At 42.6% G+C, this 67,619-nt stretch overlaps 2 protein-coding genes across 2 annotated transcripts; both read left to right on the top strand.

The window, feature by feature from the left end:
• Positions 1–16,802: 16,802 nt before the first annotated feature.
• On the top strand, positions 16,803–31,341 carry ppm1da (protein phosphatase, Mg2+/Mn2+ dependent, 1Da). The gene is made up of 6 exons (XM_083773603.1): positions 16,803–17,537; positions 19,661–19,889; positions 21,783–21,907; positions 22,566–22,747; positions 27,103–27,327; positions 27,931–31,341. Exons 1-6 carry the CDS (start codon positions 16,913–16,915, stop codon positions 28,345–28,347), a joined length of 1,803 nt encoding a protein of 600 aa, XP_083629729.1. The 5' UTR covers positions 16,803–16,912; the 3' UTR covers positions 28,348–31,341.
• Positions 31,342–32,545: 1,204 nt separating this feature from the next.
• LOC310864945 (dehydrogenase/reductase SDR family member 13-like) lies at positions 32,546–42,856 on the top strand. Its single transcript, XM_083773802.1, has 5 exons — positions 32,546–32,808; positions 34,098–34,216; positions 35,594–35,717; positions 36,046–36,372; positions 40,681–42,856. Exons 1-5 carry the CDS (start codon positions 32,682–32,684, stop codon positions 40,938–40,940), a joined length of 957 nt encoding a protein of 318 aa, XP_083629928.1. The 5' UTR covers positions 32,546–32,681; the 3' UTR covers positions 40,941–42,856.
• Positions 42,857–67,619: the final 24,763 nt, after the last annotated feature.

Here is a 67,619-nt window from a genome sequence, read left to right as displayed (position 1 = left end):
TATAACATGTGACAATGTCGACTTAATTGTATTGTTTTCAGTAGCATATTTGATTGTGTTTTCCCGTGCTCTTTTTAATGTCACTGCGTGATCTTATAATCATCTTGTTGTGTGTGTCATTTTACAGGTAGAGGCTGAACTCCAGAATAAGGGAAGACGAATGATGGAAGGAACTGCGTGAAACGCTGATGTGAAGTCTGTGGACATGAAGGTGGACATGAAGCTGGGGAGAAGCCGAGGTATCAGTTTCGATCTGGAGGCATTGGGAACATTTCGTTCCATCAGAGGAGGTAAGATGATGGAATGACATTTTCCCAAGGCCAGCGATAAATTCAGACAAGCATTTTTGCCCTTTTCCCGTGCTCGCCCACTGGTAATGTTGAGAAGAATGTTTCCTGTCATTCCTACATGCGCTTCATTTTCTGTGTACGGCAGGTAAGAAGTGGGTAAGGTGTATAACATGTGACAATGTCGACTTAATTGTATTGTTTTCAGTAGCATATTTGATTGTGTTTTCCTGTGCTCTTTTTAATGTCACTGCGTGATCTTATAATCATCTTGTTGTGTGTGTCATTTTACAGGTAGAGGCTGAACTCCAGAAAAAGGGAAGACTAATGATGGAAGGAACTGCGTGAAACGCTGATGTGAAGTCTGTGGACATGAAGCTGGGGAGAAGCCGAGGTATCAGTTTCGATCTGGAGGCATTGGGAACATTTCGTTCCATCAGAGGAGGTAAGATGATGGAATGACATTTTCCCAAGGCCAGCGATAAATTCAGACGAGCATTTTTGCCCTTTTCCCGTGCTCGCCCACTGGTAATGTTGAGAAGAATGTTTCCTGTCATTCCTACATGCGCTTCATTTTCTGTGTACGGTAGGTATGAAGTGGGTAAGGTGTATAACATGTGACAATGTCGACTTAATTGTATTGTTTTCAGTAGCATATTTGATTGTGTTTTCCCGTGCTCTTTTTAATGTCACTGCGTGATCTTATAATCATCTTGTTGTGTGTGTCATTTTACAGGTAGAGGCTGAACTCCAGAAAAAGGGAAGACTAATGATGGAAGGAACTGCGTGAAACGCTGATGTGAAGTCTGTGGACATGAAGGTGGACATGAAGCTGGGGAGAAGCCGAGGTATCAGTTTCGATCTGGAGGCATTGGGAACATTTCGTTCCATCAGAGGAGGTAAGATGATGGAATGACATTTTCCCAAGGCCAGCGATAAATTCAGACGAGCATTTTTGCCCTTCCCCCAGCTCGCCCACTGGTAATGTTGAGAAGAACGTTTCCTGTCATTCCTACATGCGCTTCATTTTCTGTGTACGGTAGGTATGAAGTGGGTAAGGTGTATAACATGTGACAATGTCCACTTAATTGTATTGTTTTCAGTAGCATATTTGATTGTGTTTTCCCGTGCTCTGTTTAATGTCACTGCGTGATCTTATAATCATCTTGTTGTGTGTGTCATTTTACAGGTAGAGGCTGAACTCCAGAAAAAGGGAAGACTAATGATGGAAGGAACTGCGTGAAAAGCTGATGTGAAGTCTGTGGACATGAAGGTGGACATGAAGCTGGGGAGAAGCCGAGGTATCAGTTTCGATCTGGAGGCATTGGGAACATTTCGTTCCATCAGACGAGGTAAGATGATGGAATGACATTTTCCCAAGGCCAGCGATAAATTCAGACGAGCATTTTTGCCCTTCCCCCAGCTCGCCCACTGGTAATGTTGAGAAGAATGTTTCCTTTCATTCCTACATGCGCTTCATTTTCTGTGTACGGTAGGTATGAAGTGGGTAAGGTGTATAACATGTGACAATGTCCACTTAATTGTATTGTTTTCAGTAGCATATTTGATTGTGTTTTCCCGTGCTCTTTTTAATGTCACTGCGTGATCTTATAATCATCTTGTTGTGTGTGTCATTTTACAGGTAGAGGCTGAACTCCAGAATAAGGGAAGACTAATGATGGAAGGAACTGCGTGAAACGCTGATGTGAAGTCTGTGGACATGAAGGTGGACATGAAGCTGGGGAGAAGCCGAGGTATCAGTTTCGATCTGGAGGCATTGGGACCATTTCGTTCCATCAGAGGAGGTAAGATGATGGAATGACATTTTCCCAAGGCCAGCGATAAATTCAGACGAGCATTTTTGCCCTTTTCCCGTGCTCGCCCACTGGTAATGTTGAGAAGAATGTTTCTTGTCATTCCTACATGCGCTTCATTTTCTGTGTACGGTAGGTATGAAGTGGGTAAGGTGTATAACATGTGACAATGTCGACTTAATTGTATTGTTTTCAGTAGCATATTTGATTGTGTTTTCCCGTGCTCTTTTTAATGTCACTGCGTGATCTTATAATCATCTTGTTGTGTGTGTCATTTTACAGGTAGAGGCTGAACTCCAGAATAAGGGAAGACGAATGATGGAAGGAACTGCGTGAAACGCTGATGTGAAGTCTGTGGACATGAAGGTGGACATGAAGCTGGGGAGAAGCCGAGGTATCAGTTTCGATCTGGAGGCATTGGGAACATTTCGTTCCATCAGAGGAGGTAAGATGATGGAATGACATTTTCCCAAGGCCAGCGATAAATTCAGACAAGCATTTTTGCCCTTTTCCCGTGCTCGCCCACTGGTAATGTTGAGAAGAATGTTTCCTGTCATTCCTACATGCGCTTCATTTTCTGTGTACGGCAGGTATGAAGTGGGTAAGGTGTATAACATGTGACAATGTCGACTTAATTGTATTGTTTTCAGTAGCATATTTGATTGTGTTTTCCTGTGCTCTTTTTAATGTCACTGCGTGATCTTATAATCATCTTGTTGTGTGTGTCATTTTACAGGTAGAGGCTGAACTCCAGAAAAAGGGAAGACTAATGATGGAAGGAACTGCGTGAAACGCTGATGTGAAGTCTGTGGACATGAAGGTGGACATGAAGCTGGGGAGAAGCCGAGGTATCAGTTTCGATCTGGAGGCATTGGGAACATTATTTTCGTTCCATCAGAGGAGGTAAGATGATGGAATGACATTTTCCCAAGGCCAGCGATAAATTCAGACGAGCATTTTTGCCCTTTTCCCGTGCTCGCCCACTGGTAATGTTGAGAAGAATGTTTCCTGTCATTCCTACATGCGCTTCATTTTCTGTGTACGGTAGGTATGAAGTGGGTAAGGTGTATAACATGTGACAATGTCGACTTAATTGTATTGTTTTCAGTAGCATATTTGATTGTGTTTTCCCGTGCTCTTTTTAATGTCACTGCGTGATCTTATAATCATCTTGTTGTGTGTGTCATTTTACAGGTAGAGGCTGAACTCCAGAAAAAGGGAAGACTAATGATGGAAGGAACTGCGTGAAACGCTGATGTGAAGTCTGTGGACATGAAGGTGGACATGAAGCTGGGGAGAAGCCGAGGTATCAGTTTCGATCTGGAGGCATTGGGAACATTTCGTTCCATCAGAGGAGGTAAGATGATGGAATGACATTTTCCCAAGGCCAGCGATAAATTCAGACGAGCATTTTTGCCCTTCCCCCAGCTCGCCCACTGGTAATGTTGAGAAGAACGTTTCCTGTCATTCCTACATGCGCTTCATTTTCTGTGTACGGTAGGTATGAAGTGGGTAAGGTGTATAACATGTGACAATGTCCACTTAATTGTATTGTTTTCAGTAGCATATTTGATTGTGTTTTCCCGTGCTCTGTTTAATGTCACTGCGTGATCTTATAATCATCTTGTTGTGTGTGTCATTTTACAGGTAGAGGCTGAACTCCAGAAAAAGGGAAGACTAATGATGGAAGGAACTGCGTGAAAAGCTGATGTGAAGTCTGTGGACATGAAGGTGGACATGAAGCTGGGGAGAAGCCGAGGTATCAGTTTCGATCTGGAGGCATTGGGAACATTTCGTTCCATCAGACGAGGTAAGATGATGGAATGACATTTTCCCAAGGCCAGCGATAAATTCAGACGAGCATTTTCGCCCTTCCCCCAGCTCGCCCACTGGTAATGTTGAGAAGAATGTTTCCTTTCATTCCTACATGCGCTTCATTTTCTGTGTACGGTAGGTATGAAGTGGGTAAGGTGTATAACATGTGACAATGTCCACTTAATTGTATTGTTTTCAGTAGCATATTTGATTGTGTTTTCCCGTGCTCTTTTTAATTTCACTGCGTGATCTTATAATCATCTTGTTGTGTGTGTCATTTTACAGGTAGAGGCTGAACTCCAGAATAAGGGAAGACGAATGATGGAAGGAACTGCGTGAAACGCTGATGTGAAGTCTGTGGACATGAAGGTGGACATGAAGCTGGGGAGAAGCCGAGGTATCAGTTTCGATCTGGAGGCATTGGGAACATTTAGTTCCGTCAGAGGAGGTAAGATGATGGAATGACATTTTCCCAAGGCCAGCGATAAATTCAGACGAGCATTTTTGCCCTTTTCCCGTGCTCGCCCACTGGTAATGTTGAGAAGAATGTTTCCTGTCATTCCTACATGCGCTTCATTTTCTGTGTACGGTAGGTATGAAGTGGGTAAGGTGTATAACATGTGACAATGTCGACTTAATTGTATTGTTTTCAGTAGCATATTTTATTGTGTTTTCCCGTGCTCTTTTTAATGTCACTGCGTGATCTTATAATCATCTTGTTGTGTGTGTCATTTTACAGGTAGAGGCTGAACTCCAGAAAAAGGGAAGACTAATGATGGAAGGAACTGCGTGAAACGCTGATGTGAAGTCTGTGGACATGAAGGTGGACATGAAGCTGGGGAGAAGCCGAGGTATCAGTTTCGATCTGGAGGCATTGGGAACATTTCGTTCCATCAGAGGAGGTAAGATGATGGAATGACATTTTCCCAAGGCCAGCGATAAATTCAGACGAGCATTTTTGCCCTTCCCCCAGCTCGCCCACTGGTAATGTTGAGAAGAACGTTTCCTGTCATTCCTACATGCGCTTCATTTTCTGTGTACGGTAGGTATGAAGTGGGTAAGGTGTATAACATGTGACAATGTCCACTTAATTGTATTGTTTTCAGTAGCATATTTGATTGTGTTTTCCCGTGCTCTGTTTAATGTCACTGCGTGATCTTATAATCATCTTGTTGTGTGTGTCATTTTACAGGTAGAGGCTGAACTCCAGAAAAAGGGAAGACTAATGATGGAAGGAACTGCGTGAAAAGCTGATGTGAAGTCTGTGGACATGAAGGTGGACATGAAGCTGGGGAGAAGCCGAGGTATCAGTTTCGATCTGGAGGCATTGGGAACATTTCGTTCCATCAGACGAGGTAAGATGATGGAATGACATTTTCCCAAGGCCAGCGATAAATTCAGACGAGCATTTTCGCCCTTCCCCCAGCTCGCCCACTGGTAATGTTGAGAAGAATGTTTCCTTTCATTCCTACATGCGCTTCATTTTCTGTGTACGGTAGGTATGAAGTGGGTAAGGTGTATAACATGTGACAATGTCCACTTAATTGTATTGTTTTCAGTAGCATATTTGATTGTGTTTTCCCGTGCTCTTTTTAATGTCACTGCGTGATCTTATAATCATCTTGTTGTGTGTGTCATTTTACAGGTAGAGGCTGAACTCCAGAATAAGGGAAGACGAATGATGGAAGGAACTGCGTGAAACGCTGATGTGAAGTCTGTGGACATGAAGGTGGACATGAAGCTGGGGAGAAGCCGAGGTATCAGTTTCGATCTGGAGGCATTGGGAACATTTAGTTCCGTCAGAGGAGGTAAGATGATGGAATGACATTTTCCCAAGGCCAGCGATAAATTCAGACGAGCATTTTTGCCCTTCCCCCAGCTCGCCCACTGGTAATGTTGAGAAGAATGTTTCCTGTCATTCCTACATGTGCTTCATTTTCTGTGTACGGTAGGTATGAAGTGGGTAAGGTGTATAACATGCGACAATGTCGACTTAATTGTATTGTTTTCAGTAGCATATTTGATTGTGTTTTCCCGTGCTCTGTTTAATGTCACTGCGTGATCTTATAATCATCTTGTTGTGTGTGTCATTTTACAGGTAGAGGCTGAACTCCAGAAAAAGGGAAGACGAATGATGGAAGGAACTGAGTGAAACGCTGATGTGAAGTCTGTGGACATGAAGGTGGACATGAAGCTGGGGAGAAGCCGAGGTATCAGTTTCGATCTGGAGGCATTGGGAACATTTAGTTCCGTCAGAGGAGGTAAGATGATGGAATGACATTTTCCCAAGGCCAGCGATAAATTCAGACGAGCATTTTTGCCCTTCCCCCAGCTCGCCCACTGGTAATGTTGAGAAGAATGTTTCCTGTCATTCCTACATGTGCTTCATTTTCTGTGTACGGTAGGTATGAAGTGGGTAAGGTGTATAACATGCGACAATGTCGACTTAATTGTATTGTTTTCAGTAGCATATTTGATTGTGTTTTCCCGTGCTCTGTTTAATGTCACTGCGTGATCTTATAATCATCTTGTTGTGTGTGTCATTTTACAGGTAGAGGCTGAACTCCAGAAAAAGGGAAGACGAATGATGGAAGGAACTGAGTGAAACGCTGATGTGAAGTCTGTGGACATGAAGGTGGACATGAAGCTGGGGAGAAGCCGAGGTATCAGTTTCGATCTGGAGGCATTGGGAACATTTAGTTCCGTCAGAGGAGGTAAGATGATGGAATGACATTTTCCCAAGGCCAGCGATAAATTCAGACGAGCATTTTTGCCCTTTTCCCGTGCTCGCCCACTGGTAATGTTGAGAAGAATGTTTCCTGTCATTCCTACATGCGCTTCATTTTCTGTGTACGGTAGGTATGAAGTGGGTAAGGTGTATAACATGTGACAATGTCGACTTAATTGTATTGTTTTCAGTAGCATATTTGATTGTGTTTTCCCGTGCTCTTTTTAATGTCACTGCGTGATCTTATAATCATCTTGTTGTGTGTGTCATTTTACAGGTAGAGGCTGAACTCCAGAATAAGGGAAGACGAATGATGGAAGGAACTGCGTGAAACGCTGATGTGAAGTCTGTGGACATGAAGGTGGACATGAAGCTGGGGAGAAGCCGAGGTATCAGTTTCGATCTGGAGGCATTGGGAACATTTAGTTCCGTCAGAGGAGGTAAGATGATGGAATGACATTTTCCCAAGGCCAGCGATAAATTCAGACGAGCATTTTTGCCCTTTTCCCGTGCTCGCCCACTGGTAATGTTGAGAAGAATGTTTCCTGTCATTCCTACATGCGCTTCATTTTCTGTGTACGGTAGGTATGAAGTGGGTAAGGTGTATAACATGTGACAATGTCGACTTAATTGTATTGTTTTCAGTAGCATATTTGATTGTGTTTTCCCGTGCTCTTTTTAATGTCACTGCGTGATCTTATAATCATCTTGTTGTGTGTGTCATTTTACAGGTAGAGGCTGAACTCCAGAAAAAGGGAAGACTAATGATGGAAGGAACTGCGTGAAACGCTGATGTGAAGTCTGTGGACATGAAGTTGGACATGAAGCTGGGGAGAAGCCGAGGTATCAGTTTCGATCTGGAGGCATTGGGAACATTTAGTTCCGTCAGAGGAGGTAAGATGATGGAATGACATTTTCCCAAGGCCAGCGATAAATTCAGACGAGCATTTTTGCCCTTCCCCCAGCTCGCCCACTGGTAATGTTGAGAAGAATGTTTCCTGTCATTCCTACATGCGCTTCATTTTCTGTGTACGGTAGGTATGAAGTGGGTAAGGTGTATAACATGTGACAATGTCGACTTAATTGTATTGTTTTCAGTAGCATATTTGATTGTGTTTTCCCGTGCTCTTTTTAATGTCACTGCGTGATCTTATAATCATCTTGTTGTGTGTGTCATTTTACAGGTAGAGGCTGAACTCCAGAAAAAGGGAAGACGAATGATGGAAGGAACTGAGTGAAACGCTGATGTGAAGTCTGTGGACATGAAGGTGGACATGAAGCTGGGGAGAAGCCGAGGTATCAGTTTCGATCTGGAGGCATTGGGAACATTTAGTTCCGTCAGAGGAGGTAAGATGATGGAATGACATTTTCCCAAGGCCAGCGATAAATTCAGACGAGCATTTTTGCCCTTCCCCCAGCTCGCCCACTGGTAATGTTGAGAAGAATGTTTCCTGTCATTCCTACATGTGCTTCATTTTCTGTGTACGGTAGGTATGAAGTGGGTAAGGTGTATAACATGCGACAATGTCGACTTAATTGTATTGTTTTCAGTAGCATATTTGATTGTGTTTTCCCGTGCTCTGTTTAATGTCACTGCGTGATCTTATAATCATCTTGTTGTGTGTGTCATTTTACAGGTAGAGGCTGAACTCCAGAAAAAGGGAAGACTAATGATGGAAGGAACTGCGTGAAACGCTGATGTGAAGTCTGTGGACATGAAGGTGGACATGAAGCTGGGGAGAAGCCGAGGTATCAGTTTCGATCTGGAGGCATTGGGAACATTTCGTTCCATCAGAGGAGGTAAGATGATGGAATGACATTATCCCAAGGCCAGCGATAAATTCAGACGAGCATTTTTGCCCTTCCCCCAGCTCGCCCACTGGTAATGTTGAGAAGAATGTTTCCTGTCATTCCTACATGCGCTTCATTTTCTGTGTACGGTAGGTATGAAGTGGGTAAGGTGTATAACATGTGACAATGTCCACTTAATTGTATTGTTTTCAGTAGCATATTTGATTGTGTTTTCCCGTGCTCTTTTTAATGTCACTGCGTGATCTTATAATCATATTGTTGTGTGTGTCATTTTACAGGTAGAGGCTGAACTCCAGAATAAGGGAAGACGAATGATGGAAGGAACTGCGTGAAACGCTGATGTGAAGTCTGTGGACATGAAGGTGGACATGAAGCTGGGGAGAAGCCGAGGTATCAGTTTCGATCTGGAGGCATTGGGAACATTTAGTTCCGTCAGAGGAGGTAAGATGATGGAATGACATTTTCCCAAGGCCAGCGATAAATTCAGACGAGCATTTTTGCCCTTTTCCCGTGCTCGCCCACTGGTAATGTTGAGAAGAATGTTTCCTGTCATTCCTACATGCGCTTCATTTTCTGTGTACGGTAGGTATGAAGTGGGTAAGGTGTATAACATGTGACAATGTCGACTTAATTGTATTGTTTTCAGTAGCATATTTGATTGTGTTTTCCCGTGCTCTTTTTAATGTCACTGCGTGATCTTATAATCATCTTGTTGTGTGTGTCATTTTACAGGTAGAGGCTGAACTCCAGAAAAAGGGAAGACTAATGATGGAAGGAACTGCGTGAAACGCTGATGTGAAGTCTGTGGACATGAAGTTGGACATGAAGCTGGGGAGAAGCCGAGGTATCAGTTTCGATCTGGAGGCATTGGGAACATTTAGTTCCGTCAGAGGAGGTAAGATGATGGAATGACATTTTCCCAAGGCCAGCGATAAATTCAGACGAGCATTTTTGCCCTTCCCCCAGCTCGCCCACTGGTAATGTTGAGAAGAATGTTTCCTGTCATTCCTACATGCGCTTCATTTTCTGTGTACGGTAGGTATGAAGTGGGTAAGGTGTATAACATGTGACAATGTCGACTTAATTGTATTGTTTTCAGTAGCATATTTGATTGTGTTTTCCCGTGCTCTTTTTAATGTCACTGCGTGATCTTATAATCATCTTGTTGTGTGTGTCATTTTACAGGTAGAGGCTGAACTCCAGAAAAAGGGAAGACGAATGATGGAAGGAACTGAGTGAAACGCTGATGTGAAGTCTGTGGACATGAAGGTGGACATGAAGCTGGGGAGAAGCCGAGGTATCAGTTTCGATCTGGAGGCATTGGGAACATTTAGTTCCGTCAGAGGAGGTAAGATGATGGAATGACATTTTCCCAAGGCCAGCGATAAATTCAGACGAGCATTTTTGCCCTTCCCCCAGCTCGCCCACTGGTAATGTTGAGAAGAATGTTTCCTGTCATTCCTACATGTGCTTCATTTTCTGTGTACGGTAGGTATGAAGTGGGTAAGGTGTATAACATGCGACAATGTCGACTTAATTGTATTGTTTTCAGTAGCATATTTGATTGTGTTTTCCCGTGCTCTGTTTAATGTCACTGCGTGATCTTATAATCATCTTGTTGTGTGTGTCATTTTACAGGTAGAGGCTGAACTCCAGAAAAAGGGAAGACTAATGATGGAAGGAACTGCGTGAAACGCTGATGTGAAGTCTGTGGACATGAAGGTGGACATGAAGCTGGGGAGAAGCCGAGGTATCAGTTTCGATCTGGAGGCATTGGGAACATTTCGTTCCATCAGAGGAGGTAAGATGATGGAATGACATTTTCCCAAGGCCAGCGATAAATTCAGACGAGCATTTTTGCCCTTCCCCCAGCTCGCCCACTGGTAATGTTGAGAAGAATGTTTCCTGTCATTCCTACATGCGCTTCATTTTCTGTGTACGGTAGGTATGAAGTGGGTAAGGTGTATAACATGTGACAATGTCCACTTAATTGTATTGTTTTCAGTAGCATATTTGATTGTGTTTTCCCGTGCTCTTTTTAATGTCACTGCGTGATCTTATAATCATATTGTTGTGTGTGTCATTTTACAGGTAGAGGCTGAACTCCAGAATAAGGGAAGACGAATGATGGAAGGAACTGCGTGAAACGCTGATGTGAAGTCTGTGGACATGAAGGTGGACATGAAGCTGGGGAGAAGCCGAGGTATCAGTTTCGATCTGGAGGCATTGGGAACATTTAGTTCCGTCAGAGGAGGTGAGATGATGGAATGACATTTTCCCAAGGCCAGCGATAAATTCAGACGAGCATTTTTGCCCTTTTCCCGTGCTCGCCCACTGGTAATGTTGAGAAGAATGTTTCCTGTCATTCCTACATGCGCTTCATTTTCTGTGTACGGTAGGTATGAAGTGGGTAAGGTGTATAACATGTGACAATGTCGACTTAATTGTATTGTTTTCAGTAGCATATTTGATTGTGTTTTCCCGTGCTCTTTTTAATGTCACTGCGTGATCTTATAATCATCTTGTTGTGTGTGTCATTTTACAGGTAGAGGCTGAACTCCAGAAAAAGGGAAGACGAATGATGGAAGGAACTGAGTGAAACGCTGATGTGAAGTCTGTGGACATGAAGGTGGACATGAAGCTGGGGAGAAGCCGAGGTATCTGTTTCGATCTGGAGGCATTGGGAACATTTTGTTCCATCAGAGGAGGTAAGATGAAAGATGATGGAATTACATTTCCCAAGGCCAGCAATAAATTCAGACTTGCATTTTTGCCCTTCCCCCAGCTCGCCCACTGGTAATGTTGAGAAGAATGTTTCCTGTCATTACTACATACGCTTAATTTTCTGTGTACGGTAGGTATGAAGTGGGTAAGGTGTATAATCATGTGACATTGTCCACTTAACTGTATTCTTTTCAGTAGCATATTTGATTGTGTTTTCTCGTGCTTTTTGTAATGTCACTGCATGATCTTGGGAGGTATGCTTTTTGGCTTTTTGGCATGCTTTTTGTTCTTGCCTAATGTAATCACTCTGGATTAAGAGCGTCTGCCAAATGCCTAAAAGAGGTCACTGTGGAGACGAGCTTCGAGGAGAGCAGCTTCGAGGATACGCTTCTTAAAGTACTAGTATGGATAATGCAGTCGTCACTTCTTGATCCTCTAGTCTTTATTTAAACCTGGGTTGTGACATACTTAAAGATGGAGTGCCACAATTTTTGTATTTTTCCAGTTTTTCATGTGTCTATGAGGTGACAGTACTTCATTAGACACCCTGGTGTTGTTTTTATGTGCAATGGTGTATTAACTTTGTATTTAGGGTTTCTTCCTGGAGGCTGAACCCTTGACAGTCAAACGGGCCAATGAAGTAAACAGTAATATAGTGACACCACACTATCAGCCCCTCCCCTAACCCCTCCCCCTTTATCATACAACTACAGCTGTGGGTGTGGCTTCAGTTCAGGTGGATCACCACCCATCACCACCCACCAGGCAGACCAGGCATACTTAAAGGTGATATAGACAAGTTTTCAGCCAAAATATTAAATATATATAAATGTATTCTTTTGGCCTTTTCCCCCTGTATCTTTCCCTATATTATGATGCTGAGGTGTTCTCCTGCAACAGCACACTCCCCCTTTCCCCCCCTGTGGCTGAATGCGCTGTTTATATCCACTACAGTTTACTACTCGGGACGTCGGAGGGGATTTAAACTTTTAGCCAATTGCAGTGCGAGGCTGTGACTGTGTGTTCAACCCAGCACTGCAGTATTATAATGATGCGATGCGATTTGCGATTTCAATTGCAATGTATAATATCCCCATATCTTAGTTTCACTAACATTGTTCATGTGAAATAGTATGTTTATGATTTAATATGTAAGCCTATTGGAATTATGAGAATCGCTATGTATAGTGCATGGTTGCGTGGTGTGAAACTGAACAACACCAGCAGCAATAAGCCCACAGAACTCAGAGGATCCTTAGTCACAGAACAACTCAGACCCCAATAAAATCTCCTGTTTAGGCCTATATCAATATCGTTTTCGTTCATGTGGGTTGTATGTGCTTATTTGTTGAAATGGTGTAAGTGGAAGTGAGTAATAGTATTTCACCCTGCACCGCCGCTCCACCGCGGCGACTGCCTGCCTGCCGGCCGGCTTGAAGCATGCATTCAACCCGTGCTCGCCAACGGTGACAGGCCGTCGCGGATCATCATAGCGATTTTTCTTCATTGCAATGAATAACCGTGGACAGAGTAGTTCACATGAATGAACGATGCTGTAGTGGCATGGGGCATTTGAGGGGCAATATGTTTTATATGCACGATTACAAATAAAAGAGAATTGAATTGAGAGCCAGTGAGTCTCCTCTACTTCCTCATTTACGGGACTCGGTGTGATATTGCGATTATGCTACAGTTACCCTTAAAAAAACATGTCAACTCAATGTCATTGTTGTAACTATGATATCGATAGAAATTCATAGTTTTGTAATGTCATATTTAGCCATACGAAGCAAAAACCATAGCGTCCGTCCCAGCAGCAACAACAATCCCATAGCGTGAAGTGACCTGGCTCAGCCAATAGAATGAGGGGGGGAGGGGGGTGGAGCTAGATATGCATTTGTTTGGAAACACTCACTCGCTTCTGTGTACAAACACTGGAAACTTGTCTATATCACCTTTAATGAACTGGTGGGCGTGTCCATATAAAAGCATGATTTTAACAAATACTGTACACTTTTTGGAAAAAGTTCTTCCCCCTTATATTGTAATAATACCTGATGATCATGTTTTAGGGTGGAAAAAATGGTGGTACTCCATCTTTAACTTTTCTGTCTACACCAAATCTGTTCACCAGCATATAGATGCTGGGGTTAATGTATCCAACAGAGTCACAGTGGTTTCATACATATTTAAAGGGCTAATGAAATCACTTTATTGCACAATAGAGGGTATGTGCATGCATAAAGTGAGTGGCAAATCAAGTGGCAAAGTGAGTGGCGAAATGAGTTTAATATTGTTTAACGTTTAATGCAATCAAATAGGACTTTTCTGTTTGGATGTATTTGCCACTCAGTAGGCGTTCTGCATAACTTTCAGGTATGATGTCACACGCATACCCTCTATTGTGGCACACACAAAAATAGCTGATCTAGCGTTGTAGGCTTGTAGATCTTCTATTTTCACTACTTTTTATATCGTTCATAAATTGTAATCGAAGCAAATATTTGAAATAATCATGATACAGCCCTACTTATTTACACATGTTTTTTTATTCTTTCCCTTGTACTACGGTAACTCTCTTGTATCAAGGTGAAGTTTGAGGTGGTCGTGGTTCCAAGCCAGAAGATGGAATCAGGCCGAGCATAGACATGGTAACGCCCCGCCTGCCTCTGATTGGCCTACCGACACTGCCTGTCCTCCGAGATGCAAGGCTACTCTGTGGTGGGAAATAATACAAGTACAAGAGAATGGCAACACGCGACAGTAACTTGTAACTTTAATTTTTGTAGAAGAGGCAAACTAATATTGTTGCTTTGATTAAATAATTGATTGATGTCACTTTCTGACATGGTGGGGTGAGTTGTCTGTACTCTCCGCTGGGGCAAGTTGGGCGAGTTGGTAAATGGAATGGACGGACAGCTCACCCCGAAAGTCCAGACAACTCACCCCAGTGAGTTGTCTTCACTTTCTGACATTGCGGGGTGAGTTGTCTGTACTTTCCGTGGCACCCATTACAGTAATTCAAACAGTAAAATCCGGTGAAACACTGTTTCAGAGTCTCACAGCTGTACAAAAACCTTATATAACCATTCAGCCATTTTGAGATAACAAATTAGGAGGGTGAGTGTCCAGGTAATATTAACATCTATGGCCAAATTGCCAACACAGTTTTACACATTTCTTCAGAAGTTTCTCACACACACACACACACACACACACACACACACACACACACACACAGATAGAGGGAGAAATCAAGAACAGTGGATCTATGCCGTAATTCAGGAAGATAAGGTACTACTGAATATTTCCCATTTATCCTTAATATAATCTAAAGTATAATTATAAAAGAGCTCAAAGGGTATACGTATTCAGTCAGACAACTCACCCCGAAAGTGCCCGAAAGTGAAGACAGCTCACCCCCGAAAGTGAAGACATCTCATGAGTTGTCCGGACTTTCGGCGTGAGATGTCCGGACATCTCACTTGGAGGTGCAAAAAGGGGGAGTTGTCTTGTTACCGATTGAACAACTATATGATTTGATTTGGCTGTGTTCTAAATTAAAGTGTTAGTGTCGATTATCGTGTATTAATCTAATTAGAGTAAACTAATACTAAAAAGATATTTATTTATTTCCCACCACGGAGTAACCTTGTAGCCTCGGTCCCATCTCATGCTTAGGCCTACTCTGCAAAAATAACCTTGCAGCAGACTATCCAGCATGTAACCTCGCCTCACCAGGCTTTCCACCACCTTGGAGGAAAGCCTGGTCTCTGTTTCAAAAGTCTGTATGATCCGGTCGGGAGCTCTTCTACAAAAATTAAAGTTACAAGTTACTGTTGCGTGTTGCCATTCTCTTGTATTATTTCCCACCACGGAGTACTCTTGCATCTCGGAGGACAGGCAGTGTCTGTAGGCCAAACGGAGGCAGTTACCATGTCTATGCTTGGACGTAGAAAGAAATCACGCGACAAGGTTGTGTTCAAGGCTTATTGACACTAGGCATAATGTGGAAATTGTGATAATTGTATAATGTTTTAACATTTGTAGAGGTGACCATGCCTGAGAATATTTGTATATGGTCGGTGGTCCTTGCAGATTTCCATTGTGCGTGGCAACATTATGTGTGGTCAGTCAAAAGATACATCGACGAGAGTAAAGGTTTGGTCACAATTATTTTATTTATGTATTTTTATAATATTTGTTTTATTTGGAAAAAGCAGTACAGTATAGACAGCATTTCTATGCACACATAGGACACAAGTGCAATTCCCAACTTCTTTTTTTCACCCCTCTTCCCTCCCTCCCCCCTCAACCCCCCTCCAAGTGGCTCCATCTCCAATGTCTCTGTATATAATCCTCTTTCTTCAGATGAGCTACATATGACATCAAGTCCACACTTAAACGGGGGCAACAGGACAATATCACTTCAGATTGTACATTTCAGAAGGAGAAAAAGAAGAAAAAAAAGAAAGTATTTACACAGCTTCGACCATGAGAGGAGGAAGGATGTCTTAAACATTTTCTACAAAGATCATAAAGCAGGCAGTGAGATCACATGAAGTCCGCTCTCAGAGGGGCATTGTGCACTATCCAGTTGTTCCAAATTTGGTAGAAATTGTCTAGTCTAGTTCTTAGCATGTATGTTAATTTTTCCATTTTGAAAATATCCAGGACTATTCCATTGGTCAAAATTCTTAGTGAATGTTTGTTACTAGAGTCCGACGGATATGTCGGTCATTATTTGACGTTTTTCACTATCAGCATCCTATCTCTCCCAGATCATTATTGGTGAACTATTAAAAACAAATCACACCTGTGTGAAGTGAGTGGTGCAACTCTGTGTGGGGGTCCCCGGAATTTCCAGACCCACAGGACCACGGTCAGGGTGCCGACCCGAGTTAGTAAAGGGAAAAGACGGACAGCTCGAGCTCGCCCAACAATATTTGGACAACTCACACTTTCTGACATGGCCGGGTGAGTTGTCTGTACTAAGGAAATGAGTGGAATCACTCAACGCTCACCCCGAAAGTGAAGACAACTCATCCCGGAAATGAAGACAGCTCACCCCCGAAAGTGAAGTGAGTTGTCTGGACTTTCGGGGTGAGAAGTCCGGACAACTCACTTAAAGGTGGAAAAAGGGTGAGTTGTCTTGTTACCAAATGGAATGGTGCCCAGGCTACTCTTTTTCTATCATGGATGAACAAACTTGAAAACATTCTCCTTCGGGATCAATAAAGCACTTAATTCTATTAATGTAAATAATAATATGATTGTATGATATGATTGCCATTTTACAATCATTATTGGATTGTAATTAATTATTAATGCTTTCATTAAGAATTACAATTAAAGCACAATTGAGATTTTCACAAGCTTTCGCCTACTTGTAAACTGTGATGTGACGACGATTGATCCATTGTCAAATTTGTCAGTGGTGATTGAATTCGTATTCAAACAATTAAAAGCTAAGGTATACTATACAATAAATAATGTTTGGTCACGATGTGGGCCTTTGGAGGGCAGTAACTAACTACCATCACTGATTCACTGTGTGTCGCAATGCCCGAGAAGAAGACGACGAGGACGTCTCTCTCTGGCGTCACTGCGTTGGGGTTCTAGCATGTCTGAGCATGCCTACTGGGCTGGAAAATAAACAAAGGCTACTCACTCTGCTGCGATAAAAAAAACATCCGCGTTTTGTCCACATTTTACGGCTTTCTCCTTTTTGTATGGTATCAACACAACCCCTAATACTGAAACTTCAAAACATGGAGAACGCACTACTGATGCGGGTGAGCGTGTTCACGGACCAGGGAGGCAGGAAATACATGGAGGACGTCACCGAGGTCGTAGTGGAGCCCGAGCCGGGAGAGGACGAGGCGAGGGCGGACGAGAAAGACGGGGGCGGCGGTCCGGTCGGTGACTTCGCTGATGGTGCCGTTGTTGCTGCTGCCGCCGGCGACACAACACCACAACAACACCCAGAGCACCGGACCACCACAGACCCCGCCGAGACTACGACCCCCCCGCCGCCGTGTGCACCACCATCCGCTATGTGCGTTGCACTTCTCGAACACGGCGGCGACGACCAAAGCAGCGGCGGCGGCAGGTCTGTACCGTCCACCGCGCCGGGCGGCGAGGAGGAGGAGGAGCAGCAGCATCCTCATCGCTCGGTGGCCTTCTTCGCCGTCTTCGATGGCCACGGAGGCCGGGAGGCGGCGGAGTTCGCCCGGGACTATCTGTGGGAGTTCATAAAGAAACAGCGGGGGTTCTGGTCCAAGTGCGACGAGGAGGTGTGCTCGGCCATACGGAAAGGATTTGTCGCCTGCCATCACGCCATGTGGAAAAAGCTACGTACGTTTTTGGAGATGTTTTGATATATTCTAACGCGAAATTGTGATAATTTACTGTTTGCCGCAAATTATAGACGTGAAACAATGTAAACTGAACATAAGAGAGTGTGTGTGTGTGTGTGTGTGTGTGTGTGTGTGTGTGTGTGTGTGTGTGTGTGGTTTTGGAGTGGAGGGGCACACCGTTTAGATCCAGCCTGGCCCTGAATTCAGGCCTTATTTAATCCACACCAAATTATTCACCCTCCCCAAGTACCCAACTACTTTAAGAAAAACAATGTATGCGGTGGAACCCCAGTTTTGTTACTAAAAGTAGCAATATCACTATTACGAAACCTATAGCTTTGCCTTTGCAACATAATTTTAGCAGAGGGATACCAAGCATTGAAGGTGCAAATAACGGAGTCAACACAGGTTTTTAGTCAAAAAGGTGTCATGTGCTTTTTACTCTGCTTTAGATTAATATTTACATACAAATCACAGAGGTGCAAAACACAAATAAGCCACTGCCAGGGGATGTAGGAAGAAACCGTACAACCGTAGATACTGTATGTAGTGTTGTAAGGGCCCATGTCTTACCTGTCCCGCCTGTCTAGGCAGGGCACTATAGATCCAGAGTAGGAGCAATGTTTTTCTGGTAGGCCTATGGCAAACTGTGTGGGGTGACCACAGTTGATAGGTGATTGCTGGCTAAGCAAGGAGGACAAAACACAAAACCCAAGAAACACACGCAGTGGAAGGTAACAATCACATTTGTGATCTCCCCGGTGCCGGTGGTGGTCGTAATACCGATAATAACCGATTTTATCCATAGAGAACTCAAACAGCATACATGATCAAAAAGTGAAATTGGAAGCAACTTATCAAAAACCAAAAACAACAGTCAATAAGCAGACAAAACTGGAACTGGAAGCCAAACGCTATACAATTCAAGCGTATAAATGGGTTCTCCGTAATGATTATATATTACAGCACCTTTGAAATTGCTATTGAAAAGGGTGTAATGTAATAAAATACAATGACACACACACATACTTCAAAAGAATATACACAGTAAAGCCCAGAGGCTTATTTCCATGGTGGTCCCAAGACTCCCAAAAGCCCACGATGAAAGCACAATACTTCGCTTCCACCACTGCATAACAATATTAGTAGATGTAGGCTTCATATTGTATAGCCCCATTCATGTTGTGTATTGGTTATCTGAAGTAAACACAGCAATGGAGTCTGCTTGCTTCCTCCTGTGTCTGAACAATGATAATACATATTTGCCCAGACATGTCATCATGTGGTGGGCTGAACAGCTGAGCAAACCAGGGGTTGTGTCATTTGTGTACAGAGAACACATGATGCACTGAAACATTTCATGCCACACCGTGAGACTGTGTCCAAAAGGTAGACTTTCATTTCATATGATTATTCATATGATTATTGTGGTACAGCTGTTGGTCATTCTTTTGTTAAGTAGCCTATAACATTAAATACACTTTGAAACATTTACAATAACAGGGTGATACCTTTTTTACAGCAAAATTGTAGTTATTTCACCTTTGGGCTCTGAGGGATAGTGTAACAGTAACTGACAGAAATGTATGTATTTAGCATAAATCCACAATAATTCACAATATACTGTGAAAATAGTAATATATATATATATATACATTGAAACTTTAAGATACCAGGTAATCAATGATTCTGAACCTAGCATCTGTTTGAATAACATGCTATCTAAAAGAACAAAAACAAGCAGCCTAACAAAAACGGTCTGTCTGCATAGTATTATCTAGGTCAGTCACTAGCATCAATCAAACAGAAGGTTGCAGGAAGGGGTACGGGGAGAGTTAAGATAAAAACAATCTCTGAAATCATAGGACTTATTTAGCCTAAACCTAAACAGTCCATTAATGTGTTTCTGAAAACATTTGAGGCTGAATCTTGATGCAATTGATCTGAAAATATCAGTTTGAGAATTTGATCCAACTCTGGTGTGCCAGACGAGAGATTTTGTCAGCCATGTTTGTAGCAGAAGGCATTCATTTTTCAGCACAACATCTTTGGATTGTGAAGGGCACATGTTTACTATTGTGTGTGTTTTCATTCTGTTTATATGTTAATCTTTCCCGTTAGCGGAGTGGCCAAAGACACTAACAGGGCTCCCCAGCACATCCGGCACGACGGCCAGTGTGGTGATCATCAGGGGCCAGCGTATGTATGTGGCCCATGTAGGGGACTCTGCGGTGGTCCTTGGTGTCCAGGATGATCCCTTGGACCAGTTCATCAGAGCTGTCGAGGTCACCCAGGACCACAAACCTGAGCTGCCCCGTGAAAGAGAGCGCATCGAGGGGTTGGGGGGAAGGTGAGCTACCCAGGAAGTTAATAATAGTTGTTGATCATTATAGTTTTTTTTTTACAGCAATAACAGAAGCTGGCCGAGTTGAATTCCTGGAATGATGTGTAGTTCTGTCAGAAGAGAAAGTGTCATGTTAGGAATTTGATTAAAGTTCAATACATGCTCCTTCCGACGTTGTGTTTTTTGGACGTGATTTCCAAATTAATTCAGGACATCTAGGGATGCGTCTGAGCAAAAATAAAGCTGAAATACTGAATTATGTCAAAATGTAGTTCTCTCACTTCCCAAGCCATTTGCATTAACTAAAGGGTAAGTGAGGACATCACAGAGCAAACAATATAGTTCTACAAAACCTCCGTGCAGCCCTCAAGCCTCCCTCACGCTCTGTGATAAAGATGGAAGTTCCTGCAATGAGCACAATAGCAAATCAAGTATCTCGCTCAGTGGGCAGCATCTGTTACTCAGTTACTGTGTCTCCAGCAAGTCTGCTGATAAGATAGTGATGCTGCTGACAGGTTGGCGCATAGTTCAGAACAAATAATATCTGTAGTTAAAAATCACAGCATGTGAGAAAAGACAGTAGGAAGATTACATTATTTATCGTTGTGTTTTGCAACCAAAACAAACTATAGTTATATCGCTTCACGTTTGAAAGGCCCTTTACAATGAGGAAATGTACAAGTCAATATGGCATGTAATATTGTATGAGGGTTTTCTTTCTCTTTTGTCTTTTTTTTCTTACCTCTTTTTTGTTTTCCATAAAAGAAAAAATCACACCTGTGAGGGGCGCTAATATATTAAAGTCTAACTCATGTTGATTAGGTGATGTAATGGTGATGTAAAACAAACATTAAATGCCATTAACAATAAAGAGACAATATGACGTAATGAGTTACAAAATGACGTAAATTGTCCCTTCATTGTCAATGGTGTTTATAAAACAAAACTAATGACAAACATTAAACCTGTATAGGAGGGGCTAGCGCCCCTCAAAAATGTATAATAATTAGTATGTCATTAAATGATAACGGTATACTTTTACCAGGGTAGATCATCAAGCCATGTCCTGCCTGGACGCCCAATGGGGTTGGATTTTGGAACTTGTCAAACCTTTCAGCCCTCATGAGTTTGCAGGTCTGCCCCAGTCCAGTAAAAATAAATGTTCAAATATTATTTATTTTGTTTGATATTGGAAATTACATATACGTGTATTATATAGTAATATTAACACATAGCAAAACACAATCTATTTGGCCGGTACAAAACCTCCTGTCTGGTAGTTTTTTTAATTAAATCCACTGACACTTTGGTCGATAAGCCAAAATATTAATATTTATCTCTGCCAGGCCATAACAGCTGGGTCAGGGATTATGTTTTTGAGCAGCTATTCTCGGGCACCACTGGACTGATCGGCGTGAAATTGTTCATGCACACTCCAGTTGGCCAAGGAAGAAAATCGTCTTGAATGTGTTGATAATGGGCCGATTCACGCTTTGGCCTATTGCTCTTGTACTGTAGGTCATACAACAATGAAAAGTTTTCCCTCCGGGATATCTCGGATCATGACGAAACTCCCCATGTAAACCATGGCCATTTCAGCCAGACTAGATTTAATTTCTGCCATTTAGCATTTTCTTCAAATGGAAATAGGCTCAGATGAGTGCCGTTTTGTAGTTGAAGTTAGTTTATGTGGTCAATGTAAAGATTATACTTCATTGACACAGAGATGAGGTGTGATGTGATCATGGATGTGCAACAGATCCTCCTGGGACAGGAATCAAAGTCGGGTGTTGTAATTATGTGTGTCAGTACACATTCACAGAGTAGGCCATTAGTCACGGGGTGCCCTGCTAATATGGTTATTAAGGAGTATTTAACTGGCTTTTCTCCTCTTCTCAGTGTGATAAAGAAGTCTGGAGTGAACCGGGTGGTGTGGAAGAGACCCAGACTGAGTCACAACGGCCCTGTCCGCCGCAGCACTGTCATCGACCAGATCCCCTTCCTGGCCGTGGCCAGAGCTTTGGGTAAGGTCGTCTACACTTTTTTCTTTGTTTCCTGATTTATTTTTGGGCTTTTTATGCCTTTATTGATATTACAGTAGGTAGACAGAAAAGGGGAGAGAAATGGGGAGTGACACGCAGCAAAGACCGTCAGGATTGGGACTCTAACCCACAACGCGCTGTCACAGGCTAGGCCACGTTTGACGTTATTGTCCAAAATGTAAATGGAGAATGATCGACTTCTGTTCTTGTACTCGTTAACCAAGGAGTGCGTTATCTTGCTTCTCAATTATTTTCAGCTGGTTGAAGGGTTCATGTTGAGCCTCTCTTTCAAGAATACTATTCCCAAGGAGATTAACCTGTAATTGCTAAGTAAATAAAAACACAAGCGCACTCAATGAAACCTTCAGGTGAGGATAGATGGTTGACCGGGGTCAGTAGACGGAGTAGACTAGGTTCTCCCGCTGGCCACTTTTATTTTTTATTTAACCTTAATTTAACCAGTAAAAACACATTGAGACTGCGTCTCTTTTACAAGTTGGGAACTGGCCAAGAGGCAGAAATGAAATTACACTTCAATACTACATCAATGTCACATTATGGAACAGCAAATAAAACATCCATGATCTTTTTAGTAGCAGGGCAAAATACACAATCTTCATCTGATGCTCTCACACTGCAGGTGACCTATGGAGCTATGACTTCTACAGTGGGGAGTTTGTCGTGTCCCCGGAACCAGACACCAGTGTGGTGGTCCTGGACCCCAGTAAGCATCGCTACATCATCCTGGGGAGTGACGGTCTGTGGAACATGGTGCCACCGCAGGACGCCGTCTCCATGTGCCAGGACAACGATGAGTCCATGGTGAGTGGAGCATGAGAACAGATTAGGACCGCAGTCGTCTTGTCATCATGGATATTGGATACCTTGCTTTGCATTGAGGGAGGTACTATTTGTTTATATATATATATATATATATATATATATATATATATATATATATATATATAAAAAAAAATTGCCTTTATTGATAGGGTACAGTAATTAGTAATAGACAGGAAAGGGGAGAGATGAGGAGTGACACACGGTGGCTGGCTTGGCAGCCTAGGTGCCCAGACAGTTGAGCTAACCGCCCGGGTCGGCACTCTTCTTCCTCCGTGTCTGGCCATCCTCTATATCACCTCTTTCCAGTGGCATTTTGCTCGGACAGGTCATCTCCAGTACATTGTGGCTTAGCTACATCTCATGATGTGTTCCATTGTTGTTTGTGGTTCACCGCACACACATGCATCAGAGCGTGTTAATTAAATGTTTTTCATGGATGCCTTTCAGTGTCCTTCGCCGACCCGCAGATGGTTCAATGTTTTCCAGACTGTTTTGAACATTTTTTTTATTTTAGCAGCTTACTCACTTGAGAATGGGATTAAATGTGATAAATCACGAACATGACAAAAAATTGGGATGCAGTGCTTCAGTTAGCCCACCGTTCAGTTTTAACCTCAGTTTTTGGGTCACGGCTTTGGTTCAGTTTCGGCACAGTAAAAAGAAAAATGGAAAAAACAAACCTGTCACTCACTTCACCCAGAGCCAATAGGCATGTTTACATTTCCCATTCTAATCGGGTTAAAACAAGGTTTTAAATACACCGGATTTAAAATATCCATGTATACACCTAAATATACCTGATCAAGCGCCACCCGATTGAAATTCTAATCGGGTGCAGAGGGGTGGTCTAGACTTTTTTTTAACCCGATTAGAATCTGATATGTTCTTTCTGCACATCAAATTGTCGGGCAATTTCTGTTGCTTAACCTCCTTTTTGGCAGTGCGATGAGGCGGTATTCCTCTCTCTCTCGTTCCCTCTCTCTCTGCGAGCGCACGTGTGCACACACACACACACACACACACACACAGCACTATATTGCCGAAAATCTCCCATTCAAATAAAAAGTAGGCCTATAAATAAATAAAAGTACATGTTGCAGCCACTGAGATAATGGATGATGTATGTGAGAAATCACTCGTTAGTACCTGAAGTTGCATGCGCTGCCCGCTGCCTCTGTCATCGCAGATCTGTTTGGCTGAAGAAAGTTGATATCCAATAATATAACTATGCCTACATGCCATCATGGTTTAAAAAATAAATAATATAATTAAAAAATAAGGCATTCTCCCAAATTCCAGTTTTAGAATCTGACTTTATTTCACAACATATTCCCCAATTTCCACTGAGATTATGGGGTGAATGACACATATTAACTGTATGATTTTGGGTGTGCAAGTACAGTACAGTGACAGTACAGTACAGAAGAGGGACCCCGACACGGTAGCTCTGTCATTTCTCAAACGTTTCGGACGTGGTGCGGCACACCGGAACCGGCCCGCCCCCCCCCCCCCCCCCCCGGGGGGCGTTCCTGGGGTCTGGATGTTCCGGGGCCCCCCACATGGTATCTCTGTCATCTCTCTACCGTTTTGGACGCGGGTCGGCTCGCCGGAACTGGCCCGTTACCCCGGGTGTGTGTAAAAGGCGGGAGGGAAGAATGCGTAAACTCACTCACTCCGGCCCCGCTATGTGATACAAAATGTCCTTTTCGGGTTGTTTCCGGCGTGTTGTTGCTGGCGGTGGACGTCATGGATCCTTATTAGTGTAGTCTAGTCAACACGACATGGTGTTTGTTTGTCGATGCGTACTGTTACTGAGGTGGAGACGGAGTGTTCGCCTGTCCGGCACAGCAGCCAGAGGGGGAGGGGGAGCTGGTGTGGAGCAGAGGCAGCGAGGTTGGTTCATGTAACGCGTGTATGACTGTGAAGGCCGTACACTACAATGCGCCATTGGACTGGTCTTGCGCAAGAATGTGTTCTTTCATAGAAATGGGTATTGTACTGTATGCATGGATGCAAAGTAGTGCGTGATGTCTGGACAGGCATGCTGTCATGTTGGCATGTTGTGCATGGTGAGATGTGTGCAAACGGTGTGGTTTGGTAGGAGAAGGCGGACAAAGGATGGGGTGTTGCACTGGCTATTAGTGTGGCAGGATGTATTATTGAGTGGTGCAGCCACTCCAAGGAACGGCAATGTGTGTCCCTATGTATGTCTGTCTGTCTGTCTGTCTGTTTAGAGTACCAACAGGTGACAAAGTGGCGCTGTTCAGCTTCACACTGTGCACAGGTGCATGATGGGAAGTTGAGATGTACTCGTAGCCTACTGTACTGTAGCCTACTACACTGTACTGTACTTATTATTATTATTATTAGTAGTACTAGTAGTAGTATTGCATTGTATCACAGCCTTCCAATCAGTCTTGTCAATTATTCATCCTCATCCTGTACATCCACTTACCACTAGTTGGCATCAGCTAATAATGTGTTGTTTGTTTGTAATTGTTCCCACTTCCTGGTGTGTGCACATGTAAACACCTGATCGGATTGAACTTGCCCCATGTAAACACTTGATCCAAAACCTTCAATCGGGTTTATTTTAATCAGATTGGAAGAAAGGTGTCCATGTAAGCGCAGCTAGTGAGACTCTGACTTCACTGTGCGAGTTACGCTTGCACAGGAGAGGGGGAGAGTCTCTGCTGTCATGTGTCAGTTGTTCGAGCTTCTGTGTTAGAAATAACAAAACTTCTGAATGAGCTCATGCTACAGCAAGTCAAGACAATAACAGACAACACCTTGGTTACCTGTCAACGCAGTAGACTAATTATATGATAATTTATTAATCTAATGGTGTCGCTTGCTGAAAATGGACGATCAAGCTCAAATTCACTAATTTATCAATTGAGTGTAAAATCTGCCCCAAATTAGAGTGTAGGTTTCGTAGTACACCCACGTCGCCACTGCCTTTATAAAGTGATCGCAAACTGATCCTTCCTTAATTTCATTCCGACGTTAATAAATGTGACGGCTGAAATCTATCTGGCACGCCCTATGAGATCAAGCCTCGCCCTCGTTTTTGCGACATGAACAACTGCAATACGACCGCCTCACCCCCCTCTCTCATACACACACACACACGCATGCTCACGCAACTTGCAAGCCCAACTGCATGGTGTGTTGTATCTTAAATAAATAAAGAACACCTGCATTAATTAAATAAATTAAATAAAGGCCTACCCTGTCTGTTTCCCTCTCACCTCGCTTGCCTTGCTGTCATGTCCATGCACGCACCTCAAGGCTATACATGACACATCGCATCGCCATGAATGGAATACGTTTGTAGGCTAGGCCTATATTAATTTTACCCATTTGTGCGCATGCAGTGCACGGCGAAGGCGATCAGTGAGACTGTGCACTGCTGTGATAAGTGCTGTGGGTGAGTGATGCCTGGCTGCATGAGAGATAGCATGTCGTCAAGGTAGTCATAATCAACGTTTATGGCGTGATTTGATCATTGATGAACGAATCATAAACATATGGATGAAAACTTGCAATGCAGGCCTTCACGTGCGTCGCCAGCACATAGGCTACCAGCACACATGCAAGCCTTGCATGTGTTCTGGCGACGCACGCCGCGATCTCGTCCTCCCGTCAAAGCACTTATTTAAATGGTGAATGATTTAGCCCCTTATGCCTATAGCCTACAATTGCAAATAGGCAAGCTGTATGCTTGTCATTGTCACTTCGAAATAAAGGCGTGCAGTCCATTTATGACTAAATATTTTTTTATACATCACAGGGATTATATAGGCATCTGATTAGTTTGTAGTACATTGTAAACATGTTATATTGTTTTTAATTGCACGATTTTAATTGCTTGTAAAGTTGGAAATCTCTCTTTTTATTTATTTATTTTTACATGTGGGCCTATAGTTTTATATTAACATTTTAGGAGTGAATACATATGTTTCGATGCCTGGTCTCAGCTGGTCAAACAATGCTGCTCCACTGTTCTACGACAGAAAAACAGGTGAGGACAAAGCGTACGACAGCTCCCGACCAAAAACATGATTTTTGTCCTGGCTCACGTTCAAGTTCAAGGTTTTGCGGAAATGGTAAATGCCGATATTTTGGCATACGCCGAGTTGATAAATGAGGGACAATGTGTTTTCTTTTTGTGGTTGCAAGCAACACTGTTGTATTCACTTTGGATTCATTGGATGACCCAGATACAGTGCTAATTCAACAGTACATGCATGCATGTAAAGTGGTAATGCTGTATGTTAAAAATGCATATTGAAGCGTGGATGGTCAGGTGTAACCATACCGCCCTCCTACAGGCTCCGTGCGGGGTGTCCAGCGCGCGGCAGCTGGTCAGCCATGCCCTTCTGCGCTGGCGCCAGAGGATGCTCCGTGCCGACAACACCAGTGCCATCGTCATCGCCCTGCAGGAACCCGGTATCTCCCAGGAAACACTTCACCATGAGGAGGTGCTGGTGAACTTGGCCGAGGTGTCCCAGTGCCCCCCCGCGTCCCTCTCCCGCTCAGACACACCGCTTATCCAGGTGAGGCTGCACAGCGGAGATGAAAGGATGAGCCAAGTGTGAGGGGGATTATACACGGTGGCAAAGATGCTCCCCGAAGTCTCAAAATGCCCCTCTCCGGAGGAAGGTTCTGGGCATAGATATGCGAACATTCTACGAAAGTAGCAGTTTGGCTATTTGCGTCAAAGAGATTTGGTGTAGAGGGATAAAAGGAGGCACCAAGTATAGACCCCTGGGGGACCCCGGTCAACCAAATGCAGTGTATTCATCCCTTCATAGAAATGAATGTATAGAACAGATAGCTACACTTACGCTTCTATATCAAACACAGAGGAGGAAATAATCAATCCATGGGGGCCTCCATGATACCTTTGTTCCATATGACGATGCGTTACGGTATCCAAGCAAATAAGTGTTGTCGAGAAGTTGGGCACTCAAGACCTATCTATACTTTTAAGTCTATGGGTGTCCTTAAATGTTATACATGGGGAAAAACTTGACACACAATGGACACCTTGGATGAAGCGTTGAGGGAAAGGTCTTTATGTACATACTGTAGCTGTTGTGACTGTTGGCTACCTCAAAACATAATGTAATGATCTGTTCTCTCTCTCTCTCCCACAGCGTCTTCCAGAGGTGGATATTCCCGCCGTCGTCTGCGAACTCCTCCCAACGCTGCAACGAATGGATGGCCTATCGGGGAGCAGCAGCCTGTATGACCTCTCCTTGTCGGCGTCGAGCCCCTTCGCCCCACTCCTGATGGACAGTGACATGGAACCGGCCCATTCCGATTCGCCTCTGACCGAGGGCTGCTCCCAGGGGCCGGGGCTCGGGGCCGTCTCCAGGGTGACCAGAAGCAAAAGGACTGTCGATGGACCAGCGGCGTTGGCAGCTTCCCAGTCGACCAAGAAAGCGTGTCGCAGACACGGTGACAGGATACCCCTGGACACGCACACGGAGGAAAATGATCAGAAACAGACGTCCAACAATGTCCCCGTCCTGCTCCAGCAGCATGGAAAGACCACAGTGTGTGTTTGCTGAGACGCAATCCCAACCACGCACAAGTACACACACACACACACACACGCACGCATGCACTTGCATGTACACACACAAGCACACACACCACAGTGACCACACACACACACACACACACACACACACACACAGTACATGTACAGAGATGCACACACAGACATGCTGCCTCCTCCTGCCCACAAACTCTCGTTTGTTATGGGTATTTTTGTTTTAAACTAGTTTAAACGTTATTGACGAATGGCATCTTGCCAGCCTATTTTGACAGTGGAAGTAGCCGCTCTGTGTTGTGTTGGACATTGTGGAACAATGGGCTCTGCCCTCTTCATACCTCTGTTGTCACATTTATTTGTAAAGTTCAAGTTGTTGCCCAAATTTACAGTTGTCTTTATCTTCACATCTTCCTGAAAATAGGATGTTTGTCATTTTCACCCTATTATGCAAACAATTGTATGAAATATGTATGAATAATTATGTTAATGTATATATTCCGGATTTTAAGTATTAAGTAGTACAATGTTCCTTTAAAACAAATCAATATATTTTTATACACTGTTTTATTACACTAAAATATGAGAATACCACACCTCCATAAGTCACATTTTATTTTGAAATTAACCTCACCGTGGCTAAATATTTAGAAGTTTGTTTTATGCTCTTATTTTATCGCTGGATGAGACTTGTCTTACCACAAAATCAAAGGTGCTGCTATGGTCAGAACCAGTAAGCTAATGAATAGTTTTATGTACAAACTATGATGTTGCCATTGTTTTGTTGGGGGAAGATTGCACTTCTGCTTCCGTCTTTGTCCCTATGTCGGGCTCTGTTCCTTTGACATCAGACACTTTTCACAGACAGGATGTTTTGTTGGTGAACACAGCTGACGGTAATAACGTGAATTGCGCTGTCGTTTTAGCCCTTACTGTGTGCCAGCATGCACAACTTCTGTACAGTTTACTTGATGCTGGCACAAAGCAACACTTAAAAGAAACACACCAAACATATATGATATTATGCTCAGCTGCGTTTACCAATATTAATGACACGTCAAAATGTCCACTGTGAAAAGTGAACATTGACCATGGAATTCTTCCATGATAATGAAGTGGTTTTCACCAGGTGTCCCAGGTCTCTGTTTAATGATGAGGTCACCAGAAGGACACGTGAATGCAATTACTGAATGCAATAGAAAACCAGTTGTAGCCTACAAAAGTTTGACGACCAGGGTTTAGGCGCCATACCGTGTGTTGTTTCAAATGGTGAATGGTGCTGTCTGTTTGAATGGAGCAAGAATTTGAGTGTTATTTTTTCGTGTTTCCCCTGAGTATCTGTTTGCATTTACAAGTTTTCACAAGTGGATTCAGAAAATGGAGCAAATATACAGTAACCTGTAACGGGAGCTTATGGCCCGTGGAATCATTTCAATTCACATTGAGGGAGCATGTATTCGGCAAGTGACATTGTAATTTCAGCTCGGTGTCATCAGTCCACTGTACACCATCTTATCTACCCTTTTCCCTAACAAGTACAAACTAGTCCTGTCTGTGTGATGGGACTTAACAGTTCTTTATATTAAGTTTCCATCTCACAGGGACTTACAGTCTGAATACCACTAATTAAACAGTCTAAGTGCTATTCTGCAGATGTGCTCATGCCGTAAAATTTACTAGTAAATGATGGACTCACAACTTATTGTGGGTCAGTGTGATCTGAGAAAGACTTTTCTTTTTTGCACTGATAAAATACAAAATATTGACTGTAATTGTTTGCTTTAGCTAGCGTTTTTAGTATAACAGAATAACTTAATAGCTTGACTCAAATGAAATGAAAAGAGAGAGTGGACTGTGGAAGAGGCGGAGTTCTCAGATTTCCCTGTTGCGGGCAGTGTGTATACAGTATGCAAATTAAAGCCTTGCTCTCAGTTTTGCTTTCACGGTAACTGATAAAGCTAGACATCACAGCATGACAGTCTCTCATTTGTTATTTATGAGATCTTGTTAAGTTATTGTTCTTATATTTCTTTTGTATTTTGATAGACCAAAGTGCAATTTTTTTAACAATGTGTAGCATTCTTTATTGACTTGTTTTAGAATATCGTTCAGTTGAAAGTGTTTTGTCTTGAGATATGACGATGCTCATATTTGATTCATCCTGTGAATGCAAGCCTACTTGTTACTGGGCTGGGGATCATGATTCTATAACCATTTAATACAATTTGTAAGGTATTTTTAAGTGCTTAAGTTAACTGGTTCACGCTGTGGAATTATAGCATCCCTTTGTCCCATATGCAGATGGCTGTGCTTACAGTAAGTAGTGCATGTGAACAGCATACATGTGGAAATATGCTTAATCTGGAATTGAACCTTAAATAAAAGGTTTTATGATTATTATTTAGTTTTTTGAGGATGCGTTTTGTAGAAACAAAGTGGCTGGCTAGTGCAATGAGTATACAAGCCACTGTTTCAAATAGTGGCTTGTATACTCATTGTACTAGTACTAGTCAAACAGTCTGTAAAAGGTTCTTCTGTACTAGTCAAACAGTCTGTAAAAGGTTCTTCTGAAGTGTTTTGAGAAAGAATCTGTTAAAAGATGCAAGCAATTTTGTGACTGGTCCAGTCAGCCACACTACACTGAGATCTCCACTGGGAGGACCAGAGTTATGTCAGCTAAATTAACAAATAGGCACCTTAAAAAACGTTTTACCTGATTTCCATGTTAATTATGTAAAACGAATGAAAAGCTAAGTAGAACTAGTTAGGAATATGGTACACACACACACGACAATGTGTCCAATTAAAAATAAATTGTTGTAGTTTGGGACAGTGCAAAATCCAATGTAATTTGACAAGCCACCTGTCAGTCACTCTAATAAGTCATTGGAAAATACAACTTTTAAATTGACCTCAAATCACTCCAAGTATAGGGGGTTAAAACAATTAACACTTTTTACTGCTGCAAATAATGAACATGACTGGTTTTGTATTTTATTGTTAATAAACTTCTCTTACCTAAATTGCTTCTGGTTATGTTGAAATATTACACCACGTTGCCATCTAGTGGGTCAACTGGTGAACATCATACAAAAGCCATGGATGCAGATGGGGGCTTAGTGGAGGCAGAGCTACTCTAAGAGGCAGAGCCATAGAGTAATCGTTACGCAAACTCCTTTCACTTCATGGGGCCAGTCCAATGGCGGCTCTTGTACATAGACTTCTATTGGTTTGTCCCTATTTGAAGGCTTCAAATAGTATTAGGATGTTGATATTCATTCTGAATTCATCTTATAGGGCCCCAATGTTTTTTGACTGGGGAGTCATATTTAGACGGCAGTAATTGCCTGTCATAATTTCCCCCTTCCGTATTGAAGTATTGCAGGAGAGTCCAATACATCGATACAGGACAGTATTTAGATGTTGATATTAATTTTGTATTCATCTGCAGCGCCCCAAATCACACCTTAGATTAGAAAGCACGAGTGTCTATTTCAAATACAAAGTGTTTTTTGACTGGTGTCTGGGGAGTCATTTGGACGGCAGTAATTTCCTGTCATAATTTCACCCCCCTTCATATCGAAGTATTGGACAGTAAAGATGTTGATATTAATCACACCTTCGAAAGCACGAGTGTCTTTGAAGTGTTTTTTGACTGGTGTTAAGCTTAGACTCTTCTATACCAGTTTAATACAAATTGCAGACAGGAGCTGTTTTATGGCGGTTCTGAAGGAGTTATAGGATAAGGACTAGCTGTCACACTTTTAGGAAATTCAATAGGCATCTATGTTGAAAGATATCCTTCTATTTCAATTTTTGAGGGGTATAGCCCCTCCTATATTTCCAGCTTTTGGGGTATGTGCACAAACTTTGTCCTTACACAAACATTAAATTCCCATTGACAATGAATGGACAATTTTACGTCATAGCGCCCCTCACTTCACACGGGCATGATTTTTTTCTATTTAAAGGGTATATTACCATTCACAACAAAAGAACAATACAAAGACCACTAGTTCTGAGAGAGAGAGAGAGAGAGAGAGAGAGAGAGAGAGAGAGAGAGAGAGAGAGAGAGAGAGAGAGAGAGAGAGATAATCCATCCACCGCTGTAACAAAGCCATTACACCAAATAAGGGCGACGCCTAGTGGTACATAGAGAAACTACAATCATTGTGAACCCGGAAGACAACAAAGTGGATGTGGATGTACCACAGAGGAGTCAGGAGAGCTGTGAAGAGAAGTGCGTGAGAAGAAGCTCAGTGAAACGGGGCGCTTTATTGTCTCTCTCTCTCTGTCAGTGTCCTCATTTGTTCATGTTGTTCCAGTGCGTGCGTACTTGCAGCTGCAGCTATGTCCGTTTTTCTAACCTGCGTGGCAGGAGCAGTTGTCTTTTATTTGATACTTTATTATAACGTTTTCAGAGGAGGCAGGTGTACAAGTTCTGCAAAGCTAACGGGGAAGACAGCAATAGTGACAGGTGGGTCTCGTTCTTCTTTGAGTGAGTGGCAGTGTGCCAAAACAGCGTGCATACGGTATATTGTTATGTTGAGACATGCATCTCCATAACCTTTTCATTTCAACTGTAAAATACTCATTTTCTGTCGTCGCTCACAAAAACTCACTAATTAGACTGAATGAAAAAAGCCGCCCCGGTTCTTGCCCAGTGGCTAGGAAAATCAATTCCAAACCAACTGGACACCGGGTTCGCGCAATAACTCCCGGACCGGGTTTCGGCACCATGTTGTATACTTGTATCTGGTCCATACCATACTGTTAAAACTAAAAGCTGTGAGAGAAACGAAGAAACAAAGTTTGTGAGACACGGCAGACAGAGCAGATGGAAGTTGTTGTTTATTTCAGCGAGTTACAGCAAAGCACACAGGTTAAAGCTCACGCCAGCCAGAGTGGCCGACGTGCACGTGGTGTTGCCCAACTGACTGAAATGGTCGTATTCGTGACTATCTTGTCTATTTAAGCATCTTACATGGGTGACGTGTAGGGTGTCGACATAAATTGCATACACTTTAGAGACAAGTCCTTTGAACAACCAGTCTGTTTCTTCATGTCAACAAACTCCTTTGTCATACAAATAGCCACAGGAATTCGGCTCCAGGAGTGTAAACAAACCATCACCCTGAAAAGAGGGTCTCAGGCTGACTGTTGTATCTATTCTGAACTTCTGAAGGCAGTTTTCAGGAAAAATAAGTCTCGGCAAAGCAGTTCTCCAGTCTATTAGTTTTGTATCAAGTTTGAATGATCAAAAGGCACTCGGGTACAAGACAGTTCGTGGGAGCAAAGGGCCCACGCTGGAGTCAATCAGCACATTCGAATCAGCAAATACCCTGTGAGCCTGAGCACACCATAGAAACGAAAGCGTATTGTCTTTATACTGCTGAAAGTTGAAAACTCCCTCTCTCACATGAGAGGTGGGACTTAAAGAAGTGTCCTACTTGAGATTGGGGCTATAGTATACTCAGTTTCGCATAGTGCTAAACTTTGTTATTTAGAGAGTCTAGAATCAACTGCCTGATATTCAATACATTGCATGTATTTCACAACACAGCCATAGATAAAATTGTTGCACTCGCCCCATTTAACTTGGGTTCAACTTCAGCAGTTTCATCATATCATATTTCAAAGTTCTGGAAGAAAATGTTTAAAAAATATCTGCACGTTTACATGCAATGCATATACAGTATCAGTAATTCTAAGGCCAGTGAATTTGGTAATAATCACAATTGATATTAGGTTGTATTTTCCTCTCAGGGAGTAATACTGGAATTGGCAAGGCCACTGCTTTGGATCTGGCCAAGAGAGGAGCCAGGGTCATCCTCGCCTGCCGCAACAAGGAGAAAGCTGAAGCTGCCGTTTATGATATCAGGAGGGTACGAAACAGCCATGAATAAACAAATTAAGATTCAAGAGGTTTTATTCATCACATGCCCTCATACAAGTATGTGCACTGAATATTTTGGTGTGGCATACTCTACCTATAATATAGCTAATACAATAATTTATTTAGGTAATACAGATTATATAATACATGGGTACTAAGTGCTAATAAGAAATAATGTGTAAAGTGTAAAACCCTTTAGTTAAACAACCCTAGGTGTGCAAAAAACAGCAGCATCAATATACAGAACATTGTTGTAGTAGAGAATGGCCATAGACTAGCAAATGCACTTGTTGGTGCTGACCCTCCCTGCAACAACCTGTTACCTCTCATGTTGTACATGTATTACGTATTTGAATTTTATTTGATGATGATGCAATTTAAAGCGTTATTCATAGTCTGGAATTTCGGTGGTGAGGTGACCACCGAACTACAACAATGTCGTCACGAGCCGCCGTGAAGAGCAAACCACCGCCCTTCTCTCTGTTTTTACTCACCACCGCTCAATGTTATTTCAGCTCCGGTGGTCACCTCACCACCAGAGCGGTGGTCACCTCACCACCGAAAATCCAGACTATGAATGAGCCTTAACACAGCCGAAGAACATGAAACATCTGTGCTGCAGAGATCTGTGCTACCAGTGCTGGTATACGTTAGATACTAAATGAGAAAAAGAGGTTGCGCATCAGCAATGGATTTCAGTGGAGTGCCAGACCCAAATCAAGTATACATCAAAAAATAGGAATAAAAAATTCCAAAAAGGTAGCACATCCAAAAATTAAACAAGCGGGGGACAAGGTACTCACATTTCCATTTATTTATTGGCAAACACCAAGTAAGTTACGCTGACGCGTTTCGGCTATGCTCTGATGAAGGCTGCATAGCCGAAACACGTCAGCGTAACTTACTTGGTGTTTGCCAATAAAGAAATGGAAATGTGAGTACCTTGTCCCCCGCTTGTTTAATTTTTGGATGTGCTACCTTTTTGGAATTTTTTATTCCTATTTTTTTATGTATACGTTAGATACTGTTTCAAACCTTGCTACTACTTGCTTACAGGTACTGCATAATTAAATATATGCAGCTTTTTATTATCATAAAACCATAATATACTGTACACACACATGATTATGTTTTTATTTTGACATTGACCATGACTGCGATTGTATCCTTTGACCTTTTTGACCCCAAAAAACAGTCTGAGAATTCCCACCAAGTTTCACAAAACCCTGGCCAAACTTTCTTGGTTATTTTGTTCAAAGACACAGACATGATTTCAATACCCTGGGTCATTGATTTACTGTTATTTAATGAGTTGGGCAACCAATTAATTTTGGAATGACATTTCCCACCTCATTCTCTTCTGCAGGAGAGTGGGAGCAATGAGGTGGTGTTCATGCAGTTGGACCTGGAGAGTCTGAAGTCTGTTCGCTCCTTTGCTGAAACCTTCTTGAAGACTGAGCCCAGGCTGGACCTGCTCATCAACAATGCAGGTGATAATGTTGGAAAAGAAAAACCTCTTTTAATGCAATCAGATAGATAGATATGATTTTGTGTATTATTGACACAATTATTCTATTGTGTGCCTCCTTGCTATGTTTTTATATATGTCTCTCTTTTAAAGCACTTTGTGACTTGTTCTTAAAAGGTGCTATACAAATAAAGCTTTATTATTATTATTATAGGACTTTTCTGTTTGGATGTATTGGCTGAAAGTAGTTTTTTGCCACTCAGTAGGCGTTCCTGCATAACTTCCTGGTATGATGATGAATGTCATGCGCGTACCCTCTACTGGGGCTGCATTGTGTCACTGTGTCACAGGTGTAATGGCTCCAGGGCGCACCAAGGACGGCTTTGGCATGGCCTTCGGGGTCAACCACCTGGGTCCTTTCCTGTTGACCGACCTCCTACTGGGGCGGCTGCAGCAGTGCGGTCCCAGTCGCGTGGTCAACGTGTCGGCTCTTCTCCACCGCTTCGGCTCCGTTGACTTCGCTCTCCTGGCCTCCCAGAAGGACTTGGTGTCGGGAGGGTCCGCCTGGCACAGCTTCAGGGCTTACTGTAACAGCAAGCTGTGCAACGTGCTGTTTAGCAGAGAGCTGGCCAACCGCCTCGAGGGCACCAATGTCACCTGCTTCAGCCTGCACCCAGGTCAGTGTCGCCACTGTGAGACATATAACAAGAAGTATTTTCACTCGGCTTACAGTAGTAATGAATTATTCTACTGGCAATAATAGTACGTTTTAATAGGTTGATGATGATATGGACAAAATCACAATGTCGATATTGTTAATATTGTTTTGTAATATTGTTATTGTGACGATAATATTATATTACAAAAAAGTTTAAAGGTATATTCAGTGATTTCACTTAATTCAAATATCACTTATTTTTTTGTTTTGTTGTGATAGTCCTCTCTACTATAGAGTGTGCTGACCATATAAGGAGTTCCTCCCTGTCCCCAGTTAACCCCTGGGGGTCAAAAAACCTTAGGTTTAGCTTTTGGCTCTCTATCCTGATTGGATGAAAGGCTTAGGTCCCAGCCAAAAACGAAACCTAAGGTTTTTTTTAGTGAAATCACTGAATATACCTTTAAATAGCTAAAATAGCAATTTACTATTTAGGCATTTGGCAGACACTTTTAATCCAGAGCGATTTACAGTAAGCAAGAACAAAAACCATGGTAATACATCAAATACATCAAAATAGTCATCATGAATGAATGATTCCTAACAGTGGAATATATATAATGAAACTATATATATATATATATATATATATATATATATATATATATATACACTATACTATAGAGAGGTATGTACACGTAAAATGCTATCTAAGTTACTTAAGTTTAGCCTTTGCATACGCCTGTAAGGTCGCAGAGGCTAGGGCAAGTACTAGGGCAAGTGGATTTTCAGACGACGGTGGAAGATTGGGAGTGAGTCTGCAGTTCTAATTGCAATGGGAAGTGCATCCATTATAGTTTCGGAGCCTCAGGGAGAAGAGTTTGGGACGTGTGGAGCGTTGTTCTGGCGTTTTTAGTGAATGTACTTCCAGGTTCCCTGCGTTGGCTGATCTGACTAGGAGGGTTTGTAGGGTCCGATCAGACTTGCAAGATATGGTGGTGCCATACCTTTGGTTGCTTTGAAAGCCAACATCAGAGTTGTGTACGCGACCGGGAGCCAATGGAGGGAGCGGAGAGGGGGGGGAAAGATATGTAAGAATTATGGCTAGTTGAATACCTAGCGAGCTGCAGCATTTTGTGCACATGCCAGTAGGCCAGTACGGAGGGAGTTACAATAGTCAAGCTTTGATATGACTGATGTCTGGATAAGGAGCTGGGCTGACTCCTGGGTGAGGAAGGGTCTGATTTGTTGAATGTTAGAGTGTAAACCTACAGGATGGAGTGATCGCTGTAATGTGTGTTTTGAATGAGAGACTGACCTGAATGACTGTCCAGGACAACACCAAGGTTCTGGGCTGTTGGAACCAAAGTTACCAAAACGTTGTCTAGAGCAGACCCACGAGTCATATGATATTTAGAATATGTGGTCTCATAACACAAGGTATAGTAATCAATGTGATTGCTTGGTAGACAAGGTGTTAGGTGTGTCACTAACATCATCAAAATTGTAGTAGAATCTTTGAACAGCATTGGCATATAGTTCTGATGTTGATGCTACAGTATCTTTGATTAGTTAATATGGTCAGACGCAGCTTCAAATTAAGACACAGATATTTGAAAGTCGTTAAATTGAAAGAATTATACACCTATTTCTGAGGGCAGTATTCAGCCCAAAGGACGTTTAGCACCTGAGGGTCCAATTTAAGGTTAACTGGCAAAAGTACCTCACTACACCTGTCATGTTCTATTTCAGAACATACTGAACTTTTCTGTGTTTTTGCGCCCTCTGGTGGACGCTGGTTAACTTTGGGTTTTATACACTTTCTGTTCATGTCTTGGAAAGTATCATCTTTTTACTGTTCTCAATGTGTGTGTGGAGCGTACACAAATAAACAGACACCAAAATTTGCCTTGATACCTGGTTTGGAGAAGAAGTAAAAGCCCCCTTCAAACTTTACTCTGCCTCTGACCGTCTCTTCAAGACAAGTGTTAGCTGTCTGTTTATTTCCAATTCTGAACCCAAAGCTCAGTGTTAAATACTTCAAACCTGATTTGTAATGATTGCATTTCCTCCAGTAAAATATGATTTTGTGCTATTGATTATTTTCTTGGCAATTATTCTATTGATTGATAACTCTTTCGATTAATCAAATAACGAGACTCACCTTTAAATTATTTTACATATATTTTCATCTATCAATCAATCATTGATTCATATTATTATTTTGTCTGATTAACCACATTAGCCCCATTAGCCCTATTATATTTTGTCATACAGTAGTGTCACACAAAAACAGAAAAAAATAAGCGATCTACTGTCAGGGGTCGAGACAGGCAGGTGTTGGACCCAAGTGCAGACAAAGGCAGATTACAGGGCAGACACAGGACAGGTCGAGTATAAGTAGCCAAAATTGGACAGGATCTTTGATGTCATGCCGTACTTTTTTTTTGTGTTTTTGAGTGGTGCAACCACTCCTACATCCAGCAACGTCCGTGTACCTAGGTAGGTAGGTAGGTACCTGTATGTATGTATGTATGTATGTATGTATGTATAAGTGAGCACGAGTATGTTACTTATTTATACCAGTAGGGGGCACCAGAGTACAGAGAAGAAATTGGAACGATACAGAGAAGAAATTGGAACGATACAGAGAAGAAATTGGACGATACAAATTGGAATGATACAGAGAACCAATAGACGGGAGTTGCACCACTCGGTTCACACTGGTGTGATTCTTTCTATTCATTTGGTCATTAAGGTCCACAGAATGAGAGGTCTGCTCTGCCGTAAACATCGTGAAAAAAAGTTACGGACATTTTTGTATACCACACCATAGACAACCAATATAAGGCAACATTTTCCAAATTTCATCATGCTTTAAGTAGCATGTGACAATTGTGACATGTCGAACTAGGGGGTTTGCATGATTCTGAATCCATTCCAAGCATTAGTTTTGCACGAAAACACTCCTTGGCCTAAAAACAGCCATAGCCATCATCACAAATGTGATGAGGTAAGCACAAATGTGATGAGGTCAGCACATTTGGGCACATTTTGGCAAGTGGCTATGGCCGAATTTAGGCCAAGGAGTGTTTTTCGTGCAAAACTAAGAATTATGAAAACCCCTAGTTTTTAAAGCATGATGAAATTTGGAAAATGTTTCCGCGATGTTTCCAGAAGAGATCACAGATCGTGACATCTATACAAGTTCACATTGTGACACATTTGTGAGATAGTAGATGTAGATCAGGGGTGTCGAACTCAACTTGGGGCGAGGGCCGCATTGGTCAAAAGGTCACTTGATGGGGGCCACAACCAGTTGCGGACGCACATTCGATGTCTCAGTCAGTCACTGCTATAATATCTATCTATCTATCTATCTATCTATCTATCTATCTCTCTCTCTCTCTCTCTCTCTCTCTCTCTCTCTCTCTCTCTCTCTCTCTCTCTCTCTCTCTCTCTCTCTCTCTCTCTCTCTCTCTCTCTCTCTCTCTCTCTCTCTCTCTCTCTCTCTCTCTCTCTCTCTCTCTCTCTCTCTCTCTCTCTCTCTCTCTCTCTCTCTCTCTCTCTCTCTCTCTCTCTCTCTCTCTCTCTCTCTCTCTCTCTGTATGCTCAGACCCAGCCAGCCAGCAAGCCACACACGTAGTGCTCAGACCCAGCCAAATAAAAAGTCAGAAAACTGGAATGTGGGAAAATGCCTTATTTTTTTTTTTACATTTTCTTAGTTCAAACCATTCCATGATTTCCCCATGCCCACACATCTGTGGGCTCTCTCTCTCTCTCTCTCTCTCTGTACAGAAACAAGTCGCGATGCGGCCCCTCCCCCTTCACTTCACACACACACACTCACACACACACACACACACACACACAAAACTTTGTCCCTATAATGTACACGGGCTACTGGCACCGTTCCACTTCATCATATCACGCAAGAGACGCCACACACCAGTATAGAAGAGAGATAGTCACTTACTCACTTGTTGTAACTTGTAGGGATGCCACAAAGTGACCATCAGCCAAATCGTATAGTCGACAGCTCTGCCGATTAATAATCGATTAATTTAACCCACCCCCCATATTAATCAATATCAGATAAAACTTATAAGATTTTATATTATGCTCATGCCATGGTCACATAACCATTATATGTTGAGTGCATGCTTTGATGGTTACAGTTCTACATTGTAGATCGTCTACTTTAGCTATTTCTAAAACAAAATGTGGGGGAAAATCGATTAAATGAACTGTCGCACCCCTGTACCAGAACCACACTTTCCCCCATGTTGTTGGGTCCCACCACAAAGACTAATCGTCTTTCCGTCCACAGGAGTCATCCATACAGAACTGTGTCGCAACATGAGCCTATGGCAGCGGCTTCTCCTGATACCTGTGGCCAAGCTGTTCTTCCTGGACCCTGAAGGGGGCGCTCAGACCACCCTGCACTGTGCCCTTCAGGAGGGCATTGAGCCCCTCAGTGGGCGCTACTTCTTCTCCTGTGCGCTGCGGGACGTGGGTGCCAAGGGGCGCGACGACGGCTTGGCCAGGAAGCTGTGGGAAGTGAGTGAAAGGTTAACCAGCCTCTCCTGAAACACTGTGATGTTGAAACTTGTGTGACATTGTCATAACTGAATGATTGGATGAATGATTGGACTCACTGTAAATATCAGCAAGGTTGCCCTTTATTTACATACCCAGTTTGTTATTTTATTTTTAGGGTAGATGAAGCATAGCACATCGTATGTTACATGGAGTATATCTCTGCTGTCGGGAAGAAACCACCTTATGGCCCCTACACACTGTAGGAGTTTTAAAGTTGTCGGCGAGTCATCAGATCGTTATGTATTTCACACTACAGGAGTCTTTTTTTTTTTTAATCGACTGTCATATTATCTTTGTGGCTTCCACACTAAACGATTGATCGCCGGCTAGGGATCACACACTGCAAGAGTTCACCAAGATGCGATCCAGACCCGATACATATAGGCTACATCATTTGTTTTTTATTCCAATTCATTTTGACTTCTCACGCACGTGCAGGATGCCGTGATGCACACACAGCGCACAAGGTCCACTGTTGATTCCGATGCGGTTTTATCAACATTATTCAAGTGAAATGCGTAACGGCAATATTGGGCTAATGATATACCAATATGTACGACTCAGGGATTTACTGACGGAATGAAGGTTATATATCTTATCATCTATCGATACAGTCGACAGACAGCAGTGCTGTGAGCAGTGTGCGCTCATTGGCTGTAATACAGGCCTTTTTCGGGGCGCAGCCCAGTTCATACTGTATGATATCCAGTCGGCGACAGAGTCAAATATCAAACGTGCTAGATATTCAGAAATGGTCGGGGAGGCGTCGGCGAGCGCTTTTATCGGTGCTGGATCTTTTCGCAGCGCCTTTTACACACAGCGAGCAAAACCTGGGCGATCAAAGCCCGATCTTGTGTCAGATCGGGGGTTTTGTCGGCGAGCACAAAAAATGCTCCCAAACAGCATAATCTGTTCTGTAAATATCGGGCAATGTGTAGTGTGTACGAGCCATAACCTTTTTTCAGGAAATGAAGAAAACCGTATATTTTGAAAACAAAGCAATGCTGCCTCATCAAAGTTGGTGTTGTGACTTTATATATTGTCAATTATTAGCATGAGAGGGGGAGAGATAGTGGAGATAGTTGCTTTAGCAGACAGTGTAAGGGTCCAATGGAGTTAAGAGGTTTTGTTTTGTTTGAAGTGCTTTTTACTACTTACTACATATCTTTTAACCAGCACAGTACACACAGATGTAAAGGATGTTCAATAGCACAGATTTATGCAAAAAACTGCAACAATGTGTTAATTAATTAACACAATTAATTAATTCAGTTTTCATAAGGTCATATGAATGTGGACAATCGTGGTTATATTCCAGATGTTTTTTTTAGGTTGATTCCTTGCTCTTGGTTCATACCTGATTCTAGTAGATAGATGGACCTTTATTGATCCTACATGAGAAATTAAATTCCATGACAGTACTGCAGTATGAAACACAGAACAGATAGAAACATTATAAATATTTGGTGTAAACAGGTAGTCACTTGCATGGATAGGAATAAAGTACCAAACACCAAAGATGATTTTCGGCCCTTGCTTGGCCCTCTCTACTTCGATCTTAGACAGGATGCCTAGACAGCATTAGCCTTTAAGTCAACATTTTTATTTTATTAGAGCCACAGCCACAGACCAGTTAGTTTATTGAGAGAGATGTTTTTATTTAAATGAGTGATTATTTTTTATAATCGATTAAATCAATTTGTTTAAATGTTGCAGCCCTAACCCACTGTATTCACCCGATCTTCTGATGTGTTTCGTTTTGATTATTTTGATGTCGTAACCATTCTCACTAATGTGAGTGCAAAACGCATAACAGTTAAAGACTTCCAGCATTGCTTTTGAAAGTGAATCATAATATGTATCAAGGTATCATAGTAATCCTTGATAAATGTATTAATCCTTGAAATAAATGACTTCTTAGAATCTTTAGATCAGTCTTTGTGTCTATGTACTGCCCCAGAGGAGTAACCAAAACATTTGGAGGGGTTGCCAGCATTTCTGAATATGCGCAAAGTAATGAAAATCTGAATATAAAATAAATCCATGTTTTCTAAGTTAATATTTCAGTAAAAGTACAGTCACGATACAGAATATTTAGGTAACTAGTAGTAAAAGTTTTCTGTCTGCGTGGGTGGCACTGAAAACTCCACAGATTCATCGATGTGATTTGGGTGTCTGGTTTAATCTTAGTTTTTCCACTGACGTGCGTCAGAACCTCAGAAACAAAGGGCTGATCAATGCACAGCCTCAACTCGCCCACTGTGAGCTTCTCACTTGCAGGTCGAGGTTGACATCGTGGGGTGTGTTGGGATAATAACACACCCGGTGTTAGGTGTGTGATATCTTTTTTATGGATTTTAATATCTTACCAACAGCAAGATGCATCCAAACTTCCAAACTTCCAAACGTTCCAAACTTTTGGCTGTTGTCTTTCACAGAGCAAGTTAAGTTTACTGGTACAGTATGTGGAAAAGGGAGGGGTACATCTCCCGTGTGCTGCAGGGAGCGCAGAGCCTGCGTGAATGGTCTATTTCAGTGGAAGGATGAAAAAAGGACAATAACAAAACAAATAGACTGGTTGGTTCAGTTTTTCTTCATATTTACTCAAGATAACATCCCTTAAAGGCTTAAACCAACACTTCTCTATTTTACTTCCCAGTCTTTTCTTTTTTAAAGATATTCAAAGCTTTAATTATTGATCAGGACAGTTCCTAGTTACAATGTTAAATAGTGGTTCATCATGATTCACACTGGATTGTAGATATATACAGTAAATTGTATGGAACTAGGCTAGGGCTGTATCTATCAATTATGCTCTTTTATCAATTGAATAATAGAGATAACAATACAAAATGTATGCCCTAATGTTTACAGGAAAATGGCGGCCCTACCAAGCTCACAACGTGTCGCATCACGTTGTTGGCTTGTATTGTCTGTATTTTCTCCATTCATGATACTGTATTTATAAAAAAGAAATAAACTAAGGGAAGAGCCCTGCTACATGTCCATGCATGCATTATGCTAATGGTCTCTACCCCATAACAAAACAAATGGTCTCTACTGATCTTCATACAGCACCAACATGTCCGTGGCAATTTTTTGATTTTCTGTTTTTACATACCATTATTATTTTTATTTTTTACCTGAATATCAAGGCTCCAGATTTTCGCCACAATAAGTATGGCAATTATTTATTATGCCACTCTGGCACATTAGGAGAATATAGGAGTCCACTAGTAGTCTAGTATTAGTGGTTCTCAAATGTTTTATTTGCAAGGACCCCTGTGACTCTTTGGGTTCCATTTGAACACTCTCAGAGTTACAGACCTGTTATTCAGGGATTTCTATTTATGTGATTCTGGTATTATTATTATTATACTGTCCACTCATTTTGTATGTCCGTGGCAAAAACATTATGTTGACAAAAATGTCCACCACAAGCCAACATGACGATGTCATACAGTAATAATACAATGTTTGAGTAGTAGGGAGTTCTCACTGCTAAAAAATAAAGTCAGGCAACCACATTCAGTAGGTGGCAGTAGAGCGCCACAGCTTGGGCAGCAGTGACTCCAATGCATAATATCTCAACAACATTGTTCCCCTTGCAGTTGTTGCTTGGAGCAAGGTTGTTGAGGACCTTAACCTGGCAGACCTATGGATCGTGTTCATTATGAGCAGTGATTATTAACACGGGTAGGCACCAATGCCAGGTCAGTTGTGTGCGTTAAGAGAGGAGCCCTTGTAATTACTCAGTAGGACGTTCTGTGGTACAGGCTTCTCCTTTAACCTCAACGTTGGTGGTGGGGGGGGGGGGGGGGGGGGGTGTGTGTGGGTGTGTGGGTCTGGGTCTGCACTTCTACGATCGATTCCTATCTCCTTCTGCCTTCCACTATCTCTGTGTCCTCTCCCCCCCCACCCCTTCTGTTGCATAAGAAGAGAGGGGAGCCTAACTCTTTTCTCAAACTATCTAGCACTGTCTGTGAATGCTTTGTCAAGCCTTACACTGACTGTCGTAGTAAACATTTGGACTGCTAATTTAACTCTTAAGTGTGTACGAAATGGTTAAATCAGCTCCCAGGAGCACATTCTTTTTGTTTTCTTCGTCCCCAAAATTGGGGTAAAAAATTGATTTCCTTCAGTTTAAAAACGAGACCAAAGAAAATACCCAGATGTTATTCCCTTATGTAACAGATGTAATATGGTTCTCTCATCCATTTAGTTTGGAAATGCTCCAAGCTCTGCTCACGTCAGACTGAATTCTTCTCAAGGTTTTGGAGAGCCTTGAAACGCTTCTCTGTTCTCTGGTGCTGCGCTCCCCAAGGATGCTACATTCCATCCATTACTGTACATGCAGCATATTTTAATGAATTTGGTTATGTTCAAATGTGTCTGTTCAAATAGAATGCGGAGGAGGGTTATTGGTTAACAACAAATATTCTAAATTATTTAAAAAAAAAAAGTACATATATCTACAATTACACCACAACACATTGTGAACTTGTAGATTCTTCTATTTAAAACCTCCAAGACGCCCTGAGGGCGAGAAGCGAGGCGAGGTTGCGCTTTTAAAATTTGTTTTCGGGCCGGGTAGGGTGTAAAATGTGTGCTAATTCCTAAGGCTAGGCAGGGCCTCGGGCCAGCCCAGTTAGGGCCCAGGTAGGGCCTTACTTTTCGGGTCTGTTGAGAACTCTAGTTTTCGCCGGCTGCTGGGCCAGGTCAGATGTAGAGTTGCTGGCCGGCTCCATATACTGTAGGTGATTACAATTTACAATTTAGGCATTTAGAAGACACTCTTAATCCGGAGCGACATTCAGTAAGCAGGAACAAAAGGCATGGTAATACATCAAATACATAAAAATAGTCATCATGAATCATACATGGTTGACGATTCGATACATGGACGATATTGGTTCATTATGGCGATACGATACGATTCAATGATTTGAAATCGATACAGTAACTATTTAGCTAAATATATAATAGCAAATATGTGTGAAACTTGTGGATAGTGCAGGTTTTTTAAGGGAAAGATTTATTATTATGGATTATAAATATAAGTAAACAGTGATTCTCCGGCAAATAGATGGACATTGTAGTTGAACACAAATGGACAAACCCGTTCCGTGACATGAACACAGAGAATACACACATTTATCGATAGACCAAGTGTCATGTAGCTACAGTATATGGAATGGAAGAGTAATTAAACCCCTCTTTTTCATCTTTATTTTTAAAATTGCTAAATACAATGCACAAGTATAGGCTTAGTATTGATTGAATTGATTATTTCCATTGCAAAACGATACGATACAAAGTCAAACGATACAATATTTGCTGTTTACATATCGACATACTTTGTTTAAAAAATAAATAAAATCGATATTTCGATACAGTTACTAAGGACCAAATGTCGGGGTGAACCCAGAAGCTATGTGAACGTCGCATTCACGGGTGGTTGCTGACGTAATCCTTGTGCTTCGCTGGTCAGAGCAAAAGCGATCCACTAACTGGAGATCGGGGCAACTGGGTGTGTATAAGGTCCGCTGGGTGCGTAAGGTCCGGTCGGTTCGGGTCGAGGTGAAGTGCCCACTGGAGGCAGGGAGGTCTGGAATGGAATCCAGAAGAGCGAGGCGGAGCTGAACAAAGCAGCAGCGGAAAGGAGAGCTAGGCGAAAGGCACCTCAATCGGCGTCAGCAGGCGATGGAACGGAAGCGCATTCAAATGCAATCACTGCCAAAGAGACTGCCACTCACGTGTTTGGGCCGCTCAGACACACAGAGCACTGCTCCCTCAGCACCACCTGATCCTATCCAAGTGCGCTTGTGTCCAGACTGAAGGCCGCTACTATATATAACTTCCACGATCAGATGTTCCCATATGCCTCGACACCTCCCAGGCCGTCTTATATAGTGGTGGGAATGTCCCACATCAGTGGATGCCGTCTATAGTCCGTTACCGACTATGGCTATTCCAGTTCCTCCTGGCTAGCTTCCTCCGCCATATCCTAAATGGGGAAATGCCCATATCTGGGCCATCTCCCGTGCATACACCACCCTCACATTTAGTGTGTAAATTTTCCTTTGATATGCCTGATCTCATCCGAATATGCGTAACCTGCGGTCCTGGAATTGGGACCTGTTGGTCGAGTCTAACGGACTGACGGCCATATATGGTGGCATGACGGACAGACTGACTGACTGTGGTCGATAAAAGTCTTCTTTTTATGTGCAGGGCAAGGCACAAGACAACAATAGAGAGGAATGTCTGCCACACTCATTTCTGTCCAATATTCAGATGAAAACCCGATTCTGGGCAGAAACCCCTTTTGGTGTTTGACCCCATCTGGACGGGAACCCCTTTTTGGGGTTCTGTACACTATGTACAGTATTTAAAAAAAATGCTATATAAATATTAGACGTTTTTCAGAAAACTTGGGTCAGGATTTAGAAGGCGTTTGTAGAATCTCAGTCAGTATTTCTGGACATAATGTCATTACAGGTAACTTTTGTGTGTCGTAATGCGTCGCATTGACACGTGAGTGTGTAGATCATGTTGCTTATGTTATTGCTGCAATTGAGCAACAACTGCTATTGCGTATTAGCATTCATAAATCACCCTTACTACCCCAACAATCCTTTCCTTCTGATTTTCCTCACACTGACACTATCAGTAGAAGCCTTGCCAGCAGTAAGTAACATATCACCATGCAGTAACACATTTTAATTGTGCAACACAAAATAAGGACAAATCAAATACAAGATTTCCTCTTAAGACATTTTACAAGATTTTGAGACATTTCTTTACTGATCCCTTGAAGCGTTATTTGATTCAATCCATTTTTGGTGCAGTGTAAGCATTAAGCATTAAACCCAAACATTTCCACCAAGGGTCTATACTTGGTCTTCAACAGGGGGTCCCCAAATCTTTGTGTGATATGGATTTTATTTTTAACTAGTTCAACGGTCAACCCTAGATTCTCTATTAAATTTCTGAAGGAGCCAAAAAATCACAACACAAAAGTTAAAGTTGACCAAGTATTGAGGGGTTCACTGGGTAAATGTCTGAAATAAACAAAAAACATGAATTCACATAACAATAATATTCTACTATCTATGACAAAGTTTAATCTGCAACACAATATTATACTATTGTGTAGTGCGGGGGTCCCTGCTTCATCTCTCTCTCAACTAAGGGGTCCTTGGCCCGAAAAACGTTGAAGGCCCCTGCTCTACATCAAATCTCTTTGGCGAAAATAGCTGATCTACAAGCTCACAAGGCAACACATTGTGAGCTGTTTCCAAAGACGCATCGCAAGCGCACACACAACCTGCCCTGCACGGACAAAACATGGTCAGTGGCCAAAGACACATCGCTGACTGCCTTCGTTCAAAATGTACGGTTTGTGTGGGTGTATCTCACTTGGAGAAACAACAACACGGACCGCGTAGCGTTAGACGCAAGCATGCTGCGTTTATATTAATGACACCTAATAGACGTCTTAAGTAACAACATGTGCGTGCATAGCGGCAGCAGAAGAACCCTGCCTCTCATAAGATGCAATGTAAAAGTTCTAACTGCACTTGCGTGTAAAAAATGCCCCATCAAACTTTCATATGCTGTTTTTCTCCCAGTGTCGAGGAAGAATTATTAGGATTCATATTGTAATGTATTCTCTCACTCTTGAAATATATGATAACGGCAGCAGAGCCTGTTTGTCCATGGCTGCACTCGCACATAATTATTATAAAGTGTAATTTATGCTTCATCCAGCGATGGTGTCGCGCGCGCAGACCTTCTACGCTCACAACAGTCGCATTCACGATGCGATGTGAGCTTATCAGCTGTTCTCTGTGCGCAACACTGTTGTGCTTTGATGTATAAAAGTCTCCTAGGGTGCACCTCACTAGCCAACACACAAGAGGAGGTTGAATTAATTGAAACCAGCTCCTCCAAAACAACAGGTTTGGACATCTGTTGGGAATTGATTACATGAAACAGTCACCCGTGCAGCCCAGTCCCAATGTTTGTAAACAAATAATTGGTCTATAACTGTAATAGTTTGTAAATCTGAGGTGCTAGAACAAAAAAGAAAAAAGATGGTCTTCATCCTCCATACTCTGAATTGACACTACTGCAGTTGGCCAAATGCCCCTCTCTGTCCCAACATGAGAGTCTACTTGCTTTCCAAGATCTATAGCCCATAGATATTCTGTCACTCCAACTCCACTCAGTGGTTGAGAAGTGGGACATTGATGACTTGTGCGTTGTGTTTGCTTTGGGCACACTCCCAAGCACTGCAGTACTTAGTGACTGGATTAGTGCATCAATTAGCCAGCTATTGGATGCAGGGAGCGTTGTTGATTGATTTAGACGCCGTGCAAGTTGTTGGTGCAGGGACAACATCAACACATCCCGTTCAAACCAAGGCTGATCTGAACCTGAACCGGAGTTAGGACTCATAGGAATAAAATGAAGGTGTAAAGAACATGCAAAGGATTGCAAGGCGAGCATTTGCTTTCTTCTATAGGGCTGGGAAGATACAATATCGATATCGTGATATGAGACTCCATATTGGGGGGGGGGTGATATATTAGAGTAATGATAACTCCATAGACGAGAAAGTAAAAATCAAGGGACTCCATCTTTATAATGAATGTTTTCCCTTCCAAAATATCAAAAATAGCCTACGGTATCTACAAGCACTCAAGGCATCACATTGTGACACTGTATATTATCATCAATATAGCCACACGTCAACTAGTATCGTGCTTCTGTAGTTATCCAGCAGAGAGAAGTGTTATGTGACAGAATTACGATCGTAAGAAAATCCCAGATCGTAGCTTTAAACATATCTCTACGCCTTCACATCTCTGAGGGTCTCTCTTAGCTAAAGGCCTCTTGAATCTTTCAAAGTTTTCACTCTTATTCAAGGCCAGGGACTGACCCATGAGCATTTCCTACAATCCCCCCCCCCCCCCCCCCCCTCCCCTTTTGTCCAGAGCAAATCGCCCATGTTTTAGAATTGGACTGATTATACATATACAAATTTCAAAACTGAAAATAAATCTAGTTAAAAATGCAAATAAACGAATAAAAACACTTAATTGACTAGGGTACCCCAAGTTTCTGTATTTGATTCCATATGTTTTCCTGTCTACGGCAAATCTCTTTGGCAAAAATAGACGATCTACATGTATAGATCTGCTATTTTTCCATAATGTGTTCGCCTATTATGACATGCCCAGAATAGGGATGCTAGGAATCATGTAGTTAGGACAAAGCAAGTGGGACAGACAGCCCACCACCATTGTTATGCAGCATATGGAGTATGTTTAACACACACCAGTGGCCCCTGTACAAGTCATTTATGTCATTTTGTGCGTCGCATTTATTCATTATTCTCAACGTCAAAGGGTCCGGCTGCCTGGCGATCCCCTTGTAGCCAAGTGTGAAGAGAAAGCGGCTGAGAACTCTGATTAAATCTGGCGGGCTCTTTGATGTGTGCCGTTTCAGCATATTTTGGGGTTCTGCTCCCTCAGTTGGGTGTGTGTGTGTGCGTGTGTGTGTGTGTGTGTGTGTGTGTGTGTGTGTGTGTGTGTGTGTGTGTGTGCGTGCATATCCATCCATCCAGCTCTAGTTTGAAATACCATTGACCTGATATTGGATAATTGTTGATCAAAATGCAAATACGCACAGCGAACGGTGTTTCTGGACTTGATCATTTGGAATAAAGTTTGTTTCTGTGTGTGTGTGTGTTCAAAGAATTGTTAAGCACGGCTAGACATGTTGTGGCAAGGCTTCTAGTTTAGGAGCAGGGGTCAAATAATGAATTCATGAATGAAGTCAGTAGGTGTTCTTTGCAAGTGTGTGTGCGTGTGTGTGTGTGTGTATATGTGTGTTCTGTGCGTGCAAACGATTGAAAACTACAAAGAGCCACTGTTGATACACTCATATGAAACCGCCATCACTTATTTTAACTCTGGCTACTCTTACTGCACAGTACCCACACACACACACACACACACACACACACACACACACACACACACACACACACTCTCCCTCACACTTGTCCAACCCTTATCAGGAGTGGTTGGGGTGTCGATAAATAGAACCATCCTCTGGGTCCTGTTATTTCCTCTGCTGCAATTAACGTCCCCATCTGCTAACCTGTGATTAACGATGTTTACCCATACAACACAAGGAACAACTCACACCTTCTCTTCTCTTCTCTTCTCTTGCCATTTCCACGTTCCTGTCAGTGTTGAATACTTCCAGCAATTGTCAAGGGACTCTAAATTGCTTTGATAATGGTGGAAACACAAAAGTCAGTTTGGTGATTTTTTTTGTTTTGTTGCGAAGGCATAGTTTGAGTAAGAATAGGATAGAAACTGGAATTAGTTCTTTGTCAGGCATTTAACCCAAATATCTCTATCCAGATGTCGGAACAACATTGTGATGTCAGAGCAGGCCAGTTCCATATATGGAGATCTAGGGGTCATGTCCAGAGTCCGGGCAGAGGCTTTTGTGCTGATTCTGGACAACCGGCAATCCGACAGACTGTACACCGGGCACTGCACTCCCTGTGGTGGTGTGGTGTGGAACGTGTGTGTCGAATTTGATGTCTTTTTTTGTTTTGTTGGGTCTTTTCCTACACAAATTTGTGGACTATTTGTGGAGCACAAATAGTCAAATAGTTGAGTTGCGCTTGGTGTTCTCTTTTGAATGTTGAAAAGATATCTTGCTGGATATACACAGGCAGAAATTCAGACGGCTATCAGAGCCTAAAGAAAGTGAACTTGACTTATAAGCATGAAACATTATGCCGATGTTTCTATGCGGTTCTTTAAGTCCCACGCCTGAGTTAATTTAACACTTACAATTGCCATACCAGGGTGAGGAATGTCTGCCCCGGAGCCATAAAATAACACTTCACCTCGTGAAATAAATAAATAAATAATAACTCTCAACTCAACGCTATGAGTAACTGTCACTGTTAAATCAATGCTTAATAACACTGGGAAATGTTCTGCGCACGGGATCTATATACGGTAGGCTTAGATGACAAACTGGAGGCTCTCGGGTGACAGGAAAATGCAAACCATGCCTGTGTGTGACCCATGACTTATCTTACCTGATCCTTCGTCCCCACTTTGTGGTAAATCAATATGCTGTTTTGTCCATTGTGCTGTTCATCAAAGTTGCCATCTCCCTCGTATTAAAAACTTTGGTCATATTATTATATTGAAGTTATAATTATGCAGCTTGTTTCCCCTGCTGTGTCTGGAGGCAACAGGAAACAGATGCAGAGAGAGAGAAAAATAAATGAAAGAAAGGAAAAAGGCTCCATAAAAGCCTCCTAAACATACATTCAATCACACCACTTAGGTAAATGAGCCCATTTCCCATGCTTTTTGCAATTTGCTATAATCTAATGAGAAAACGCTGCTTGCTGTGCAGAGAGGGTGTACAGCAACATACCAGGGAGGTTACAGCAAGCGATCAATTAGATAGCATTTCTTTCCCCCACAATGCAGTTACTAATTGCCAATTAGCTACACTGAAAAAGTGCATTTTCTCGTTTTATTTGTGTGATACGACATGGAGCCGAGCAGATATTATCTGCTGAATGTGAAAGAGACATCTTTGCTCCTTGGCTTCCGACTGAGGCCCTTTGCTGTTTAAAATGGGGAAATTGGGATGATGCCTGTCAAGGTTTAGTTATTTAGCTGGGTTTCTATACATGGAATGAATACTATTTTTGGATGGAATTTATTTTCTTTCTACCTTATTTATAAAAAAAGGCGAAAAGGTTACTGACATGAAGTTTTCAACAATGTGCCTGTGATTCTGAACTATCAACTACCATCACTGCAATACATCCGGAGAAACCTAGCTGCAATCAATCATACCCACGTACTGCATGTGTGTGTAAGGAATTACAAGGAATTTAATTAGTATGTCTTCTGAAATGTGAGGCTCATTGTATCAGTGGTATCCAAATCTCCCGGTGGCACGCGCACGAGCACGCTCACACATACTGTATAACCTACACCCTCAAACAAACGTTCAGGTGTTTAATATGAAGCATTGACTGTTTCGTGTGAAGATTTGTTGTCGATTAAATAAACGGTACAGTAAGTCTGTTGCTCTCCCCAGGTTGGCGGAGGGTGTGTAGAGCCCAGGATCACATTAGATAATTGACACGGGGGTGAAAAATGGGTTACAAAAATCGTGGGATAAAAGATTATTAAAAAAATAAAATACAGTAACAGTGAACACTTACAGTACCTGTTTAAGTTTCATGTAAAGACACAGCTTATATATTGTCACTGCCAGGCAGAAACCTTGTGTCTCCATCTTTTATCCGTCTATATTACATTCGTCATTAATTATTGCTCTATTTTAACACTTCTTCGTGTGACATTATCGCAAAACTAGTGAGAATAGCCGATCTACAGTATAAGCTTACAACACGTTCCATTGTAATGTGTTGGGAGCTTGTCAATCTGCATGTGTGTGTGTGTGTGTGTGTGTGTGTGTGTGTGTGTGTGTGTGTGTGTGTGTGTGTGTGTGTGTGTGTGTGTGTGTGTGTGTGTGTGTGTGTGTGTGTGTGTGTGTGTGTGTGTGTGTGTGTGTGTGTGTGTGTGTGTGTGTGTGTGTGTGTGTGTGTGTGTCATTGAACCCACTTCAATGCACAGACAATACAATAACTACTCGTTTTGGAGAATTGTTGACACTGACTTGGCTGTGTTCAAGCCAAGGCTGCCGGCTTTTCACTGAAAATTGATTGATAAATTCCAGAGGAGCGCTGCCAGCGCTAGAAGACATCCTCACACTCGCATTATTTCTTAAGTAAAAGTATCAATACCACAATATAAATATACTTTGTATACACATTGTTTTTTTTTCATTCGAGTTTACAAAAGTACTATCATCACAATATACAATATAGTAAAAGTAAAACATACTTTCAAAATTCTGTTAAACTATTTCAAAAATAAATCTACGAGCTCGCGACGTCAGATAATTGGTTTCTTTTCGAATAGCCTAAGAAGTATAAAATAGTATTTAAGCGGTTAATGTACGTTTTCTTTTTTTAATAAAAAAATTAAATTGACAAAGTAAAGATTTTAAATCATTGTAGTAGAGTAAAAAGTCTGCCTAAAAAGTACAGACTAAATCTACTTTCCACCACTATCGATCACACTGGGGGTTGAGTGTTGAGTGTCCTCAAAAGGCAATGACGGATCAGAGTTATCTGAACATACAATTATCACTTACAATGCTTACAATGGTCAGTTTGAAAAGGTATGCTGTCAAATGGGCCAGGCTGTTCAACTTAAGAATAATTGTGTTGCCTTTGCAAGGTCTGCTTATTTACACAAAGCTTTCCGTCTGTTGTCCTTTCACTTGGCATTTAGAAAGTCGAAGGCCACAGTTAAGTATTAGTTGTTACGTCTCTCAGAAGGGAGATGTTTTGAGTTTGTTATCAGAACAGTCAGGTTTATCACACACACACACACGCAGGCAGTCGGGCACGCACGCACATACGCATGCATTGACACTAGCTGGTAACACAATTGGAATGGATGGAAAAAGATGCACAATGCTGAAATAAATGTCAGGGAAGAAGAACGAAATCAATATAATTGGTCCATCTTTAGTTTCCTTAGTCAAGTCTTGCTTGTTAATTGCTCCTCATGCCACGTCCTCCTTAAATCCCTGCTAATTATATGTAATTGTTGCAGCTGTGTTTTAGGAGTATTGGGTGAATAGGCCCACAATGGCTGCCTTTTTTATGTGCATTCCGTGCGCCTGTCTCTCAGGGCAGCGCCCGTTGCATGTATTGTACACAAGATGGGAACTGGACGAGAGGTTAAGGAGGACTTTGGTAGCCATAGTGCACCTGAGTTGCAAGGCGGGCGTACACGCCTGCAGAGACCCTTCAGCTGGCTCTAGATTAGATTTCCACAGAACCCTCCTTGTACATAATGTGGATGGGCTCTGAATGGGACTCTGTCGGTATATACTGTATCTATATTAACAAGAGAGAAGTTGTCACGTGGCATGTGCGCACTAGCCAATGAAAAGATGTGCGCATGAAAAACTGTTCGCAACACGCCAGGTCTATGCAAGTGAGCACAAATGACATGTGAGAAAATTCATTCACAAGCCCACAAATGCCATTTAAATGCCATTCAACACACACTACGACTCTCTTACAATAGAGCACCGAAGTCCTGACGTAACTCGCTCATCCCTTCCATTCCCCTGGTTCGCGGAAGTGATTTCTCTATGGAGAATAACATGGGGTGATCTTAATATCGTCTACTATAAGCGTTGTGGTCCAAAAATAAACAAGCTGTCTCGGCGTTATTGTCAGGGAGGTGTCTCTGTATCGTTTGCAACAGTCAGTCACTCATATATGATACAGTCTGCTTCTAGCGAAAATGTAACTAATTCAGTAGCAGTAACATTAGCGTTTTCTCTCAGTCAGTTGATTCTTCATATCCATATGAGTGAAGCGGCCGGGGTGACATGTTCATTTTTCAAACACAGTTCTTATATGAAGCAATCTAAAAATCCTCCTATGGTGATTTCAATGCAACTAAAAAAATACATGAACCTGGGGACTGACGCCCTCTACTGAAAGTGACGTCAGACTTCGGTGCTCTATTCACGAACCTGGCAACTACTACTCCGTCTTTTAATTGGCTACTAGCTCTGCCTGTCAGCCTCTGCTGCTCTCCGACTCTCCCTGACAGTCCTGTCCACTGTCCGGACTCCGCAGCCCGCAGGAGAAAAAAACGAGGAAGGAGAGGAACTTTCGCCTCACGATTTTGCTTATTCCTTCTAAATCTCTGTATATTAAATATCGATCTCTCAGCGAATCTCTTAGTTACATAAATATTGGTGTTTGACATATTTTGGTTTCTTCCAAACTATTACAATTACACCGTTCGAATTCGCCATTTCGCCTGCCAGCCATACTGCTGAGTAGGCTACATTTGATTGCGCACACACACACGCACGCCTGGAAGCCACGATCTCTCTCTCTCTCTCGCCACGCCACGCACGCACGCACACACACATACACACACACACACACACACACAGGAATAGCCGTGCAGCCTATACACGGCGTCAGTGAGACAGGACGTTATAATCTTGAATTTCAGTAAATAACTGTCTTTCTCCGCACGCGCACGTGCGCACACAACATTATTCAGACTCCATCATGGCCCATAGCACTTACCCTACCCCCTTAGATAGCATTTCTGTAGACTTAGATAGCATCTGATACAGACTTATAGCATGTTATGTAGACAGCACTATAATTGCATTGTATATAGTCATAGCACGCCATAGTACATAATTATGTATAGCATAGTAGTATATATATATATATATATATATATATATATATATATATATATATATATATATATATATAGTTTATATGTATAGTCTCATAATATAGATATTCCACTGTTACTTTCTTAGCTTACGCATGTCTACCAATATGTGGGTAGCCTACAGGGATTAATGAATATATATATATATATATATATATATATATATATATATATATATATATATATATATATATATATATATATATATATATATATATATATATATATATATATAATCATCTATACCAGGGCTGCCCACACTTTTTTTAGCTACTTTCAAAACGACCAGCCCATATACACCCACCAAATAAAACTATCATCCCATTGCTGAAAATAGTTACAAAATGTAATTGAGGAGCCTTTCATAGGCTACATACAGTGGTGTCCCGTTCGTCTGTACCAGGCTGACTTCTATAGGTTTTGAAAGGTACCTTTCATTTTTTTTATTCTTTATTTACCCAGGGAAGTAGCTGAGCACAGGTGCTCATTTTCAGCAACGCCCTGCACATCGAAACACACACACACACACACACACACACACACACACACACACACACACACACACACACACACACACACACACACAATGTAAATAGAGGGGGGAAATGGAAATGGTGGGGTTTTTATTTTTGGTATTTGACTTTGCTACTGATGATTGTACGCAACAACAAGTATTGCATTGTGTGTTTGAGCTGACAGGCCCTTTTTGATGTCAATCAATCAAGTCATCTCAGCTCATCTCAAGCGGCAGATGCAAAAATCGTTTTTTATATAAAAATTATATATTTTTTTAGGGCCATGTCATGTGGTCTAACTGCAAAGCCTTTGTGATCTATACTGGTAGATCCTGATCTACCTTTTGGGCACCGCTTAACGTCAGATCAGCGTTTTTGTCGGCCAGCGCCAAAAATGCTCCCCGACAGCATAATCGGAGCAAATACCGGGCAGTGTGTATGAGCCATAACGTGTTGACTACACTACACTACACTAATAAGGACACATAATAACTAATAACCCATCCGTTACTACATGTGGAGTCAACTCCCGCAATTTCCTTCTTCCCATAGTGCGCGGCAACGTAACTCTGGGATGAGCGGCCGCAAAGCGGCCGCGAAATTCTAGTATATATATATGAGCCTCCACAGACCCAGCTGCTGCTCCTCCTCATGTCCTGGGTCTGTGTTTTCATTCTGCAGGCCTTCAGCCTCAATGGATGAAGTGCATGGGCCTGACTAGATCTGTTTGAAATAGAGCAAAACTAAATGCCAGATTATTTTAGGCTATTGCATTTTAGATTTGAAGTTTTATATTTGTGATCTGCAAAATAGTTCAGTGTTTTTAATGGCACCGCTGTCTCTTAAAACCTGTGATCATGCTGAAAGTTGAATAAAAATATACATATACATAAACATGTTCGAAGCCAATCCAGATTTTGGATGGTCCCAGACCATCTTCTAGAAACATAGACTATCAGATGTTTTAACTGTACTACACACAATTGTAATGTTTCTGTTTGAGATAACTTCACTTCTAAAAATACATTAATAATAAAGTAAGTATTAAACGTGTAGGATTAATAAAAAGTAATACGTGTGTGTGTGTGTGTGTGTGTGTGTGTGTGTGTGTGTGTGTGTGTGTGTGTGTGTGTGTGTGTGTGTGTGTGTGTGTTTGTGTGTTTGTGTGTTTGTTTGTTTGTTTGTTTGTTTGTTTGTTTGTGTGTGTGTGTGTGTGTGTGTGTGTGTGGGCGACTGGGCGTGCATGGTGCGTGCGTGCAAGCAAGTCAGGGGCTGTAAGTGGACACAGTGAGAACCGGTGCTGCGTTTGCGTGACTAGACTCACATTCAATACTGTACATCTGTCTATGTGGGAACACTCAACAAGTGTGTGTGTGCGCGTGTCTGCGTGCGTGCGTGCATCATTGACTGGGAGCGGGCAGCAGACAAAGCAGAGTCATCAATATTGGTCACTGGCTATTGATTAGCTGCCTATTGATTAGGATGGGCAGTGTGTGTGTGTGTGTGTGTTGAGGGGGTCAGAGGGGTTGTGCACAGATTCCTATCCCAGTCATTGTTTAGGGTCACTGGCAAACTCAATTGGCTGTGGGAGGTTCATGGGAAACAAGCGGCTGATGTCGATACGAACGGCTTCTGCCCTGTTGGCTGCTGTCACTCACTATTAAGGCACTTCTCAGTCTGGGAATGGTAGCAGGGTGAACTGTTGGCGGGTCATGGATTTAGTAGGTTAGGCCAGTCTAAAGGGGTTCACTAGGACACAAGGGCATTCTGTGTATGGTGTACATAATCTTTTAACTAGCTTCCATATTGACTGGCAAACATCTGTTGACTGTTGAGAGCGGTCAAACCCAGTTAAAAAGTATTGTGTTTTTGTCACAGATTTCAGCCTCTGTGGAACTTTTTGGCAGAGGCTCAGTCCTTAGTCCTTCCTTAGACAAGTTGCAATTTTAAAATACTTTGCATAATTATGGTAGTATGTTTTCCCTGTGTCAAAATAATAGATACTCAATGTTATGATTCTTATCTAAGTACTCGGACCCTCGTCTGGTTCTGGTGTGTGACGACCCTTGACATTTCCATGGTTCGGACAGACGGGCATACGGGCAGGCCTGCTCCGGGAGAACGAGATTAACATGACACGGAGACTTGGTCACATTAATTCATTCACCAGGTTTATTACACTTACAGGATCATATATAGCTTGGATACTTCATGTCCTACTGACGTCACTGACTAGACATCACAATCACTGCCTGCAGCACACGGCCTTCAGCGTGCCCCTAACACAGCCCTAGAGTATGTTACAGTCCAGGCAGTGCATCATACATATAAGTACATTGCATATTCACGTACAAGTACCAAGTATCATTACACAGCATGCTGTATTACAACACTCAACATTAGTAACTTCATGGGGGATCCCGAGGCGGTACCTCCATCTGCGCCTTGGTCTGCCCCGAGGTCTCCTCCCAGTGAGACGTGCCTCGAGGACCTCCCCAGGACCTCACATTTGTTGCATGTTAAAAAACATAATTTTCATGGGAGCTCATTTTGGTACTGTATGTGGATTTGTGTTGGTACAATTTCACTAGGTTTTGAGATCTGCATGGCTTTTCTATGGATATTACCATGGTTTTGCGATTATTTATGATAGGCCTAGAGCCTAGGTGGGTCGTTCATAGGTGCAAAATATGTCAGTGTTTGTGAATGCACATCTACATGTTGGCATCTATACATCTACTAAACTACTACTATAATTGCAAAGCTCACATAAAAAAAGAGTCCATTACTTTGGTAACTCAACTGCACGTGCAGTACAACAACCCCCCTTCTGGATTCCCCCGGGCTCTTTGGACCAAAACTCTTTCCATGTCAAACTGCTGAATCATTTGGTTTAGGCTTTGGGTCTTTGAAGTACGGCAAAAAACATGTCGAGGTCAAGTCACTGACTTGTAAACTCCAGGGGGTTTGATTCTGTCGGTCCAAGCACAAGATGTAATATTAGTGGCGTGACTTCTTTGAGCTCTCAGAAACATGTCTCTCAAGGCAGGCAATTACACACACACACACACACACACACACATGCATTCACTGTGCTGGCTCTGCAGCCTCCCTATTGACCACCACATGACAATTTAGAGACCTCTGTTTTCTTTACTCATCCCCCCCCCCCCCCACACACACACACACACACTCATACGTGCCACTTCATGGCATTGCTTCTTTTGATCGTTGTAATGACAGTACACTTGACATAGCACTTGCCCTAGCCTCGACGACCTTGCAGGCCTTTATCGATCTGGAATTCTATAGCATTCTATAGTGTTTATAGTTTCAATGCACGGACATTCTATACTGTTAGAGTTAGACGGATATAGTATAGGTTCTCGGTTCACTTATGATCCTAGGTGACCTTGTGTCCTAGGTGACCTTGTGTCCTTGTGGAGCAGCTTCTTTCCCCAGGCAATCAGGCTCCTGAACTCTAGCCTCCCTGGCAGATAGGACATGAACTATGATCTATCTTCAGTTTTTTAAATGGTTTTAATCTTTTTTATGGATCCCTGTAGTTTTTAGGACTTATTTATACTTAGTATTGTCTTGCACTGATAATTTATTATTGTATGAGCCTGTGCTGTCTTTTTTAACTAGGAGACACGTAATTTCGGTTTTTTTCTGCTGCTAAAGTTGGAAACAAATGACAAAATAAAGCAATCTTGAATCTTGACTATATTTCTATGCATTTTAAAAAGAGCAAAACTATTTAGGACGACCGTCGAGCCGATTCTACTCTATGGCTCCGAGACATGGACACTTTCAAAGAAATTAGAGAAAGAAACGGTTGGATGGCACTCGTACCCGCCTTCTAATGAGAGCACAGAATCTCTCTTGGAAGAGCCGAGCCACCCATCGACTAATCTAATATACGGCAACCTTCCACGTGTTTAGAAATAGAGGAATGGTAGCGCTGCAGGGATCTGTTAGTGGCTCTTAGATGGGTGCTCTTTGGTGATACAGGTAAAACCATATAGACAAAAGGTATCCTTCCTCCAAGTTGTACTGCTTGTCAAAGTGTAAATTGCAGACTTTAAAAGAAAATAACCCAAGGCACTCCGTCTTTGGTGAAAAATGTAATAGTTTATTTGACGATGAGCAAGGCAAATAAATAACAGGACCTACGCGTTTCGACCAAAAGGTCTTCGTCAGGGTCCCCGTGTTTCTTCACTAGTTTGCCGTCCACTGCTACAGAGCTGACAATGAGGTTATATCTTCCCCTCTTCTCTTTATCTGGAATCCTGCCTCAAAGCAGGCCAGATGTAGGAAACTGTCGTTCCCTGATGTCAGGGACACATGCATCAGTATGCAGGAACTGGGGGTTGGCGATGAAGGACCGGAAAGTCTGGCGTGGCATTGTGAAATCCATGATCTCGACCGTGGTCGAAGAATTATGATGATGAAGATGATGATGCATTTGATTTGTTACCTTGTGTTGTTCTTGCTTACTGTAAATCGCTCTGGATTAAGAGTGTCTGCTATATGCCTACATTTTTAATTGATAGTACAGGCCAAGTGGCTTGTTTTAGTATAGTAAGTATATGAGGCTCTACTGCAGGGTTCCCCAATTAGCCGCGGAGCGCCCCCTTGTGGCCCACGGAAGACATAAATGGCATTAAATTGGGGTCGGTAGCCTCTGCATGTCAAACTTTGGGTCCTTTTCAAATGGGGTCTTGCCCTGAACATTATAATTTCAGGGCAAGACCTCGACCTCGCTCGTGCCGACTCGGCCCCCAGCCTGGTACCGTAGTCAAAATATGGCCCTTGAGGAGAATTAAGTGTGTAAGAGTGAGATGTAGGCACACAGCAGCCGCGATTGTTCGTCTCATTGCTGTTATTTTATACTTCATATTCACGTCATATAACAAAAGTAGCCAATATAGTAGGGATATAACGATACATTTTAACAGCGATACGATGTGCATCACCATATTGGATCATTCATGGCGATACGATACGATGCAATGAATTCAACTATTTAGCAAAAATATAATCTCAGTTTTTGAATGGATTTTTTAAATTATGAATATAAATAAGTAGTCAGTGATTCGCTGGCAAATACATGTTTACATGGACGAGTTTGTCCATATGTGTTCAAATACAATATTTGAACAAACTCGTACCTTGACATGAACACAGAGATTACACACATTTATCGATAGACCAAGTGTAGCGTTATGGAATGGAAAAGTAGTTAAACCCCTCTTTCTCTTTTTTCTTCTTAAAATTGCTGAATACAACGCACAAGTACAAGTACTGATACTCACAATGCGTTGCGATGCAACACGTTGTGAGCTTGCAGGTCAGATTTATTTTGCAATTAAAATATTAGTCATTTTAAATGACAATTGACATGAACGTTTGAAAGTTCTTAAGTCTGCGTGTGACTTTTATGAACATATTGAAACATATTAGCAAGAGCTTGTGAGTAGACCATTTGGACATTGGACTGTGTGCGTGTGTGCGCATGTGTGTGTGTGTGCGTGTGTGGGGGTGGAGATGGGTGGGGGTGGGCGTGGGAGTGAGTGTGTGGAGTAGATGTTGTTATGGACATGAAAATGTCCTTTTGTTTGGGGGGGACAGTCAGCTGTACGACTCGGGGTCGTGGGTTGTCTGTATTCAAACAGATCATTTCTTCATGACACACACACACACACACACACACACACACACACACACACACACACGCACACGCACACACCTCATCCAGACCCTGTTCTTAGGGCAGCTGTGCAGAGTTGTCCTGATCTCCTGCCAACAGTCAGTGTCAGAGACTGTGCCTGCTTTGGCTTTTGAATTAAAACTATGGCCTGGGGCACTTCGTTAACTTATTATGGAAAACAGAGGCCCTTGTCACCCCCCCGCCCCCCCCCCCACACACACACACACACACACACACACGTCTTTTGATAAGGCTTGTACCCTTGTCAACAAGCACACATTTTAATTAGTGTTGATTGTTGTTAGCGTGTTCAATAGTTATTAATTAGACCAGGGAGGGGCCCTTGGTCTTGATTGCATGCCCGGAGCTGTGACGCATTGTGCCATCTCACACACTCCAGGGTGACAGCGCGCTGTGAAACGCAAAAATGGAGGGAAAGGGAGAAAATGGTGTGTGTGCGTGTGTGTGTGTGTGTGTGTGTGTGTGTGTGTGTGTGTGTGTGTTGGGGCGGCTGCGCTGTACTAACCATTTGGATCATGGTCTCTAGACTGACACCTCAAAAACGAATGGTGTTTTCAGGTAACAATACAGAGCAACACTTGTTGAAAGGCTTCTGTAGTGAAATAGCACTCGCTTTACGTCATATGTGTCAAAAATAGCAGACCTACAAGCTCTTAGCGCGCCACTCGGTGGCGCGCTATGAGCTTGTAGATCTGCTATTTTTCAAAAGCTAAAGCATAACATATAGTACTGTAGTGCTAACACCAAAAGGGGTTCCCGCCCCAAAATGGGTTAATGTGACATGTTGGGAGGTTGTATATTTTCATTAGTAAATTAATTTAGCACTATTTTCACCATCTTATGTACAGACAGTGTTCATTTAAAGAAATATTGCCAGACTGCTTTGTTCTGCATTCATTTACATGTGAAAAGTGGGACAATTGAGACCTTTTTCATCGCACGGTATGAGTGTAGTGATCACTAGGTCTACTTCCTCCGTCACTGAGCACAGAAGCAACAGAGATCTTACTCTATACTACTGTGTGTGTGTATACCGTATTCCACCAATAGACCACTCAGCCACAGATCAAAGCCTAAATTCACAGACGGCTAACCAAATCTAGATTTGCTATATATGTTTATGATATGATAGGAAGTATGCTGCGTTTTCATAGTTTGTGGCTTTAATGTAAAGCCTCTTAATGTTACGTTTCATTTGAACTATTGGTTTAATCTAATGTGAGCGCACACTATATTTTGTACCGCCGATGCTTATTGGACATTATCAAAGAGTTATTGCATAAAGCCTCTCACAACAACTCTTTGAACCTCCAAATGACCAGGTCTCCGTCGGAGTTTCCTCACTCTTGCTTGTCGGTTTGCGACGAATCCAGGCACAGACGGAACCTTTTCCTTTTTTGTTGCAAAGAGGCTTTTGGAGAAGCTCCAGGAAAGTCGCTGTCTTTGCTGACTCCCTCCTCCCACCGTATATAGTCTATAGTTGTCCTCCACCGCTGCACTCGTAGTGACCTCGCTCTCCGCGCTCACGGCTGACACTTCATCAAGAGGCCTTCTGACAGCGCGGCGGAGAGGAGAACCCCCCCCCCCACACACACACACACACACACACACACACCCCACCCCGCCTCCCTAGCTCTCTCTCTCTCTCTCTCTATCTCTCTCTCTCTCTCTCTCTCTCTCTCTCTCTCTCTCTCTCTCGTACACACACACACAACCCCCCCCCCCCCTCCTGCTCCAGTGGATGTGCCTTTGTTTGGTGCCTAATGACAGCTGTGATGGAACCGTCATGCTGTGTGATCACACAGGCCTGCAGCCAAAGCTGCTGCTGCTGCTGCTGCTCTCTCGCTCCGCTTTCTGCAGCCACTGCTGCAGTCATCTGGCCCTCCCCGTCCTCCCTGTCCTCCCGTCCTCCCTGTCCTCCCTGTCCTCCCTGTCCTCCCGTCCTCCCTGTCCTCCCTGTCCTCCCTGTCCTCCCGTCCTCCCTGTCCTCCCGTCCTCCCTGTCCTCCCCGTCCTCCCTGTCCTCCCGTCCTCCCTGTCCTCCCTGTCCTCCCGTCCTCCCTGTCCTCCCTGTCCTCCTGTCCTCCCGTCCTCCCTGTCCTCCCTGTCCTCCCGTCCTCCCTGTCCTCTCGTCCTCGCCTATCACAGCCTCCCGGACGGCTCGGTGCAGGTCAAACAAAGCCCTATAGCTGCAATCACACCTTACCGCCCCCCCCCCCAAAAAAAAATCGAACATGGCAACTGCATCAAATCTCATTTCCAGGTGTGTAAATGTGCATATTGTATACAGTGTGTGTGTGTGTGTGTGTGTGTGTGTGTGTGTGTGCGCGTGTGCGTGAATACAGTATATATATATATACACACACACACACACACACACACACACGCGCGCACACACACGGTATATACTTGCGTGTGTGCGTCGTGTACTGTGTTTATGTACGTGCCGCCATACACCGCAGACGGGAGGGAGGGAGAGAGAGAGAGAGAGAGAGAGAGAGAGAGAGAGAGAGAGAGAGAGAGAGAGAGAGAGAGAGAGAGAGAGAGAGAGAGAGAGAGAGAGAGAGAGAGAGAGAGAGAGAGAGAGAGAGAGAGAGAGAGAGAACCCGGCGGCTAAAAATATCATTTTTCCCTGGCCTAGGAATTGTCTCGGAGGGTTCATTGGAAACTTGTGCAGCTGGGTGCGTTTCCTGCTGTTCGCCTGAGCACATACCCTCATTCTGAGACGGTGAGCAGCTCTGCCTATTAAAATGTAAATTCCCTCTCGGTGCAGAGCGGCGGAGGTGGTGGTGGTGGTGGTGGTGGCAGGCAGCAGCAGCGGAGGCAAGCCCGGGCTGGGATACAGCAGGGGAGGGGGGGGGGGGGGGGGGGGGGAGGAGGTGGATGGGTGTGTGTGGGGATGGGGTGGGGTGGGGGGGGGGGTGCTATAGGCAGGGGTCTGTATTCCTTTGCTGCTCCTCTGATAGGCAGCGTGTGGCGGTATAATCTGTTCCCCTGGTCGGGCCGCGGTGGTGGTTGCTCTCTATAAGCCCGGGCAGAAAACAAAAGGTGACCGGGTCATTTCCATTAGACTCCCCAGGCTGCCGGTGTACGACCATGCCGCGCACATCATCACACCCAGTCACTTTTTAAAAGTCACTTTCAGAGCCTCGGCTTATCTTAATGACTTTATGGAGATGCGCTTTTTACATTTTACACGCCGTTTTGACCGGTGCTTTAGTGCTAATCTAATTTGACTTTTCACTGATTCACGTTTTCTTTTTATTCGTACATTTATAGTATCCGTGTCTGTTTTAAGACTTCACTTTTCGTGTCATTACCTGTAAAAGTGTGCATTATTGTTTGGTTGCTCGTGTAAGGTTTTCTAATCCTGTTCACCTGTTACCATTGTATTACTGTGGTGGTACTGTGTGTTGATTTTGACAGTACATTTTGATTTAATTTGTCATATAGTCTTTTGAATAGAATTTAATTGAGTTTTAGTCATGTGAAATGTCGAGGTCAAAGTCGTATGGTTAGTCACACACTAAAATAAATTTGTTCTCCGCATTTGACCCATCTCTTGGAGCGGTGAGCCGCAGCGTGCGCCGCGCTCGGGAATCATTAGTTGATTTGACCCCCAATCCAACCCTTGATGCCGAGTGCCAAGCAGGGAGGCATTGGGTCCCATTTTTACAGTCTTTGGTATGACCCGGCCGGGGATCCAACCCCCGACCTCCCAGTTTCAGAGTGGACACTCCAACCACAAGGCCACTGTCTGGTTAAGTGTTTTAGGGTTAGTCTAGTTTTGTCATATCATATGATAATACACCATGATGGTGTTGTATTGACTGATTTTGCAATTGGTTGCATGCTGAAAATAGCTGATCTATGAGCTCGCAATGCGTCGCTGGCAGTGCAACATGTTGTGAGTTTGTAGATTTTCTTTGACTAAAATGTATTTTTGCAGGCCTTGATGGTGTTGTTAATGGCTCATTTTACAATTGGTTGCATGCTGAAAATAGCCGATCTTCAAAGCATTTTGAGCTTGCAGATCGGCTATTTTCAGAGCGCAACACCTGAGCGCAGCCAAACATAAAATTACTTGTCTATTCGTTCTACCGGATCTCTTCTCCACTAGTGCCTCACCCTAGCACAGTACAATATCACATACAGAGGATACACTTCTATTGTGTTCTCATATTGTCAGCCATGAAGTTACCCGCTATGCCTATACTAAGCTTTTACAAAATGTAATGCAATTTGTGAAAAATAGCATGAAGCAGTTCATCATTTCGTTCAGAATGTTTAAATGTTAAAATGAGACAAAGTATACTGAAATCTATGTACAATCTATGTAATTATGCATCGCCTAATGTTAGGTCACACTTTAAAATTACATAATCTGGCTTAAACTATAATCGGAGGTAAACTACCTTTTTGCTGTTAGATTAGTCCAAAACTGGCCAAATTACCAAAATAAGATTGTTACCCCTCATGGCCACACTATAGCTTGGTTTTGACTGGCAGAGTTCCTTACACATAACACTAGATGGCGCTGTGATCTTACAGTAGAGAGCCATACGTATACTGTATACGTATAGTGCAGTGGCTGTTTTCTCAACCTTGCAATTCCTTGTCCCCTAAATGTTAAATTGAAGACATAAAAAAAAGAAAAGAAAAAATGCATATGGTTAGGGATCCTCTGACTAATGATTTCAATGTGTCTTTTTTTTGTGGTTCATCATTGTATTATAGGCCGCCGTCAATAATTGAGATATCAGTCATAATATCACAGTAGATGTGTTGTCACCGCAGTGTAATGCTCTTATAATAATTATCTGATGTATTAAATACATTGGTGTACGGTGTGCGCACGCGTGCATGTGTGTGTGTGCGTGCGTAGAAATTAAAAAGAAAAGTGCCGTGGATCTAATGACCCAGTGTGTTCTCTCAGACTCGACCCCTCTCTCCTTCTCTCCTCTTTTCATCTCTCTCTTCAAACACACACACACACA

Source organism: Protomyctophum parallelum, assembly GCF_964188405.1.
Source record: "Protomyctophum parallelum genome assembly, chromosome: 9".
Taxonomy (NCBI): Eukaryota; Metazoa; Chordata; class Actinopteri; order Myctophiformes; family Myctophidae; genus Protomyctophum; species Protomyctophum parallelum.
This window is presented reverse-complemented; position numbering and strand designations above follow the sequence as displayed.

Excerpts from the sequence above, each read along its gene's own strand:
- LOC310864945 (XM_083773802.1), top strand. The coding sequence starts at position 32,682 with ATGTCCGTTTTTCTAACCTGCGTGGCAGGAGCAGTTGTCTTTTATTTG. Across the intron at positions 32,809-34,097 it reads GAAGACAGCAATAGTGACAG|GGAGTAATACTGGAATTGGC; the intron begins GTGGGTCTCGTT and ends TTTTCCTCTCAG. Across the intron at positions 36,373-40,680 it reads CTGCTTCAGCCTGCACCCAG|GAGTCATCCATACAGAACTG; the intron begins GTCAGTGTCGCC and ends TTCCGTCCACAG.
- ppm1da (XM_083773603.1), top strand. The coding sequence starts at position 16,913 with ATGGTATCAACACAACCCCTAATACTGAAACTTCAAAACATGGAGAAC. Across the intron at positions 22,748-27,102 it reads AGGACAACGATGAGTCCATG|GCTCCGTGCGGGGTGTCCAG; the intron begins GTGAGTGGAGCA and ends GCCCTCCTACAG. Across the intron at positions 27,328-27,930 it reads CAGACACACCGCTTATCCAG|CGTCTTCCAGAGGTGGATAT; the intron begins GTGAGGCTGCAC and ends TCTCTCCCACAG.